The sequence below is a fragment of the Chelon labrosus genome (genome assembly GCF_963514085.1).
Source record: "Chelon labrosus genome assembly, chromosome: 18".
In the NCBI taxonomy this organism is placed as follows: Eukaryota; Metazoa; Chordata; class Actinopteri; order Mugiliformes; family Mugilidae; genus Chelon; species Chelon labrosus.
The window spans coordinates 6,182,104-6,254,192 of record NC_140351.1 but is presented as its reverse complement, the minus strand read 5'-3'; the positions used below and the strand labels follow the sequence as shown (position 1 = coordinate 6,254,192).

General features: G+C 43.7%; 1 protein-coding gene across 5 annotated transcripts; it reads left to right on the top strand.

Moving 5' to 3' along the window:
* The first annotated feature begins 43,569 nt into the window (after positions 1–43,569).
* pfkpa (phosphofructokinase, platelet a) lies at positions 43,570–63,803 on the top strand. Of its 5 annotated transcripts, XM_084565719.1 has the most exons (23): positions 43,570–43,889; positions 46,895–46,968; positions 47,528–47,605; positions 48,841–49,030; positions 49,385–49,550; positions 50,150–50,194; positions 50,315–50,423; positions 51,070–51,165; positions 51,835–51,927; positions 52,876–53,001; positions 53,609–53,673; positions 53,962–54,031; positions 54,931–55,077; positions 56,079–56,149; positions 56,313–56,400; positions 57,093–57,245; positions 58,299–58,451; positions 59,029–59,193; positions 59,335–59,396; positions 60,081–60,192; positions 61,347–61,446; positions 62,294–62,399; positions 62,917–63,803. In XM_084565719.1, exons 1-23 carry the CDS (start codon positions 43,796–43,798, stop codon positions 63,071–63,073), a joined length of 2,520 nt encoding a protein of 839 aa, XP_084421845.1. In that variant the 5' UTR covers positions 43,570–43,795; the 3' UTR covers positions 63,074–63,803. The 5 variants fall into 5 exon arrangements, with proteins under 5 accessions (XP_084421845.1, XP_084421841.1, XP_084421842.1 ...); XM_084565715.1 differs by lacking the exons at positions 51,070–51,165; positions 58,299–58,451 and adding an exon at positions 50,641–50,736 and having other exon boundaries at positions 62,917–63,802; XM_084565716.1 differs by lacking the exon at positions 58,299–58,451 and having other exon boundaries at positions 62,917–63,801.
* The last annotated feature ends 8,286 nt before the right edge of the window (positions 63,804–72,089 follow it).

The following is a 72,089-nucleotide window of genomic DNA, read 5'->3' as shown; positions in this document are numbered from 1 at the left end:
GTTCTGCAGCCTGAAAGGAACCTGGAGGTCATTTGGCAGAGCACCGTGCTACTCCTCGACGCTCGCCCTCCTCCCTTCCCGCCTCCCGCCTCCGTCCTCCCACGCTGCTCCACTGTTTCCCCTGAATCAAAAGTGAAGTGGCGGTTAATGAAAACGAATAGCACATTTGTATGTCGTTAACGCCGAGCCGCTCTCCGGCGAGGGGAGGGGGGTGGTGTGTGGAGCGTTGGGCGTGTGAACATAGTTCAACAGTGATTACGCAGAGGTTAACGGCCGGCCTGACATAAGTGTTAGACTCCTCATATTATGTCGATTCACTGAGCTGTTGAACCATTACCACTCTTCTCCCCCCCAACCTTCCTCGCGCTCAGATAAAGGTATTTGCCCACGGCTAGACAGATGTACTTTGCATTTATGAGAGCATACATTATGTTTGACATCAAACATTTGCTTAACGCCGCCTCGGAATCTCATTTCATTTCAGTCAGGTAGCGGTTTCATCCCGGTTTCTCCGCCTGACACCGTTTCCCGCCGTATGATGCGCGCATGAAAGACACAAAACACACGTGGAAGCGTGAGCCGCAGAGATCCATGCACGGTCCCAGCCCTAACTTATCATCCGCCTGCTCCAAACTATAGTTTTTAGATGACAGGGCTCGTAAATGGGTTATCTAAAATCCAATATATATTGGAAGAGAGATCGCGGGGAGGGGGGAAAGGCGCGCTTGACTGTATCACCCTGATCCATAACTTTCCCTCCAACCTGGGGCCCATTTATTGTCGATTCCATCCAAAAGATGGGCCTGTCAGTTGGGTGGGAGTCTTCGCCGCTGTTTATTTTCAAATCAATACTCAATTACTATAAGGAAGATCCACTCCCTCGCGCCCATTTTCAGGATGAAATTATGGACTGCAGCAATAACACTTAGTCAAGGCGAAAGCAAGTGTCATTAACTCACAACCGGGCAGGATAAGTACACCAGGATTTTATAACTACTGGATCTCTAACCCCCCCCCCGCCCTCCACCCCCAGCCCCTTCCTTTTACCCTTTTAGTTTCTCATTAATCACCGTGAAAAAGACCCTTCACGACATGACGGATGACCAGAGAAAACAATTTTCACCCTAAGAGCCTTTTAATTTTAAACTCCGAGTAGCTCATTGACTGCAACTCCCAACAACCCATCAATGCTAGTTTTTAATGCACTTCCTCTTTTGTTATTGAGAAGAATGGAGAGGCAGCGAGGGCCCGGCTCCTCTTCATAACTCATGTCATCGATTTGCTAAATGCCAGACATTTGCCATAGGAGAGAGTCCTGTCAATGGCTTTGGCAGGGTGTGTGTAAATTACTCCATTAGGGAGAGTTTTTGGTTATTTATAGTCCAAAGAGGGAGAGATAGAGGTTAGGCTGCACATATGAGCACGAGCCGGGGCGCCGCAACTCAAAAACCTAGCCCTCGTCTGGCCCTGTCACTCGAAGAGGCCTTTTAAGTCGGAGGGGGACGGGAAGCGGGGGTAAAAAAGCTCCTCCAATACTGCGGCACGAAAACAGATAAGCCATCAGTCACTGTAACGCATTATGACAGATGGGCTTTGCTCTTGTGAAACTAGGCTAGACAGGTCCGAGGGCAAAAAAAAATAAAATAAAAAATAAAAATCCAGCCCTGGCGGAAACTGTGACAAGCAGGGTTCTGTTGTAGTTATTGTTAGCGTCCGCGGCGGTTGGACGGGTCAGTCAAAACAGTGCGGCGGGGACATCGGGAGACGCGGGAAAGAACGACGGGAGGAAGCAGCACCAAAAAAGAAAGTTCAGTGACAGCAGACGTAAAGAGGGCAGGAGCTTGAGTTCTTGGGCTGATTGTCATTCACTCGCAGGAGGACAGGAAACAGATTACTGGCATAAATGTAAAAAAAAAAAAAATGTTTGACATCTCTTAAGACATCCACAAAACCACAGAGAGTGTGTTGTTGCATTAACTGTTAGAGGACAGGTTTGTCACTTCTGTGGCGGGAGGGCAACGCCGGCAACATCGCACAAAGTTGCTATGGTGTCTAAGATGTTCTGTGGGTAAATTACATGTTGTAAAGGCAACTTTTTTAGTTGTCATTCAAGCTACGCTCCAGCTCTGCACATTAGAATAAGATTTCAACTCATAGGAGCAACTATACAGAGACGCAAAAGAGATGCATAGTATCACGAATAAAAACTATATAATAACTATTTAACTGAGTTTGAATCCAGGGGTCTTTCTATGTGGAGTTTGCATGTTCTCCCTGTGTCTGCGTGGGTTCTCTCCAGGTACTCCAGCTTCCTCCCACCGTCCAAAAACAAGCTTGTTAGGTTAATTAGTGATTCTAAATTGGCCGTAGGTGTGAGTGTGAATGGTTGTCTATCTCTCTGTGTTAGCCCAGTAATAGACTGGAGACCTGTCCAGGGTGTACCCCGCCTCTCGTCCGATGGAGATCACTGATATTTGTCGACAGAGTCTGTGTCAGAGTCGCTCAAGCCGTTGCACTAATTGTACGACACCACGGCGTACGTGTCGCGTTCGTTCTTTACGTCTCAAACTGAACGACACCAAAGGCTCGTCGCTGTAAAGCATGATCGCCTGCTATAGTCCAGAGACAGAGAGAGGGAGAGAGAGAGAGGGAGATAGAGGTTAGGCTGCACACATAAGCACAAGTCGGGGCGCTGCAACTCAAAAACCTAGCCCTCGTCTGGCCCTGTCACTCAGAGAGGCCTTTTAAGTCGGAGGGGGACGGCGGCGGAGGGAAGCGGGGGTAAAAAAAAAGCTCCTCCAATACTCCAATACAATTTATTATTATTCGCGGTAAAGCATGATCACCTGCTACTCACACATGCATTAACTCCATGCATCCACGTTCAGCTGCTTCCTGCCGATTCCTCTGTGTTTTAAAAAAAAAAATAATAGAATAAAATAAAGAATGAGGCCCAGGAGTAACAACAAAGCTTCTCTTTGAGCAACAGAATAATAGCTTAGAGTAACTCAAAAATATACGGCGTGTAATAATAATAATAATATAACGCATGAGCCGTTAAATTATCAGGTGAGTGATTGTGCATTCTTGTAGAGCACAGTTAAAGTTATTATCAATCATGGCAACAATTTGAAAAATCTGGTAGCTGTGTACGCATTAATAATAGTAGTAATAATGATAATAATAATAATAATAAAAAAAGAACAGGAAATAACACAATGCAGCATTACAGGGTAAGAAAGCGTTCCTTGGTAAGTCTTGTTCAGAACCTACTGAGCGAGCGGCTACGGCCACAATCAGCAGGTTATTGTCTGAGCTTTGCTTTCTAATCACGACATGGTAGTTTTTTTTTTTTTTTTGCATCGTTCAGCATCATGGCATGCCTTTAAAAACGTGTCTTCTGCAGGGGAAAAGTTTTGGAGTGATTGCTGATGAGGCTGCATTCATGGTAGTTTCTTTTCCTGCACCGGCGTCATGCCCCGCGTCCGGGGACCTCGCCGTTTCGTCGTTTGTTTTCAATCCCGGTGCAAAAAAAGCTACGAGACAAGCTAATAGCAGGCTCGGCAGGAAGCACGGCGGCTCGATATCCCGCCCTCAGTCTCAGGAGAGGTGATTTTTGTATATTTTATAATCAGACTTTTTGAGAGTGCTTGCAACTGTTCTAATTAAATCTTCCAGGGTTTCGGTTTAAAAAAATTCTCCCGTCATGTATTTGATGCTGAATTTCTTTTTTGTTATCACTCTGTTTATATGCAGCAGGCCTTGTTTTTGTGCCACCGCGTGTCTTGCCCGTGGATATGTCGCAAAGTAAACCCCCAGATGCCACGCTAACCTTTTTTTTTTACTCATTCAATCTGTGAAAGTAGTGCCAGTGTGGCGCATTTTAAATAGAATAAAAGCTAAATGGAGAGTGACAAAGTGCCCCCGAGGGGTAGTGATATTTTTTTTTTTTTTGACTCCTCTATGACACCTTGATAAGGCAATTATAGAGTAATTACCTTAACAAGTAGCATTAGGGGAAATTATCCTCATTTTTCTGCTAAAATAACACCAAATCAGCAGCGAGTGAATTTCAGAATCTCTAATCAGCAACTCATTAGTTGCTGCAACTGCCTGATTTAGGCAGCCGTCAATGACAAATGCAATTAGTGCTACAGAACAACAAAAATGTGACAACATTGTGCCAAACAAGCCAGATAAATCCGTCACATCCTTCAGAGATTTCATGTGTTTATTCAATTCATAAGGGCTAATTGTATTTGGAGGGCCTGCGTGCACGATTTGAGCAGCCCCCGAGATGCTATCCGTGGCCCGGGTGAAAACAAAAGGCTCAAAGTCGATGGCGGGGGAGAGTGTTAGAGAATCTCCCCCCCACCCCACACCCCTCTCGTTCGGCACACGGAGCAGATAAGAGGAAACGTTTTCTTTCTCTCTTCTCCCGAGTTAGCCGGAGCAGCAAGGTCAGGTGAATGTGATCAGCCGGTGTGTCTAAGCGCATTATCAGGTGAAATCCGTGGAGTGACGCGAGCGAACCGGGGGCCCCGCTCGGCTGTCTGGAAAAATCATTACACAGAGCCGGACGTTTTGGATAACTTCGGAGGCGATGGGCCGCTTGGGACGTGGCACGGATCACGCCGTGACCAAAAAAAAAAAGAAAAAAAAGAAAACGCCCTTGAATGAAACACTTTCCCATCATGCTGGTTGGGAGACTAATCGAGAGGTGACTGTTTTTGGGAGGACAGGCCAAGATGCGCTGATGACTTTCAGTAAAACACACTGTACTGTCTGTCCAGTGTTTAAAATCTGCAGCTACAGTATAGTATTAATAGACTCCTGGTATTTAGAAGCATTCGGTTCACTGTATTAAAGCAGCTACAGTTCTTCAGCAGTCTGATTTAGCTGAATGCACTAAATCAATTTCAATATCAACTTTTATCATAGTGTTTGTTTTCTGAAATGCACGGGAGAAACCAGATAAATTAAGTGTTAACAGCTCTGAAATGTAATATTCAGTTCACGTAATTTAATTAAAAAGGAGTTTCAACTTATTTTTCATTGCGCATCAAAGTTAATTGTTCTGATTCAACTTAAAAAAAACGCTTTTCTTTTTCTAAAAATAATGGCATTTAACACAAAAAACACAGATCACAATATTGGCTGTTGCTAGGGGTAACAGAGAGCAAGGAGGGAAATACACAAGAAAAAATACAAAGCTGTTACTGGCAGACGTTGTGATGAAATGGTGCATGTATCACTGAGAGAAACACTGATGATACTGAAATTATGTCACAGGGAGTTGGCTTCTGCATTTAATAGTGTCAGTTTGCTAGGTGTGCTGCATTAAAAGCCCCATTTGTGTGGAAACTGTAGGTCTTTAAAATATCTTGATCTTGAAAATATCTCCCAGATGCATTTTTGGACCAGAGCAAACAAATGCACTAGCTAGCTAACTGGCTAGCTAACTGTCGAGCTAACTGTCTAGCTAACGTTGGTAAATAAACCAGCTAGCCAGTAGCAACACTAGCATTCATTTGAAGCAGTGTTTTCTTCTCGCTTAGTCCACTATTCACTTTTGTTTTTTTGTTTTTTAAGCTTTAAGCTGTTTTGTTCTCCGCCAACCAAGAGACGGCAAGACTGAACCAAAAACTGTAAAACTATGCACCTGAAAACCAAAAACAATGAGCTAAAAGGTGCTAAAATGATGTGTGGAGTTAGGTATTATATATACAAGGTATTTAATATATAAATATTGATAATAACAGTTTTACCCATTTTTTTCCCCCGTATAAAAAAATGGGTAAAACTGATTTGGAACCGTTGCGATAGACTGGAGACCTGTCCAGGGTGTACCCCGCTGGTAAATAAATTCCAGCTAGCCAGTAGCCCACAGCTAGCAACACTAGCATTCATTTGAAGTACTTTTTTCTGCTCACCAAGTCCAATATTCACAAATTTCTTAGCTCCGTCCTGTTCACCACCGACAGAGTGGTGATACTGAACCGAAACTGAAAAGCTGTAGGCCTACAAACCAAAACAACGAGCTGAAAGGTGCTAAAATTCTGTACGGAGAAAGGTGTAAATGGTTTGGGGTTTTACTTGATCCTTTATTATACAAATCTTAATAGCAGTACCTTTAAACATTTCCTCCAACATGTTTTAACTTAATCTTCTATGGAGTGCTAAATAAAAAAAAATGTAAAAGGCTACACACAGACCCAGAGCCTGCGCTGACCTAGCAGTGTAGATGACGTGCTTCTCCCCAGAAACGTAACTGCACGCCGCGGCGACGCAGACTGCAAGAGCTGCGATTGGCCCGCTTGGTAGTAGCGTGTTTCCGCTTTAGTGTTTCCGGCTGCTTATCCATCTCCGCAATTTTTGATTGCTTTGGATCAATAAAGAATCAGTAAGGTTAACTGAGGAGGTTTGGAGATACAGACATTTGTGTGACTCGTGTTTGGTGATATTTGGCCAAAATTTCAGCGAAAGTTTAAGTCGCCATTGTTGAAAGTGAAGCAGGAAGTGGAAACAAAAATTAACCCGACTGGCAAAAAAAAGACACAGCGCCGACTAGCGTTTAAGTCACAGTTGGAGGAGGAAGTGAATTTGAAATGACCATCGTTTAATGAGGCTGAATCAGATTGTGTTAATTTACACTTAGGTGTAATAGCACAGGCATAATGAAACATACTATTCATCCAAGAGCATGGATGCCCATTTCACCAAGCTTCAGTCACAGGCCTGTCTCATCTTTCATCTACAGACAGAAAGCAGACGGGTTCAGTCGCTTTAAAAGTCACCAAAGTCGACTCCTTTAATTTATTTCCTTAATATTTAAACATCACGCAAACTTGGAATCCATAATTAGCCTCATAATCACAGCTCATTAATTACAAGCTATAATTATTCAGAGATCAGCCCCACGATAAGACACAATCACGTCTCCAGATGCATTGTTCCTAATCAAACCCCGAGATTCAAACACAGCCCAGTGAGTGTAAGAAGCGAACTGTCTGTCATCACAAAGCAAATCCCCGCTTTTAATGCATTTTCGCCTCCTGTTTGCTCTCGTGTGCGCGACGCTTGCCCGCCTTCAGCGCGAGCGAGCACGTGTGCATGCCAAGCGCGGCGAGGTATAGTTATTACCATACATAAACTGGACGTTTGAAGTAAAATAGCATTTAATGACTCATTTGAAGTGTCTGAATTGCAAAGGGAATGAAACATCCCTTTGAAGGGGGAAATGCCATATTCCAATCAAACATTTCACTGTTGCGAAGGTTAATGAATGCCATTAGCCCAGCGCCAGTAAATTCAGACTTGTACTTTCACGAGATGCATAAATTAGATAAAGGCCCCCGAATCCAAAAGCTTCATACAGGGGAGCGGGGGACGTATGACAGAAACACAATTACATGCTTGTGGAGGGAACGGCTGCTAAACGGAGGCAATTTGACAAGCCCCGACGACTGGAAGTTAGCGCTTCCGTCAACTTCTCCCTTGTTTTGTGATGCAGACTTAACTTGTACACAAGCTCTGAGCTGTATTCCTGTTTGTCTGCGGAAATATTTATCAGTTTTCAAATTCTGTGTCATTAACATATATTTACAAAATCCTCCGCTAATTGTAGCTCATCTGCACGCCCATTAGCAGAGATTCATTACCAGACTGCCACACCAAAATGTTACCAAATCCACCAGCTGGTTTGTTGCATGACTGAATTTCACGACAATATTTATTTTTGGAGATACCGCGATAATTATTCAGCAATTTGCTCCTTCAGATTTCCTGCGATGCTAATTAGTTGTTCATTTAGTTGTATCCTTTTGGGCTAATGGCTCGTCACTTCTTAAAGTGTCCTGCTTGGCGCTAATAAGGTCTGACGTAGGCGTTTTCTATACTTCATTACTCCTTTCAAATGATCATTGGCCTCCTTAATTAGATGATAGTTGAATTATAGCCGCACCGTAGACCGCGACCTTGAAAAGAAGTTAGGATCTGACAAATGACGGACCGGGACTGGAAGCTAATGGCTGCGACAGAAAGACACCTTGTTTTTGGTCGGCGCGTTGGTCACTTTGAAGGGTTTTCACTTTCTCTGCACATTTAACCTGCACGTGCAACGTAATTTAGTAATATATTTGTGATATTTTGTCTCTAAATATCAGGTACAGTAGTTAGATTTTGCCCTTGCAGTTTATTTCGAGTCATAAAAGGATGAAGAGACGGAGGAGGAGGAGGAGGAGGAGGATGCAGAGTTAACGTCAACTTCACGCATAGAGGGGTGAGATAATGGAAATCTCTGCCCTCAGTTTTTGCAGCTCCTCAGGTTGAACAGCATTATTGAGAATTCACCTCCAGTGATAGTGAAATGATGAATCAAAAGATAAAAAAAGTCAGGTCTATGTGCAAAATAGTGTTGCCACATGGTAAAAGTTTGGTAAGAGCTACAGAAAATATCGCCGTGAATAAGAAGTAACCTAGTTGGTGCACCAAGAAAGAACCTTTCAGGTAGGGAATTATTTTCTCCATATTCCATATTTTGAGGGGGAATCAGAGTTAAAGTTACAGTCTCTGAGCAGAGGTTAGAGTCTGAGGTAGTTTAACTTGTGGTCCAGCAGATGGCTCTCTTAAAGTTCACAGCTTGACCTATGGCATTTACAGTATATTATTAGTAAACCGGGCTAATGAATGGAAACAGAAAACAAGCAGACATCAGCTGCGATCGAGGCACTTGAGCACCTGAGAAGAAGCGTCTGCAAGAAGCTCTAAGGATTCAAATAAAATCGATCACCCGACCGCACTTCCTCCAGACTCACTTGCGTTTCATTTAATTAATACTGTGCTCTGCTCTACCTCCACCAGTCACAAGGATTATACACTGTACTTATTTTTAAAAAATAGTTTTTAACAACTCTCATCTTATTCTATAGCATCAAATAAATAACTAAAACAAAACTTATCCATCCACTAACATGGAGGAGGCGGAGCTTATGACCTGTATTGCAGCCAGCCACCAGGGGGAGCCCTACATGCTTTGGCTTCATATTTTGAGGAGCAGTTCCTCCATACATCTTTATACTGTCTATGGTTAACAGCCATGCAAACTAGTTTGTGAGACTGCATTTAACCAGTGTGAGTCACTAACATGAGGAAGTGTGTGTTGTATTTAGCATGTTCATCCTCTTAGTTTAGCGTCTAAAGGCCCCGATACACCAGACCAACATCATTGGAACTAGAGGTGATAAAGGCCGACTGTGGCGTTGACTCAAGTTGCGTTGAACACAAAGCAAAGACAACAGCGAACTGACAGCTAGCACGTAGATTCTGAGCCTGAGAGGAAACGACTCTCCAAACCAGCAGGTGGCAGTAGTCTGCATTTGTCACTGAAAAAGGGAGGAAGTGCAAAGAGGACTGTGAATAAACTGTTTGTACAGAGCTGCCCTAGTTTATTCGTTCAACATAATAAAATTTGTACACTGTGGCCTTTTTTACTTTATTATACTTCTGGGTTTCTTAATTTGCTGAGCTAAAATGCAAATCAGCATGCACAAAAAGCCACCATTGGTGATCAGACTAATGCCAAAAATACGGCCACAGATGCTCAATGGTTGGTTCAATACGGGCCGACCGTTATCTTGATGTGTCACAGCCCTTAAGCTCTAGTGTATCGCCGGTGTAATACAGCGCTGCAGCGTAGAAGTGACGCACAAATAGATATAAATGAAGCTTAAGTGCGCTAACATTGCTAATTAGCATTAAACACAAGATACGACTGAGGCTGAGGGGAAATCTATTATGAAGTTAACTGTAATTCACCTGAGGGAAATGTAAACGTCTGATCAAATTTAATGCCAAGCTGTTGACACGTTTCACTGAAAACCATAAATGTTAACCTACAGGAGAAGTCAGGCGAGTCAACAAGAGTCACACCATACATTTATATGAACCACATTTCATGCCGATACACTTCGACCGCACGCTCTGGCCTAACACTCTCAGATTCAAGTAACTAAGAGAAACAAAACATTTCAGTTTGGGAAAGCCAGCAACACAGATCTCTAATGTGCAGGTCTAGAGGCAGAGATACCTCCAGAAAGGTAGAGGGACAAGAGACAAGAAGGTCGGCCTCTGGCTTCCAAAGATCCTGAATAAGGCTGAACACTATTAAATGTGGCAGAAACCTAAGCCAGTGTAGCATCTGACAACATATACACAACCAGCGTATTCATACAACATTGACCGGTTTCGGTTTTCCTAGTTAACCAGACTGGCCGCAGCTCCCGCTCCATCACAGAGGCAGCGCTATCACTCTTGATGTACACCACCACCACATCACTCCAGCAAGCAAAATCCCCCCCCGAGATGGGTCTTTTTTCAGTGCTAACATGTGAAATATTGCTTTCCTGGGTGTTCACTCAGGCGAGCAAAAATCATTGCCTCTCTCTGGGTAAGGTTGACAGATGGCCATCCACACTGTGAGAAAAACAAAGGCTTGGATGGCAGAGTGAACAACCAGGTCGGCCCATGTTTTATCCCCCCTTCAGTCTGTTAAAAAAAAAAAAAAAAAAAAACGGCCTCCAAGGTTAACCCCAGCTGGCTTTCTTTAGTTTTATTTAAAAGGAAAAGCACAGAAAACCCTGCAGGTTGACTGGATGTGCTTTTAGCCTTTAGGTTAGTTTAAAGCTTTCTTGATTTTGAACTTTTCTTCCACGTTTTTGATTTGAAATCCACATGAATACCTGGCAGGATGTCTCTTGCATATCCCCACACCTAATCAGCACGCTTAGAAATTAACAACTTCAGACTGAAACGCAATTTGCATGTGTTTGCTTGTGCAGAATAATCAAATCATGCGGCATTAGGCCACGCATCAAGCGCTGGAGACAGTGGTTTTGTTCAGTCTGAGGTAATTGAGCCCCTCTGCCATCTTTTTTAGAACAGTGCCTGACATAACCACTGGTTGTCGGCAGTCTGACAAGTATCAGATGAATAATTTTAATGTTAATTACATAGCGGCAGAAATACATTCGAAAATCCTTTCATGACAGGCAATGAAGGAAGTTAAAGATGTCGTGAGACGCGGTCCCCCCTGGGATATTTTTAAAAAGGAGAGGACACGGGAGCGAGTTATATTTATAAGAGAGGCAGGCTGGGGTTAAAGGAAACTTTCTTTTCATTTAGTTAAGTTTAAAGTGAGGTTAGTTTCTAGTTTAACCCTGGAAACCTTCAAGGTTTGCAGCCAAAGCTTCTACTTATAAGCAGAATCCAGAAAAGAGCAAACGTTAGATTTCCAAAGGTTATTTATAAATGAGAGGTTGTTTGTCTTTTTTCATTTTTTTCCCCATCGTTTCCTGAAGTGCAGAAATGTAATCTGGGCAGCGGCGACGCTGAGACGCTGATATTGTTTTTCACGGATATGATTTACACTTAATTTCCAGAATATAACTTATCGATTTGCTAATCCACCTGCTGTGGCCTCGTCTACATAACTGCCGACGATCTCATTTTCAGACACACTGCGACGACGTGCCGAAGTCTTGGAACGAGATGGAGGATTGATTCGGAGGATGTGGGGAAAATGTGGCGGCTGATCGCGGGAACGTTTCTGCACATTTTGCACCGCACTGGATTTCAATATATGACGCTGTGCCGTGCTGAATAAGTGTTTTATAAATCTGATTTTTAATATAATATCATTGAACAGAGGTGCAGCTTGTTAACAGGCACGACAGGCAACTTCATTCTGCTCCAGGCCAGTAGGGGGCGCCAGAGGGCAGACACATTTTAAACTACGGGAGTGGCAGTTTTCAACGATAGTAAACAGCGTCCACTTCAAAATGAAAATAAGTTTCAGATCGTCCCCCCTCCCCCCCAAATACACTCTATAACTGCTTCTGATTCAAAAAATGCTAACCCTCGTCTCTGATGTGGCTTTATTGGATATCGGTGTTCGGTACCCAGTTTTTGGGGCGCCAGGTGAGCCATGGGAACACCCCGCATGAATCCTCATTTATGATAAAAGATTTGCCAAGACTGCGCATTAAAACACATGCATCGTTCCCAAGATAGCTTGGGAGTTAGCTATGTTCACAAGCTAGTTGCTAAGTTAGTTTGGTAGCGAAGGGTGCTAACTACCAAAGCTTTTTTTTTTAACGGAGCTGCAGGGTCAAGTGATCTTTCTTTTTATATCTTCTGCATATTTGCCACTAGAAGCAGCCGTCTTTTGGTAGATCACCTTTAAAAGTAGTCGTAGAGTGTAGATAAATTGATGCCAGGAGAAATGACATTCTGTGCTAGTCAGGCATTGTATCTTTAAGTTAGAGGCTTTCCTTTCACCTTGGTTCAACAGCACCAGCCATCCATCAGCGAAAGATAGATGCCGAAGTCTGTTGGCTGCCTTAAAAGATGACCAACTCCGCGCCTGGCAGTGATGGAGACGCTCGGCTGCTTTGATGCGCCGGCCTCGCAGCGCGGCGTCAGCAGAATGAACTGGACGGCCGTAAACGGCGGCGTCAGGCTGTAAGTCTGCATATAGACAGGGTCACTTCGCCTGGTTACTGGGGGGCGAGGAGCCGCTCAGTCAACCCTGAAAGCGTGTGCGCGGGGTGATTCGATCTGCTGAGGCTGCACGGAGGAGGAAAACCCATCACACGCAGGAAGAATTCATTCAAGAAGATAGTGGAAACTTGGAGATCGAGGTGCTTGAAACTCGTTCAGGATTAAAAATAACATCGCAGGCGGCGACAGCGTAGGGCTACGGTGTCATGCTGGGCGCTCGTGTTCACTGCTAACCTCCCATGTATGTTTTATTCTTGCCGCTGCGCTTCAGTGTCCATCACTCTCAGCAGTTCTTCTGGGTGGTCATAACTCATGCGGAGTTTTGTCACAGAAAGAAGCCTCCCGTCCCTTGGGATCAGCTCCACCTCATCCCCCTCCTCAGCATTGATTAGCACCGCGCTACGCTGACAGGGACAGAGACAGATAGAGTCTCACGGATCTGTCCGCCCGATAATACCCGCTGCCAAACGAGGGGAGGACGTTAAACCGAAACAGGCACAATGTGTTCCGACATCTCGGGCGGCTAATGTCAGGAGAAGGCGTTTTCGGCGGCGAGGAAATGAGGAGGCGACCCCGCGAGGCCACGATGCATATTGCTTTGACCCTCCCACTTGGCCCCGCCATTGTTTTTCAATTAATCGCAGCCACTTTGCGGCAAACGACACTGACAGATGGCAAGGTCTTTGTCGGGGGTTCACGGGGGGTGCGAGGCTGATAGTGCTTACTGGTGGGGAAAAGTGAATTTTGGGGCCAAATGATACACGCCCCCGAGCAGAGCCGCTGAGGCAGATTTCTAAGTGCTGATCTATTCAAAGTGCAAGGAACCAGGAAATAAGGTGGAGGTGTCTCCACAGGTCTGGAGGATATTACGCCGCTATGTCAGGGGAGAGTTTTGCATGATGAAGAGACATAATTTAACTCTGGTAGTTACTCAATTAGTCTTTAAAACTTTTACTGCAGGACACGGCCATTTGTCAGTATTACACAACAGCTTATGGAGAGCTTATGGAGACATAAAGATGACCACGGATATCGTTATGATTACCCTGAACAAACAAGGCGTCCTCTCAGTGTTATTGTCTATTAACTTACATATACGTATACCAGAGCAGCAAATGCCTCGTCGTACTCTACTACAGGTTTAATTTTAAATCAAAAAGTCTGAAAGGAATATACATATATTATCAACCTTTCAGGTAAAAATATCACAAAATGTCAACAAACCCAATGTTTTCCTGCTGCAATGCGAGCTTTTAATCTAAATATGAAGTCAACTGCATAGGAGTTAGGGTTATCTATAAGCAAAAATTTAATATAATACTTGTAATTATGCTTTAATTAGTGTATAATCAGCTGAAAAGCAGAACTATCATGTATTTGTAGCCATAGACTCAGCCTTTCATCTAAATATGTCTCTGTGGCGCAATCGGTTAGCGCTTTCGGCTGTTAACCGAAAGGTTGGTGGTTCGAGCCCACCCAGGGACGACTTGTTTTGTGGGGAGTTGTGGATTAGTGGTTAGAGGTGCAGCTTGGGGGGGGGGTCCCAGGTTTTGACTCCTGCTATGTGGCTGGGTGCCCTGAGCAAGCATCTAACCCCCAGATTGCTCCCTGGGCGTGGTCCCCAGAGCCCACTGTGAACGACTGGATGGGTCAAAATGCAGAGAGATAATTTCCCCTTGTGGGGTCAATACAATATCACCAAAAAAAAAAAAAAAAAAAAAAATAGGAAGCAGGTCCTCTTTCACCGAGATGCACTGCCACGTTTCTACGTTAGAATAAGTTGTATTTCTGCTGCGACTTCACTTGCTACCACAGTCCATGGAGGAGGTAAAGAAATTGTACGACGGTCAAGACTCCAGCAACACTTGGAGTATACGGAACAACTTTATTAGACGGACAGGTTTTGACTCATGTCCTTCATCGGGGTACATGTTTAAGGAAAATCCACGAAAGCGGCCATTTTAGAAATGGCTGCCAAAAGCTAGCAAGTATCAAATATGAGCTAGCAAGTTTTTCATGAGATATACTTGGCGTTAGGTTTTTAAATTTAAAAGTTTTCTGCACAACAGCTTTAAATAAATAAAGATCAACTGTAGACTGTATACAAATATGGACAATGCATCCCCACTTCCTTGCATTGGCCAAACTGAAGCTATTTTCGCAGGGATACGGCCGGCGCCATGTTGTGACTTTGGAGCCAGAGTCTGAGCAGTACGGTCCAAGAGTGGAGTCACGCAGTGCTACGTTATCGGTGACCCAACAACACTTTCTCCAGGCTCACTCTCGTTTTTTCATTTCATTAATATTACGCTCTGCTCTACCTCCACCAGTTACAAAGAAATGTTGGATTATACACTGTACTTATTTATTTTTTTGTTTTACAACTCTCATGGTCCCACGGCATGGCAACTGGTAGTCGCCATTATGTCGCATCCTGTTTCTGTAGCATCAAATAACTAAAACAAAACAATTGACCCTTGAACATGCATCTACAATATATTAACTACCTAAAATGACAAAAACCATCCTTGAAAAATTTTTATTTGACGTGTATTTTAGTGTTTTAGTTCGGCCCAAGCCCATCCACTAACATGGAGGGGGTGGAGCTTATGACCTATACTGCTACCAGCCACCAGGGGGAGCTCTACTTGCTGTGGCTTCACTTTAAAGGAGCAGTTCCACCGTCCACCTTTATACCATCTTTATGGTGATAACATGAGGTGTGGCGACTGTTTCTCCTGCCCCCATATTATCGACCAACCTGTTATTGCAGGTTAAAGGATGCTGGATTTGAAGCTAGAGATGAATGCAGCTGACCCTCTGGCGTGTGCGTACACCGGACGCCGGCACGGTCGAGGGCCAGTCGTTGACAATCCCTCTCCTTTATGGCCCACTAAAGCGCTGGCAGATGTGCTGTTAAGTAGCTCCCAACGATTGTTGGTCGAGCCCTAACTTCTCCCTGGTGCTGAGCTATTGATTCTGCATTAGATAAACATGAATCTTGTAAATAAGAGGTGAGCGTGGATCCATTGACTCTTCCCCCATTGTACTGAGAGAGAGAGAGAGAGAGAAAGAGAGAGAAAGAAAGAGTGCGAGAGCTTTAAACATTAGCCGACACAATGAACGGAGCTTCATTTGAGCCGTAATTATCTTTCCCACTGAAGTGCAGTGAGGGGACAAATGGGAGCGCCAGAGGTGACATAGATTCTCCACCGGTGGGCCACAGAGGTCAAAGCTCCGAGCTAAGAGAGCACTGAGGTGAGTTTTGATAAATAACAAATACAATTTTAGTCTAAAATCAAAGTTGCCTGCACGATGGACGTATTGATGAATGCTTTTGGCAAGGGAAAAAGATTGGGGTCAGAGTACATTTCATCTGAGAGGCCTTTCCAGCTCAAGAGACAGGAATTAGCGTTGAAGATTTTAAATGCATGACGGGACGGCTGTGTTTACTCCTCCTTTCTATAAGGGGAAAATAAGAGGCTAGAGAATAGGACTGCTGGGGTTTGTTGATGTCTTTCAGGGGCCAGAGTCCAAACCAGTCAATATGTACCGGTGGAAAAAGTTATGGTCCTGATCTGATCCAATAATTTAAATCTACTGTACGGACATAAAACAAAAGCTTGGTGCAATGGCTCTTGGCTTACTACCACAGATTTTCATCAGGGCTTTAATGATCGCAATAATGTTCTGAACACTGCCAGCACAGGAATTCATTTCAGAAAAGGAGGGGAGAAAAAAAATCCTTGATGGTGTTTGATCCATCTGTTACAGCGTCTTTTATTTATTTCTTTTCTTCAGAGAGGAATTTATGAAAAAGTCTCTAACAAGTCTGATTTATGTTTATAGGCATCTAAACAGACAGGTAGTCAGTGGAGCCCGGGGAGCGCTAAACAGAAGTACATAAAAACAATGGAGGAGGGATTGGATCAGCTCAGCTGAAACACATTTGTCCTGGGGGAAAAAAAGCCTCCTCGGCACCAGGGAGCGGCGGCGTCAGCGGCGGCGGCAGCGGGCAGAGACAGTATATCTGGGAAATGGAATCCTTTGACCGTTTATTAATCAATAAACACATTGGGTTGCATCAAAGCGTGACGCATTTTGGTCTTTGGTTTTTTAATGTCACTGATTAATTTTAGCGGGGTCCTTCGGTGCCGCAGAGGGCTGACAGCTAACAAATTGTGCGCGAGCTCGTGCGCGGTCGAGTCTGCCGCGGTAAATACTTCACTGCCGCAGAGAACAAGCACCAGTGGGCATCACATTACCAGCTCCTCACGCTACCACTTTTTCTCATTACAATACACGACGGTTGTAACCCTAATTCAAGCTGCGTGTCGATGCAGCCGACTTCGCTTAGATCGGATGGAGTCCGGTGTGTTTGCCGTGGGTGTAAAGGAGAAGTTTAAGTACCAAAATGTTCCGTCTTCCCGAGCTGCATTTGTACACGGCACAAGACAAACGCCCATATATGTTGTCTCTGCGCGTTGACATCCAAAAGCCCCCTATCTCCCGAGTCTCGCAGTCGAGGCATGTAAGTTGGGAGCTGGATGAGATTGAAAGTGAAAGCCTTCCAGTTTTATTTAACCCTGTCCCTCTGATTCAATATGAAGCCTGCCTGTGTGCAGATGATAACTGAGAGCAAAAGGTTGACATCAATAGGTTTGACTGACTGTCTCTGCTCGTGTGTGTGTGTGTGTGTGCTTGTGTGTGTGTGCACCAGTCTGTCTACAAGCGTGCTTGCATGTTTCAGGGTGTGCATGACTCTGATTATACATGAGCTCTGTGTATACACTCTGTGTGTTTGTGTGTCGGGCTGCAGAGAGCCTGTCTGTCAGTGAGTGATTAGTGAAACCTGCTACACTAATAATCCTCCTGTAATAGTTTTCTCAGAAGATGGCCTATTTGATTATTGGAATTCATTGGGGCCTTTAATTACACGCGCCAGGCATTTCCAGGCTAATTTGTACCTCCGTCCCCGTTTAGCATTTCAAAGTGGCAAATCGTTCACGGCGCCCTTATTAGACGTCTCCGATCACTACGAGGAATATGTTCTCGGCAGCCTCTGCAGCGTCGATACGGAGAAAGTTGAAATTTAATAGCCGACGCGGAGGTAACGCAATCGGCGCACGTCAGCAAACGTAAATCTCTTTCTTATTAAATACGTCGTGATTGAATTGACAGAGCTCACATGCAAAAATAATTAAAAATGACCCGACTGTATTTTTTTCTTGCATTATTTCTGTCACATTCAGGTCTTTCTGTTAATATTAAGTGTTGAATTTTTACATGTGTTTTAAGAAATTTTTAGTATCATGACCTCGACTTTTATAAATGTCAGCTATTTCTGTTCCATGTGCTCTTGTTGGCATTATTTCTCAGCCACGTTCTTCGACAAATCCTTTACTATCATTAAATTCACATCTACTTTACATAAAGCTTAAAGAGAATAAGAGTTTAGATATTTCAGTTACCATAGCTGGTTTGCATTACTGTGCAGCAGTCGGCGTGCCAGAAACTACAGTTCCTCAAACGGCCACTTGAGGCTTGGTGACAAAGCGAGTCGGTGCAATAGACCTCCACGTTAAGTTGGTATGGTATGGAAGTTTTGGTCTCTATAGCTAATTATAATTCATGACAACTGTATGGAGGTGAATCTTTATCTAATACACCTTTTTTAAATGATATCAAGGCTTGAAGCTGTTTCTATGTGATGAAGCTACTGGATACTAGCCTGACGAGCCAGACCCACATTAAATGTAGGGTCTGGGCACTCTCCATAGACAGGGCTCAACCGGAGGGGTGGGATAAACGGTTGTCTTTCAAACTCCCTCTCCACGCAATAGGATAGCGCTACAACCAATCACAGCAACGAAGAAGTTGACGTAGTCAGAGCGACGGAAAAGAGAGTTCCTTGCATGTGTTGTGGAAAAAACTTATCCTAATAGATATTAAATAGTTCTTGTTGCATCCTGTTTTGTTTTTTTTATGAGTTCGCCTACAGGTTGAGTTTCTCCTGCATTAATCATTTTTAAGCTGTGGATCAAACTTTTGCCGTATCCGGTTGGCAAAACTCCAAATACATCCTTCTTTTGTAAGAACGACCGCAGTGCAGTTCCTTGTTCTTTTCTCAGAGAAAAGCTTAACTTCAAGTCTTTCAGAGTGGCGGCCAAAGCCGATTCGAAAGAAAGTTGTTCGCTAGCAGCAGCCATCGCTCTGGTAGTTCTAGCAGGATGGGGAATTCACGCGTAATTCACGGAACTTATGGTCGCAGGTCAGTCGTCATCATGTTAAGCCCGCCCACCGACTCGTGATTGGCCCGGTCCATCTTGGATTTTTCGAAATCTCAAGTCAACGGAGAGTAACTCGACTGCCCCTGGAAGCAAATGTAATTTGCTGCCGCTAGGGGCGCGTCTAGATTCTAGGCTAACTGGATACCAAATTTCCCTCGGGATAAATAAAGTATCTGTCTATCTATCTATCTATAATAAAAGGTCAGGGCTGCTTTGAGTGATAAGTGTTCCATCACAAGTTGCTAGCTGTCTGCTTAGATCAGAGTTAGGTAAAGTCTGACTTAGACACTGCAAGGATGTCTCCACTCACAAGCTTCAAATATGCTTTTCAAGAAGCCTATGGGTGACAGTAGGAACACCATCCGCCACTACTGACTGTATCCAAGAAGAAAACCAGTTACTCCTCTGCAAGATTAAACTTTGCCTAACAACATGGAAAACACCCTGATGAATGTCAGCAGCTCATTCGTCGGTCGGATGCAGCTAACTTTGTTTAGATCAAGTGGAGTTCAGCATGTTTGGCATGGAGCGTGTATATATTAGGCTGTCCGATCGCAAAAAATATAAAGACAAGGTTTATTCAGCAAAATACTGAATAAAAAGATTAGTCCAGTAATCCTGGAACTAGAGGAATATCCCCACAATGATGTCAAAGCAAGGGTTTTTGGATTTTTGTCGAAAAAAGTTACGAGCTAGCCAAGTATTGCCCCCGACTTCAGTCAAAACGAACGTCTTTTAAAAGAGTATTTTAAAAGTGGACGGTAGTGCAACAACCTGTCTCCGGAGCCAGAGCATCTGTCCTCAGATCTGTGCAAGTCTGGTATTTAAGAGAATATATTCAGAGAATGCAATCTGTTGTCAAAAACAAAGGCAGACTTTACAAAATAAAGGAATGGAGGGTGGACTCACTTATGTTGGCTAAAAACAAATGAAACTGAATTTAATCAACTGACTTATTTAACAGTGAAAGTGCCCATTTGACTTTTTGCACGCTGTACATGCAATGCCGTTTCTAATGTTATGTATATACAATATATACATATATAAAATAATGTCTAAGAGGGTCTAAGAGGTGCAATCACTGGACAAGCAGAGTAGATCTTGTGAGGCCATCAATTACAGACAATGATAATGTGAAAATTTAACATTATTGCTTATTAACATAATTTGTCCCTAGCAACATGGTGAAACACCAGGCACCTTAGGATAATAACACCACTGGCAACCAGCCAGACGCTATCAAAGAGGCTTCAATTTATGATAATTGATGTGATATTAATGCAATCACTAAAAGTCTTTTTCTTTTTTTCCCCCACACGTATTGCTTTTGTTGCCGGATGAAAGGAACTTCCACTCATATGAAAATCTAATAACGTTCACCTCAAAGGGAGTTATTGAATTTTGATGTTCTCCCTATGAGCGCCATTTATACAACTTAGCAGGAAATCAAAAGCCGTTTGACAATCTGTGGAATCAAACAGAGCTACCCCGTTCTTATCGTCCTCATCTGCTCTTGAAATTTTTTTTTTTTATGAGTCTTTGGTTGTTTCTTTATTTCCTCTTCCATCTTTCCTCAAATCACAAGAAGCCTCCAAGGTGTATTTTTGCTGTTTTTTATTTTTTTAGACTTTTTCTCTAATTGTCGAATTTCTCCTATTACAGCCGCGAATTACTTCTTTGCCTTCCTCCTGGCTGCAGATGCTTGGAATGATTCCTCAGCCTGCCCGCACTGATAAGGTGTGGGAGCATATCTGATGTTGCTTGCTGAGGAAGCGTGATTAGATCTAGGCTATAAAGTCACTTTAGTCTTTTCTAAAATAGCCACGAGGCAAAAAGTTCTCTCGCTAGAAAAAAAAAAATAAAAAAATGTAATCTGCAGGACGAAACGGTCAAACTAACGCCTGTACCTTGTTGAGTCTGCCATGATCACTGAAACACAACTGAATATGTATATATATATGAGAATAAATTACTTTTAAAACAGAGGAAGCAGACCTGTTTCAAGTGGGAGGCACAAAGAGACGTTCTTGTTCCTGTAGCAGATAATCTATTTATGGCGCTTCCTCTCGTGTGCTCAATCCAAAATCTTGTGTACACTTGTGCCTTCTGGTACAATCGGTGCCCAAATTGTAAGTGTGAAATGTATCCGCTGCATGGTGCTCTGAGAAATGTAAGAAAGATTGTAATGGAAAATGTCTGCGGCAGACCCACAATGCAGTGTTCATCATTATGTGAGGTAACTGTGTCATCTGCACTTTGTAGAGGCAAATAATGACGTGCAATTCAAAAAGTGTAAAGAAGAAGAAGAGACTAGCAACAATATGGTGACAAGAGACCAAAATTCAGTGAGTTGTAGAGATGATAGGCAAAAAAATAAAACCCCTTAGGCAAAGTGAGGTAAACTTTGAGGCGACGCAGTTGGAGGAACTTGACGGACAAATCACAGTTCCTCAAACTACAAAATTCATCATACCGATAGGAGGTTTAGAGCATCGGGCTAAAGCTTGTTACGTATTCTACAAGAAGTGAGAAATTTGTTCTTGCTCCTCGGACTGCAAGAACGAGAAGCAGGGTCGTTCTGGTCAGGTAACTTAAACTTCACGAGAAACTCAAGTGCCGAACTCTGGGGAAGTCCTCATAGGTTCCTCCCACTACAGCATACATCACACACGCTAAGCATTGTGGGAAATGTAGGCGACGGAGGATGAGAGGCACTTTTATTTTTATTTTTAGGCGTCGGCCAGTCGTTTCGACGACCATGTCCGACGGATCACGGTGTTCGTTAAGCATGCACAGTATGACGATCTCAACCCAGGAGAGATTAGCGGTCACGCTACGAATATTAGCATCTGGGAGCTCATTAACCACACCCACTTCCAATTTATGACCAGTCACACAATAGTTGCCAGACACCACACGAGAAAGAAGTTCTGCCCGGTCGATGTGTCGAGAACAAGCTGCGAGAACAAAAATTTCGCCTCGCGCAGAGTATGTAACAGCCTTAACTCAGACAGAATAGAGTCGTTGACGGTATTTTCTTTTAAAATGGACAAGGGAGATTAGACAAGAAGACATAGCTCCGTACATACACTAACAATGTTTTCATCTTCTGCTTGTTTCATGGCCAACGTTTGGGGTTAGAGGGTTACCCAGGAAAACAGAACCTGGAACATGAAGATGCCACCAACTGTCTAAAGCTAAAAATCAATGAGCGACAAGTGAAGTGCTTTAAGTATGGATTGGGCTTTAGTAAACATACCACACCTTTGAATTAACCCATTTAACACTAGTTAATATCAAACATAAAACGTAGAAATTTACCTCACAAAGTCAAAGCCCAACTTCCATTGCGACTGGTGGACACCTATGGGTCCAGGACAAGACAATTATTCATGGTCAGCACTTCCGGGAGAAACAACTAGACTTTGTGCAACAGCAGCGTCAGAACAGACGTTGAACATTTAACACCTTCCCTCACAGGTCTGTTTCACCAGCGCACAGCTTCACATTAACTTTGGCCTACTTCCAGCTTGTATATCAGCGAGTGGACGCAACGCTCGGGCCATTCTCGCGGCCGTAAGGGGCTATATCAGCCGAGACGTTGACTTCTGGTTCAAGGTTAATGCCTGTTGGCTCACCTCTGGACACACACGGCTGTGATTGATGCATGCTCAGTCGCTGTGCCCGAGGGATTAACACTACCCGAATAACGGCGCCGTTTACATTCGGTGACCTCTTGCATCACCTTCCCAGCTCCGGCATGGATTACTGTCACAAACGTTGGCGTCCGTGTACCTTGTCTACCTTTGTTTTCCGCACAGAATACTAAATTTCTTAGAGGATGAGGGAGATTTGTCTGGGATTTGTCTGTGGAAAGGACAAAAACATACATGAGAGCGTCCTTACTCACAAAAACATGTACATTTTTAGATTTTTAAGAACAATTTAAGATTAAAAGTCAACAATTTAGGTCAGGTTGAATAAGAAACTACACAAATATTTGCTAATCTAGTAAAAACATATATGTTTCAGAAGGGGTCACCCATTTAATTCAGCATTTCTTACAGTATGATTCATGTGAGAGGAAAACTGGGCCCTCGGGGCGGTGGACGCGCTGCATGTGTGTTGCACCGCACGAGAGTCGATCACAGGCCATCTGGTCAGGCCCGGCAACAGCTCCGCCCGAGGCGAACTGTACAAGCAAGTCATTTATAAGTGTCGCAGGTGGTCCCCCACGTCCTCAAACACGGTAATGAGTAATGAGGGTTGGCCCGCTGAGGATCTGTCTTCCGGCGGGGGCTGCAAACGCAAGGACACCGAACTCACCGGCAGGTAGGTAGTTTGACGAAGCAGCGTGTGAATATGTCCAGCAGGCTTACGCATTAATAGACACCGTGACCTTAATTTGTGTGATTTATAATGTGTGTCCCCGCAGTCGTTTCTTATTTTATTGACGATGTAAATCTAATGTTACAGTAATCAGGTGCAGCAGTTCTTATATACGTGTGCAACTGGTAAAGCAGTCGGTTTCAAACTTGTTTAAACCATGCAGCTCCTTCCTGGTGCTGCTTTTTTTCACACATGCATGTGCAAACCTTTTAGCTACAAATGACACCACACATATTTGACGGGCTGATATGATTGTTACTTGTGACAGCAGGCTTCCTCGACGCACGGAAAGATGTTAGCCACTGGCAAACCAGCCCGTTACTTCCTTCGATAGCTGTGACTTCTGACAGCTGTGCACGCTCAAACTTTTCATTCGGGGATTTCAGTGTCAGTGCAGCTCTGAGACGCCTGAAAACGGAATAGAAATGTAGTTTGTGTTGTTGGTTTTTCAATTAACTAAATGGAAAATAAGAAATCTCACTTTAACCTTGGCCTGTGCTTCACTTTCACATCTTCTCACAAGTTCTGGCGCAATTGCAGTCGCAGAAATTTAAAGTCGTACAGTGATTACAGTCTCCATTTTGCTCCATGATAGAAAATTGTCAGAACTTTTGTTTCTGGTGCCAATGATTACACGGCTTGCAAGACAAGTTGTATCTGCAGTGGTAGATAAATACAGGTAAAGCTACCTGGAGGGTGAAGCAATGACAGAAAGTCCAAGGCAGCTCCCGCATTGTTTCATACAACCTTGGTTTATCTTTGCAATCCTTATTTCCAGTTAAAAACATGAATGTTGTATGAATTTGTTATTTCAAATCAACAGTGCTTCATCTTACGGATATCTGCACGTGGATTACTTCCGATGTGGAGAAGAAATAAGCACGACACAGTAGGGGTTGTACAGACTAGTCGACTAGTCGGTTTGTCGACTTCATTGAGCATCACGTAGTCACTGATCACGTGACAATAACAACATGGACGCCTCCTAGAAGACAGATGCAGCAATCTAGCAGCGGTTGATCAAGTGTGTGGGAATACTTTACTAAAGATGAAGCCCATGCTACCGTGACATGTCAGTCCTGAAATACAACATAAGTACTACTGCAATGCATCTGAAAAGGCTAACGCTAGCAGAGGAATGGTCCAACTCCTCTGGACAACAATCGGTTAACAACTTCATCAAACGCCCGGCGGTAACAGAGAGGAGGAGGCTGCACATCAACAAATTGATGATGAATTTAATTGTCAAAGTTATTAGATCTTTAGTTGCAGAGAAGGCTTCAGAGAAACGCTGCTGGTGCTGAGGTGCTGCCTGTTTTTATACAGGCTATGCATATCTGTAGCGCACAGTACGTAGCACAAACTGAGCTGTCTTTTCTCAGCATACGTATTGAGGTCAAGAATATAGTTTTCATTGCTGCAAAGCATTACTCTCTACTGTGTTTTTATTATTGACTTTAAAAGAAATCTGAACTTGTGCGGCCCCTACTACACATACCATCGTATTCTGACTGAACACTGGAAGTATTTCGTAGAAATGACTGAGGAATGCCAAGAAAATAGTATGGCATCTTTGGTGGCTCACTGCTACGTTGCAAATCGCTGATAAAAAGAAAACCGAAGAAAGTTCTGCAGCGTGGACGAGAGTATATATAACCGGGCCAGTGCAGTGTCCTTCCTTCCTTCCTTCCTTCCTCTCTCCCACTCTATATCCGAGGACCTAAAGACTGCTGTCCCTGGCTAATAATTGCTGACACACCAAAGCCAACATAGCCCAGCGAGCCTTTAATAGTTTTCATTTTTCTTCCTTACAGGACGGCCTCTAAGGTGCCATCATGAATGATCAGTGCACGGCCGCCACTGCAGCTCTCTGTGCAGGAAGCAGCAACACACACATATATATACACACACTCTCCTCCTTTCTCTCTGATCCTATAGCCATCACAGACATCTCTCAGCTCTCCGGCCATTACTCCCCCTGTGTCTTCCTCACCTCTCATCCTCACCCCTTACACACAATTTATATAAAAGATTTTCCTGCCCACACCTTTCATCACAGGCCCTATTTTCATCACAAGGCCCATCCACGACATTAATACTCTCACTCTTTTACCAAAAACCATCAAAACATTAATTCATATCCTATTTCTGAGGGGAGGGCGAGGGGGGGGGCACGAGTTATCAGGCCCTGACAGAGTGGGGTTTTTGCACAAACACAAAGACAGGACGGTGGGCTCTACCGGAGCTCTAAAGGACTGACCGCGATTTAGTCCCAGAGGCTTAAAATCGTGACGAGTAATGAATAGAATGAATCACCGGAAAACTATAAGAGCCCACAAGGCCGAAATAATCCATGTGAGTGGAAATGTCTGTGAGGAATTGCGCGCTCTTATGTTCGGCCTTGCAAGTCATTAGCGGAGCGGTATGCATGGGTGGTGAAGACGCCGAGCGTGGAGTCTCAGCAGAGGCAGAGATTTCCCACATCGCTACTCGGTGCCCAGTGTGTAGGCGACCTGCAACAACTCACCGTCTGATGTTAGTCCTGATAATACTACAACTCTAAAGCCTTTTATTATTGTAGTAAGTAGATATCATTTATACGCATGTTCCCGGATACGTGTGGTACAATGAGATATTAAGATACAGCTCAAAATACGTGATATTGAGGAAAATAAATCAACCAAATTTATTCCTACAGTCCCTGAACTCATCTCAGACAGTTACCAATAATGAATTTATTTAATAGAAGATGAACAAGATGGATGGACGTTTACAGTGATGTTGTCCAGCTTCATTCATCTTTTCAAAAACAACTGCATTTGTCCCTCCTTGAAACTCACTCCGATCAGCCACAACATTAAAACCACTGACAGTAGAGCTAAATAACATTGACCATTTTGTGACAATTCAGTGTTCTGCTGGGAAACTTCTGGACCTGGCATTCATTCATGTGGATGTTACTTAGACATGTAGCACCCACCTAGACCAGACCAGGCACCCCCACCCCATAGCAATGACACTCCTTGATGGCAGCAGCCATCCCCAGCAGGATGCAGCCACAAAAACGCTTTAAGAACAACTTAAAAAACATGAAGAACAGCACAAGGTGTTGACCTGGCCTCCAAATTCACTAGATCCCAAACTGATCAAGTATCTGTGGGATAATCCACAGAGGCCCCTCCCCTCAAAGACCCCCCCCACTAACAATTTCTGTTGCCAGACACCACAGGACACCCTCAGAAGGCCCATGTCCATTCTCTGATGAGTCACTACTGTTTTGGAGGCACAATGTGGTCATAATGTTATGCCTGATCGGTGTAACTTATGTTACATATGAGCAGCTTATGAGCAGAAAGGACGTATTCATTCCACTCTGAGGGAATGGATCAAGCGTTTGCATGTTTGAATTAGAAGTTTCTTCTCACCAACGTAAGATAAAGTCAAGTGAGACAAACATTTGAGGAAAAGTTGCACCATGGAATTTAATTAAATCAACCAACTTGCATCATTACATTAATTTAAATGTCCCTTTGACCCTTTGGAGAACTTGACTTTCTCAAGTCTTAAGTCTTGTGACTTTGAGTCTAAGAAGAAACAACACATCCGCAAACGTCCCACATGTTGAATTAAAGGTGCCCTGTAGAGAGTTTAAAGTTACTCACCCAAACAAAGTGTGTGCATCCATGAGGTCCAAACAATCTGCCCCGAGCATTTCCTTCCACTTTCAAACCTGATTCTTTGCACATTTTTCACTGGTGCACCCATGTTCACGAGCTTGCGTTCTTCTTCTTCGCTGCATTTATTGGAGCATTGCTGTGGTTCATGAAGCATTACTGCCGCCGACTGCCAGATAGTGAAATTGCACAGTTTCTTCTGATAATAACTAAAACCAACAAACAAATTTTTTACAGTTTTTACAGTGTAGTCACTTTTAAAAACGATTTTCTACTCACAAAATATGAGATTTTATGGTTAAAACGTAATGGTTAAAAGTTATTTTGAGTTAAGATCATATTAAGACTGATAGGGGCATGTTTGTATGGTGTACAAAGGGACAGCTGCCTCTGTCATTTCACCAAATCACTCATCCTGCCTATGCATATAGTGGATATTTAAATCTATTTCTTGTAGATTTGTACATGTGCAAATCTTGTACATTTTTGCTTATACCATTGTGTTTTATTAGTTTAATTCATTCATTCATTCATTCATTCATCTTCCGTAACCGCTTGTCCTATGAAGGGTTGTGTTATCGGGCGAGAGGCGGGGTTCACCCTGGACACGTCTCCAGTCTATCGCAGGACTAACACAGAGAGACAGACAACCAGTGGCATCTAACATATAAATATTTTCTAGTTTTTTTTTTTTTTACTCCTCTGTTGTTGCTCCAATCAAAAAAGTTTCACGTCGCAGATCCAGACTCACACAACTGTGTCATAATACTCCTGTCTCGCTATCAATCCCCGACCGTCAGCTGTGAGAAATGTTTGATTGTTTATGATGACAATTTGCATCTTGTTTGTCATGATTGCTCTGCATCAATATTCTATCCTCCAGCCCTCCCAGAGCTACCATAGCTGACATATTTCCCCTCCTCCTCCTCCTCCTCCTCCTTTCCCATCAGCCCCAGTTCTTGCGTCGTCGCCTTTCGGGGGCTTCCTGATCTCACACTGCTGCCGCTCCAGGCTCTGTCTGCTCATGTTCTGGGGCGGCTCCGGCTGTCATGCAAGAGGCTGGGAGACAAAACGTCAATCATTATTTTTATTTTTTTAGCAATGGATGTTGGGGCGTGTTTGTTGCCGGCAGGCTTCATGTCTGACTGGACACAACAGGATGTGGTATAAATAAGAACTAACACAAACGTCTAGGGGTCGGGGGGGCATTTGAGACTAAATATGACAGATTTTCTTTAAACCTGAGCTTGTGAAAGAGTTATCCGCATGGGTATAAAGTTGGGGAGGTGCTCCGTGTGGTTGAGCTAATGGTGCAGGAGGTGACACTCCCTTGATAATTGCTCGGATGAAGTTTTACGTCACCGCAGTCTCACATCTCTGAAAATACCCGGGCGTTTCATGCACATACCCCCTCCGGTGATTGATGACTGTGCTTATAATTTCCTAATTTCCAATTCCACTGGGGGACTTAACGGGAAGCGGCCATTTTTCCTGAGCACCGGCCGGCTTCCTTTTTTTTTTTTTTTTTTCTGCACAGGGCTAAATAGGAAGAATCTTCCAGCCCATTAAGCAGACTCTGTGTGTCATAAAAGTTTTGGGGCGGGGGGCGGTGCAGAGTCTCTCTCTCTCTCCCTCTCTCAGCGGCATGGAACAGTCTGTTTGATCTGCAGGCTGCAGGTTAATAGAAATCAACCCGCTCATCAGCAGCAGTGGATTGAACTCAACCACCCACCTCCGCCCTGTCAATTCAGATTTGGAAAAGACCCGCCAACACTGGCCGTAGTCTCATTTCCCTCTGTCAGGTAATCAGTATCTGGCTATAATCCTTTTCAGGAGCAAAATTGCAGCGAGCGACCCTCGGTATCAGAGCCAGCACGGGGAGCTGGATTTTGGTAACACCAGCCAGGTGGAGTAAACCCCCGAAAAGTCTGCTGACATGCAGATACAAGAGGATCACAATAATTACTCTCAATTGAGAAAACACAATGATTTTTTTTCCAATTAAGCATGCATGCAGCAGTCTGGACGTGAAGCCAGGTGAAGTCAGGCAGACCTTGTGCTTTTCATGGCAGCGGCTCGAGTCACTGAGTCACTGTTTGCAGAAAGTCAGGCCAATTTTTTTTTTTCTCTCTGGATCCAGAGCAGATAGTTGAACCGGGCAGACGACAGATGTCACATTTACAATCCAACAATGTTGTTTCCACAAAAACACAACCAGGCAAGCAAGGAGGAGAGAATGGTGACTTTTATTTGACTGATGAGTCAATCAATCAATTAGCTCTATTTTTTTTCAAGCATGTACAATGAACCTAGAGCCAAGGTATCCAGGATAAAGTCCAGGTGCATAACAATGTAAAATGAACCAGCCCTGCAGGATGTATAGCTAATATTTATATAATAATACACTAAATCCTACATTTCATGTTGCTAAGTCACACCCTGTGAGTGATAATGTCCGTAAATTTTGTCTTCGCACATTGTTCTGTACTTTTTGCAGCAGAGCAGCGGGGATTTATTTAAGCTGCGGGAAGTGAAGGTCGGGGGCTTTGCGCTTGTATTTTTAATGCACTCTGTCTATCAAATCCTCAACAACCGTGCAGGAATTTGGACTTTAGAAACAGCTTTAGCAAAGATGATTGAAAAAAAAAAAGAAAGAAAAGAAAATGCGTAAATCTTGCACGAGCACCGTGATGCAACAGGTGCAACCACCCCTCGCACATTTAAATGAACTTAAACAATGATCCGGTCTGTTTCCGCCACTGGCTGCATCCACGACCGTCATGTGTGACGTGCACAAGCACATCAACAACGAATTAGTTGAGATTTTGAGGTGCCACAAGTGGACGCAGCCAGGCTAGCTGTGTCCTTATGCTAAGCTAAGCTAGTCTCTCCCTAGGTAGTTCCAATCATCTCCCAAACAATCCCAAAGAATTTACCAAAATGTCAGACTATTCCTTCAGTCTAAGTCCCTTTACCTAACAACTTTATTTTTGTATGAATTCTCTCATAACACATGCTTTCTTGTTAATATAAACAGACACTCCCAAAATATGTTCAGAGCCAGTAACAAAAGGCGTTGGTCTTTTTGTACCTACGCTTCTCCCGCTTGTTTGAATACTTTTCAATCGCGCTTTGAGCACCCCAGCTCCGACTGAACTCGGGGCGCCTTCTCCAAGTGCCAGTCAAGTCTTGTGCTTTTCTTTTTCCCCGAGATTAAACGCAAACCTGATGTCGCCCGCTTGCGTGTCCCAGAACCTGATTTAGCACCGCGTGCCGCTGCGTTTCAAGGGCTGACGGTACGTCGCTCCGTGCAGTTCGCTGTTTGCTCCAGCGTCACGTCGACAAACTCCAGACACGGTGCTGAGCTGTAGTTTATCGGGAGCTTTAGCGGCTTCCCCTGCTCCCTGACCGGGCCAATCAATCACTGTGAAAACATGAAGCCCAAGATTATCAGCCTCTAACTTGCTCTAATGCGCTGGCTGATGAAGCGATGCAGCGACGCTGGGTTGGTTCAGGCTGCAGAGAGACAAAGGGAGTCTTAACCAAGGAAAATATGATAGGTAGCAGAGCTACTGACCTTTACACCATTAACTGATTAATTGAAATAAATGGAGAGATGATTTTTAGGACGTGGGAGGAAGGGTGGGGGGGCAACTGTACGTTCCCGTGTCATAATCAGGTGTTGATTACAGACTTAGCTGCTGATTGAGAGACTTCAATCAGCAGACTAAATACATCTCCATAAGCAGTCAGGTGAGGCAACTTTCAATCATCATTTAGTCATTAATTAATAGTGATGAGGAAGAGACGCGACTACACAATCTGGGGGGAAACAAAAAAGGCAGACCGTCTGCAAAGGGTATGTGAACTTCTGAAGAGGTTAAAAATACCTCCAGAGTTTGGAAGATGTTACCGAGGGAAGCCGACGCAACTTTCCCTTTCCTGTTCCCTGCAGATTTGAGTAAACACCGACTAGGCATAACATTATGACCATAGACAGGAGAAGTAAATAACATTGACCATCTTGTGACAATTCAATGTGTTCTGCTGGGAAACTTTTGGACCTGGCATTCATTGGTGTGGATGATGTTACTTAGACATGTAGCACCCACCTAGACCAGACCAGGCACCCCCACCCCATAGCAAAGACACTCCTTGATGGCAGCAGCCATCCCCAGCACAAAAGCGGTTTAGGAACAACTAAAAAAAGAGCATGAAGAACAGCACAAGGTGTTGACCTGGCCTCCAAATTCACTAGATCCCAAACTGATCAAGTGTCTGTGGGATGATCCACAGAGGCCCCTCCCCTCAACCCACAGGACCCATCGGCCTTCAGGACACCCTCAGAAGGTCCATGTCCATTCTTGGATGAGTCACAACTGTTTTGGAGGCACAAAGCAGACCTAGATGAGTGTATATCTGTTGAATCGATATTGGAAAAGAACAAGGAGATGCTTGCTTAAAGGTGCGATTTCACTTTGAAGGGGAAGTGGGAGTGGGAACCTGGGCACCCCCGTACTCACCTCTTACCTTCCTCCGTATAAATGTTTAAAACCGGCCCTGGAGGGCTGAAGATGAAGTGAGGTAACCCACTGTAACTGTGTGTTTCTGTTCAATGAAACCTTTTAATAATTAAAATCCTAAATGTTTCATTCCCACTGACCAGACTTCTGACAGGTGCAGGTGCAGCTTTCTTTTATATGTGTCATGTTTTATTGCGATAGGAAATGGAAAATTACACACGTGTAGTTATTGATTCTCTTGAAATGTGTCATGTCCAGGGTCCGTTAGCTTACAGCTCTTTGTCTCACACTTTGTCTCATTTCTAGCGTTTCTTGCATGTCCGTACATGCTAACGTTGCTAATTTAACATTAAATGATTTAGAGCCGAAGCTTCCATTACCCTGAATCTCACTTCCTGGGTTCTTCCATCCATCCGACTGAACATCAGAGGACCACCATCGGTCTCTTCATCTTCCTTCATCCCATCCCCTCCCCTACCTTTCCCTTCCCTTAACCTGGTCAAAATAAACTTCTTATCATATCAGTATTTAAGCTTTAAATTAATTATTACCAGTGTTGGAAATCAATTAAATACTAAAGTTACACGTCGACATATTGTGAAGTGTTGATATGGATGTTTATCGTAAATCTACTACATACAATCTACAATATGTTGGTACAGATTAAATCAATTCAATTGTAGCGCCACACACACAAAAAAGAAAAAAAAAGAACAAACAAAACAGTGTCCAGTTGGGTTCAGTGCTCAGATGAAATAAAGGAAGCTTTAATACGACCATTTTTTACGTTACTTAGCACCTCTTTGTAATTTTTTTTGGCCTTTGTCATCATTTTGTTTTTCTTTCAGGTCCAAATTCACACTTAAGTATATTCGAACACTGAATATCACTTAAAACTATTAAAGAAAGTCTTTAATGCAGCCATTTATAAGTCATTCTGTGACACTTTGTAGATGTTTTGCTGTTTTTATTGTCATTTTGTGCCTGGTTTATTTTGCAGGTGAACCGTAACTCTCTTGTCCTTCCGCGCCAATTTGTAGGTGTTTTCATTGTGCATTTTGTTTTGTCTTTATCATTTTCATCTCTTTTTGGCCATCTTCCATGTGAACCACGAGTCTTGGTTCAGAAACAGCAGCTCCACCTGACAGCTAGAGTTGAAGAATGACTGTCTGAGGCCTGACCGTACATAGTCGTATTGTATTATTTGCTCTATTGTTTAAGTAGAAGAAGCTTACTTTGCGTTTATTTTATAGAAAAGTCACAAAAAGCACCAAATGAGTTTTCTGGGTTACTGTGAAGAATGAAAGCAGATGGCTGTGATGCTGTTTTGAAAAATCTGAGTTGGTTTTAGCAATGAAATGAACCCAACTCTTGATTACGTGAGTTTGAATGATGCCTGTAACCGACTGTGGAAAGAGAACGATTTCAGCAAATTCACTAATTGCTAAAACAAATTGCTGTTTGGATGTTACAGTAAGGACTGACAGCAACCTGCTCATTGTTTCTGGGATGCATATGTGGTTAAATGTGTGTGTGTGTGTGTGTGTGGTGGTGTATGTGTGAGGCTGACATGTTGCGGGGAAGCAGACAGGAACACCAGGTGCTGACAACCAGAGAACTGTGATTGTTCCAGAAGCTCCTCCAACGAGAAGTCACGGCAGATGCTGGAGATGACAGAGCCGTCCTGGAGTGCAGCGACAGACTTCAGCGCTCGTCAGGACCCAGCTGCAGCACACTGCACCCGACGTCGTGTCTGCAAGCTGCGCCGCTCTGCAAACACGCGAGCTCAAATCTGGCCTGATCGGCCGGGCACGCGGCTCAGAGGGAACTTTTTGTGCTTAAAGATCCATCGCTGGCATGTTTTAACGCACAGAAAAATACTCTTATTTGATTAGAAAACAACATAACTTATATGGTTTTCACAAAGAAGCATGCTCATTTTATGTGATTAAATATGACAGTCATGCACTATATCCCCTTACACGACTGTCTATAATGTTCATGTTTGTGTTGAAATAGTTGCTGCTGCTGAAGAAGAGATGAAAGCAAGAAAATATTTTTTAGTACACGCCCCTTAGTGCAGGATGAGTCATCGTTATTTTTTGAATGGTTTTCCAGCAACTCAAGAATATCTACTTGTCCCAGTTGGGGAGTATATTTTTCACGTATTTAAATGGCATACACCCACTTGCCAGTTTATTAGGTACAGTAGTGAAAATGAATGCATTCTGATATAAAAGTCCTTCATGACTGTTTTAATGTTCAGTTTATGTTGAATCAGAGTCATAAAGGTGGTCATTCGATGGTATGATCATATTGGAGGATGTCTGGTCCTCTGACTAATACAGTGAATGTGAAAACACAGTTGCCATCGTCCAAAGACATGCTGGTTAGGTTCATTGGTGATTCTAAATTGGCCGTAGTGTGAATGGTTGTCTGTCTCTCTGTGTTAGCCCTGTGATAGACTGGAGACCTGTCCAGGGTGTACCCCGTCTCTCGCCCAATAACAGCTGGGATAGGCTCCAGGCCCCCGCGAACCCTCCAGAGGATGCCATAACCTCTATGAAGCTAAGATTTAGTGTAGGACTGCTATGTTACTAGTGTACCTAATGAACTGGCAAGTGAGTGTATAATAGTGCAGGATTTCTGCAAGTAAAAAATTGAACTGAATAACTGGTGCACATTGTTTTGCAAAGGTGCTGTAGATGCACATGTCCAAATGTCCATGATAAATGCAGCTAACAACAGTCTGGTGATGTTTAACGGAAAGTGTCGCTCTCATATCTTCATTCATTCATTCATCTTCTGTAACCGCTTGTCCGGTGAAGGGTCACGGGGGGGCTGGAGCCTATCCCAGCTGTCATCGGGCGAGAGACGGGGGACACCCTGAACAGGTCTCCAGTCTATCACAGGGCTAACACAGAGAGACAGACAACCATTCACACTCACACCTACGGTCAATCTAGAATCACCAATGAACCTAACCAGCATGTCTTTGGACGGCGGGAGGAAGCTGGAGTACATGGAGAGAACCCACGCAGACACAGGGAGAACATGCAAACTCCACAGTCGGCCTGGATTCAAACTCTGAACCTTCTTGCTTTGAGACATCATTGCTAACCACCACGAACATTTTTGAACTGAAGAAAATTTTGTTAAACAGAAAACAGAAAACTGTATTTCTTGCCCAACCTCACCTTCTTCCAAGGCACGTGGAAGGAGGTCAAGAACTCCAGCGACACTAGTAGTATATGGAACATATGCTACGAGGTCTAATATACTGAAATAAATCAACAACTTTTGAATAAAATACACAAAATAAACAGTAACTACACTGGAAAGCCACCAAAGCTGCCGTCTAAAACATGGTTTTGTATCTCTTCGGACCAGAGACATTTCTGGGATCAGTTTTCTTCCGTTACCTTTCTGTGAGGCTGTACTACTCTCTAGTGGTTACCTGGTATTACTGCAGCCACACAGAGGCACAATACAGTAGAACTTGATAACATCCAAAGCCCTTGTGTTTTTTCATATATTCCTCTACATGCATGTCTTGAGTAGACTCTTTTTTTTGCTGCCAAAAATCTTCTCGCAAATATACGTGAGCTCTACCGACGAGCACAAATGGAAATAGTGTGAATGGAAATATTCAGCTCTTCACAATTCAAAACTTTCTGCGTGTTTTCCCGGAGTCGTAGGAAACGAGGCGACATTCAGCACCAGGCTGCTCTGCCCATTATCGTGTCCTAATAGCTTGCTCAATGGTGCAGTGTGTTATGTGGGTTCACCGGTCAACCAAGACACACGCCATTAGCCCGAGCAAACGTCGCCCTGCAATGCTACACAAAGCATACCTTATTTGTATCACATTAGCTCTCCGATGTGGCGTGGCCTATTATATCAACAGCTGCGATTTATCAAACAATTTTGGCACTGATTTGCTTCACCGCCGCAGCGCCGCCGCGGCCGCCATCTTCACTTCTTTCCTCTGTTCCTCCACGAGAAGCTGCAGCCGCAAATAAATTACACATGTGTCATTGAGCATGCTAAATGGCTTGCAACACATAATCATCTAAATAATTATGAGGCTGCCATTAAAGTGAGCTAGATGGATGACACATGAGGCGTTATGGAAAAACTGGAGGTAATGGTGCAGGGTTTTTGAAACGGGGAGAAAGAGGAGACGGTGGGAGGATACAGAAAAAAAGAAAAGAAAAGAAAAGGAAATGCAGTTTTCTGTGAGTTTCCTTCCGTCGGTCTTTTTCTTCTTGCCGTTAAAAATCCCAGATTCAAAGTGCTGAGGGACAATGGGGTGATTAGCCCAATCAGAAAGAGCAGTGAGGGATTGTGGGTATGCCGCGGCGCCGCTCACAGCCGTCTTTTTGTCCTCCCACATTTCATTAATCAGCAACCTGAGGCCCCTCCGAAATCAGCTCGGCAGATTGGCAGCTCGCTCATTTGTTCCCATGTGGCAATCAGAGAGGGAAAGGGAATCAGTTCACAACCTTTATGCCATTACCTGACATTATAAACCGTCTCTTTGTGTTCTTTTTGTTACGTTTTCTCATCATTTTTGTCCCCCCGCGTGATTTGCCGCGGCAAATATGTGTTCCTGACGCCGAACGTGGCCTCTATTAACCTCCAGACAAGGTGTTTTTCTTAACTCCTGTGGTGGTAACAATACTCTCAATTAAATCTTAAAAAGAAAAAGAGGAAGTAACTTAGACAGAACTTATTTTTTAACAATCCTCCTGATTATTATAGCCCCGGCGCGTACACTGCATGTTAAATTCAGCTGTGAAATAGTCCGCCATTAAGCATCTTACAATATTTTAATGAGCCTCATGCATCAGCCTAAATGATGCATCACGTCACCGGACATGGACGACGGGCACAATAATACACCGTTCATGGAGGACATTGTTCACGGCTCTCCACTCTTTACACGCCATTAGCTCACAATGTCCGTCCGGCGTGCGCTTTTCCCGTGATCCCGCATCTGAAGCAGGAGGCGGAAGCAAACCGGAAACGTTTTAAACAAAGACGACGGGCAGCACAAACCGAGCGCCCTGTCGCACGTGTGCACGAAGCCGCGCCGAGACACTCCATCTTTGTTTAAGGCTTTAATGCAACAGCACCGAGGCGCGGTGAGCGCATGAGTGCTTGATGTAGTAGGGAGTTATAAGCTTCATTTATTAGCAGTGTGATTGTTTTAACGCTTTAGATTCCAGCTCAGGAAATTACAGTTTAATAATCTGCCACACTGAGTGTCTCGAAAGAAGAAATTTCAAAATAGTATGACAAAGATATAGAAATACAGACATATTTACTTCCACAGACCTCACTGCACCATATCATCCCAACAGATCACTTCGGGTCTCAAAGCACAGGCCTACTTGTGGTTCCTGGAATTTCAAAAAGTAAAAAAGGGAGGTAGAGCCTTCAGTTATCAGGCTCCTCTCCTGTGGAACCAGCTCCCGGTTTGGGTTCGGGAGGCAGACGCCCTCTCTGTTTTTAAGGTCAGGCTTAAGACTTTCCTTTTTGATAACGCTTATAGTTGGTGCTGGACTGAACCATCCCTTAGTTACGCTGCTATAGGCCTAGGCTGCTGGGGGACAATGCACCGAGCACATGTCCTCTACTCTCTTCTCTCTTGCACAGAGCTCCTGTCCTCTAATCTCTAACCTAATTTCTTCTCTGTTACCACTCATGCAATTCTCTGGTACTACTGTACAGCCTGCCCAGTCTTCATGGCCTCCTGCAGTTATAGCCAAGTGGCTCAGCAAGGTGGAAAAAAAAGATTTTGTACAATAAAATGAGGCCTCTGAGTCTATGAGATTTTGCGCTTTGGGCAATTTGCAGCCATACTGAAAAAAGTCCCTTGTTGGGGCGTTGCCCTATTGAAGAAACCTGCCATTGTTGTTTATATGAAATTTCAAAGCAGGACAAAGGCTCAGCTCATCACACATTTATCGCACAATTAACTTCCACAGAACATTCTCAGTGTCTTATACCTCTAATTTCGGCAACGTCAACCAAGAAGCTACTTGGATGAGCGCCGAAACATCTTCAAAAAGTCCAGTTGCCCTTGTTCTAGCTTTGTTTTTTGGATCGACCATGATGTATGACTGAGAACCTTCACAGACTAAGTTATTCAAATGGTGCCATGTCCTGGAAAGTGTATTTTCCGGTCCATAAATTACTGAAAAATCCTGGTTCACTATTTGTAAATCTGTAAAACAGTATTGAGACTAGTGTCCTAAAGGGGTGGAGACCCAAACAAGATACACTGGACGTCTTTTAAAGTAATAATAATGATAGTAACATCATTTGTTGCTGGGGAACAAGTGAAGAAAGATAGTTAATACTAATCGGAAGTGCAAACATCACAATCAAATTAGTTCTCGAGAACTTTTGAGGCAACAGTTCGTCTCCTGGGACAACTAAAGATTGAGCTCCGTCCCTTTGGGTCACAACATCTGCTAAACCTCATCCCGACGAAAGGGACCAATCTGAATGACAACCTGCAGCCAATAAACAAACAATCAACATGAGGCAATATCGCGGGAAACCTGCTCGGATTGGCACATGATTTCCCCCGGGACACAATGAGCGATGCAATAAGAGACGAGGTTTGTGGTGTAAAATTACAAGCAGGAAATGTAATTTGACGGAGAGCGGGCTTCTCCTTGAGGGACAGATGGCCGCTGGGATGTGAGCTGGTGTCATGAGTGACCTCTGCTGAGAGGGAAACGTTATAATCAGCCTCAGACTGTGTCACCACTACCTGATAATGTATGCAGCTAAGATTGTTATTGGGCCAAACTGGAATATTGCAGCAGACTACGACGACTTTTTAAACAGATATTCACAATAAAGAGGGTATGATATTGTGATCCCCTTGAATTTGACTTTCTGAGCTTTCTTGTAAAATGTCTCAACGTCTACAACATGCATTGCCTCAAAGTATCATGCTTTTCCAGCTTAAATATCTCCATGGATTTGGTTTTCTTCTGGCTTTTCCTCTAGCACCACCATGAGGCTGCAGCTGGAAGTTTTGTGCCTGATGAATTATCATAAAAATCTGGTACAAACACTGATGACCACACGCAGATGAAATGTAGTCCAATTAAAAATCAATTAAATATTCCATAAAGCATTATGAGGTCAAATTTTATATTCATCCAGTAGGGTGATACATGCAGACAGCTGTACTTTACTTATTTCTAACTAGCAAAAATGCTGATTAGATGATTACAAACCACTTTTAACTCCCAATAAAACAAATTCAGTCTATGTTAATTGAATATGTATTTCAGTATGCACTGACCTGCCAGTTTATTAGGTACACTGCAGAAAATCAATGCAATTGAATACATCAGGGGCGGCACAAAATCTTAGCTTCATAGAGTGAAGATATTCACATCAGCTATTGATTAAACTGTGTTTTCATTTTGTAGTATGATTGAATTGTATTGCACGTGTTTCTATTATTCTGACAACCCCGTTTTAGGCTGAATAACAGAAACATCTTTGTGTATAATTCAATCCAGTTTAACAGCACCTTAAACAACATCCTCCAAAATGATCATCCACATAAATTACCACCTTTCTGATGCTGTTTCAACAGAAACTAAACTTTAGATGTAGGCCAGGACTGTTAGAATGTATTAGTTTTCAGTATTGTACCTAATGTTTTGGCATGTGAGTGTTTGCCACTTAGAAGGCCAGTATCTGGCCCGACTAACACAAAAAAACATTAATTTTGTTGGTATTCTTAATGGCATTTTGTTATCACGGAAAACTGTTTAAAAATGTTGATGACTCATCCTGCACTGAGGGGCGTGTACTCATTTTGCGTCCAATGAAATGCCATCTCTTCTGCACATACTGCATGTGGGCGGGGCATGCTCAGTCCATTGGGCAGATGAGTCTTTTCATAGTGAAGTTAAGCTTATTGGATGTGGCTGTACCTATACGACTCTACAGATAACTGAAAGCTTTTTATTTGCTGTTATACACGTGCAGTGTCTGGTAGTCACTTATAGCAAAGTAAAAAAAAAATAAAAAAATGACACAAATAGTGGAAACGAAAACAGCGATACCCTGAGAAACAACTCTGGAGCAAATAACACCTCAGCTGTGGTTGCTTAGCAACGACGATGGAAACAAAGCGCTGCGTTTACAATTAGAAGCTGCTAAATATAAATGAGACAGCCTTAACACAAATGTCAAGCTGCAGTTTTTATTTCGTTTCAGTTTAGTCAGCCCATTCTCTCCTCATCTGCCATCAGTTCCACAAGCTAACACACTACACCAATCAGGCATAACATTATGACCACCTTCCTAATATTGTGCAGGACTACCTTGTGGTGACTCATCAGAGAATGGACATGGGCCTTCTGAGGGTGTCCTGTGGTGTCTGGCAACAGAATGTTGTTGGGGGGGGGGGGGGGGGCTTTGAGGGGAGGGGCCTCTGTGGATCATCCCACAGATACTTGATCAGTTTGGGATCTAGTGAATTTGGAGGCCAGGTCAACACCTTGTGCTGTTCTTCATGTTTTTTTTTTTAGCCGTTCCTAAACCATTTTAGGGCTGCATCCTGCTGGGGATGTCTGCAGCCATCAAGCAGTGTCATTGCTATGGGGTGGGGGTGCCTGGTCTGGTCTAGGTGGGTGCTACATGTCTAAGTAACATCCACACCAATGAATGCCAGGTCCAAACGTTTCCCAGCAGAACACTGAATTTGTTGCAAGATGGTCAATGTTATTCACTTCTCCTGTCAGTGGTTTTAATGTTGTGGCTGATCGGTGTATAACACAGTGTAACAGATGAATGTAAACTCAAACTCATGGCAGGTTACCACCCAGCAGAGCTTTCTTTAGGCTGTTGTGGTTCCTTTAATTGGAGACTTTGAAATCCTACCTGTCACTTAAAGCCTTACTGAAAGCTATAATCACGATCACATGCTGCCGTCCAACTAACAACTAAAACATCTGTTGTTGCATTGATTTGTCTTAACCTGTCCCGTTGTCATCTGCTTATTTTTGCAACTGTATGCAAAATAACATCCTTTTGCTGTAGCAGGTGACACCCACTGACAGCTTTCACGTTTTGTCAAGCCAAATGAAGATGTGTGCAGATAAAAGACAGATGAAGCGGCTCAGCGTCGAGTCTCCAGCTGTCGGCGTCATTTCTGCAGTTTCCTCCAAAGCCGTGTTCTCAGCAGGCGCGTGGAGTGAGACCATGTGATTGCTGTAAACGCCTGAGGCGACGGAGGCACGCTGATGTAAAGGAAGAAATTCCCTCGACCAAAAGAAGGAGATTTAAAAAACAAAAGTAGTAGTAGTAGTAGTGTGTGAGAATGATGGAGCACTTGTCATTTTGTTACGTTCTCTCCTGGGATAATTTGAACAATAGTTATTATATTTGGTGATTTTACAATAATCAGAAATGCATTTCCAGATGATATGATTTAACAGTAACTCGGCTTTCAGGCTACTTCTTTGTGCGCAATTTCATTTTGAGCAAAAATAGAAACAAAACTGAGAACATGTTTGGTCTTTGCAGGATTGAGAGACACTAATGCACATTTAAAAGTGAAGTAGATGCACAGAATCTAACATCCTCTTTTGCCTTTCAGTGCCCGCAGTAGTGGTACACATCAGAAGTAGCACAAAGCCTTTTAAGGAAATGGTTGTGTCCTCCTTCCTCATACTACTGACATTTCATTATGTGCAGAGTTTCTGTATGAACTAGTTTCTTCTCGATATTTCAGACGACTGATAATCTGAAATAATGGCTCTCTGGTCTAATTTAAGACTTTATCTTGAAGGCACGCTGGAAAAAAAGCTCCCATAACATTACTGGGAAACCAGACTCCTCCCATTACGAGGCAACGGCAAGCAGCCAGAATGACAGTGTTAACAACCACTTCTGTCAACAAACTCTTCCTGTGTTTGAGTATAAACATACGGGTCGAGGTAACAGAGGTTAATCTCACCATATCAGTTCAATGACTACGCATTTTGTCTCCAGCAGTCAAAGCATAATACTGTGTTTGTACTTGAAGTTTGAGCTTGAAGCCACATGATGGAGACAGTGAGCCAAAATCTAATTTCTCACATATGTCATGTTCTCCCGGAGGAATTTTGAGTAAATTTACTCTTGAATGTTTGACCTTTATTGAGAACAGACGTAAAGGCGCAGCAGATGTTCTTCTGGCTCCAGAAAAGTATCTGTAGCTGCCTCTGAAAGTTTCAGCGTTGGGAAAAAAGAACCACAGCCCTGACTCAAAGGGTTTTAGGCCTGCAATGGGAAGACATCCTTGTAACATAGTGAGAAGGTACAGGAGGTTGCAGGAGTAAATATGATGTGTAAAGAAACAAAAACAAAAAAAAGCATTTTAGATTGAGTAAAGAGTCCAGCTGTGTTTTGAAACTCTGTGAAATGCTGTCTATTTTTTTTTCCTGACGTTCTTGAACAAGCGAGCAAGAAATACACCAAAAGATGCCTGACATTTTAATAGTCCAAATGTCACACAGCTAAAAATACAAATATATAAAACAACCAACATAAATATGGAGCTTTGGAGCAAGACAATGACGCAAGTAATAATACTACTCCACTACTAAGCGAGGATGGGTGTGGACCACCAGCTGTCTACATGGATCTACCTCACAAACCGACCACAGTTGGTCTGTCTGACCTCCTCACCAGCAGCACGGGTGCCCCTCAGGGTACTGTCCTGGCCCCCTTTCTTTTCACTCTCGACACGGCAGACTTCAGAAGCAACACCGACGGCTGTGTACTGCAGAAGTTCTCTGATGACTCGGCCTCATCAGGGATGAGGACGGCGCAGAGTACAGAGGACTGACGCAGAACTTTGTGGACTGGTGTCAGCGAAACCACCTCGTGATCAACGCTGGGAAAACCAAGGAGATGGTGGTGGATTTTCGCAGACGCCGTTCTGCCCTCCCCTCACCAGTGAACATCCAGGGAATGGACATTGTGGACTCTTATAAGTACCTGGGTGTTCACCTCTACAACAAACAAGCTGGACTGGACTCACCTCACTGATGCACGCTACAAGAAGGGACAGAGCAGGCTCTACCTTCTGAGGCGATTGAAGTGTTTTGGAATGAAAGGGGAGCTCCTGAAGACCTTTTATGAACATCAGTAGCATCACAGAGAGGGAGAGGAAGAAGCTGGACAAGGTCATCAGGAAGTCCAGCTCTGTCCTGGGGTGCTCTCTCGACTCAGAGAGGGAGGTGGGTGACAGGAGAGTCCTGGCTAAACTGTCATCCATCCATGAGCTGACAGAACTGAGGAGCAGCTTCTTCTTCACCCTCGTTGTGTGAAGGAAAGATTCAGAAGGTCCTTCCTTCCTGCTGCTGTTAGGCTCCACAACGAACACTCTTAATATGTGCAATATTATTGCACCTCAAGGTTGAACACTTTTGCTATTTACTATGTATTCTGTACAACTTCATAACCCAGTTACACCTGGTTCCATCTGTGCAATATCTGACAATCATCTGTGCAATTCAATACTTTTTTGTATATATATATATATGCCAGTACTTGTATTTTTTTGAATTCTATTTTTATTTTATTATTTATCTTTTATACTCTGCACTTTTTACTCTTGATATTTTTTTCTGCCCTTTTGGATGCTGTTGTAGTTTTGCCATTGCGGGACAAATAAAGGTTTTGTTAATTCTGAATTCTTAATTATTGATACCCATATTAATATATATTTATATAAAAATATATACTATAATAATATGCTGACACAACTACTATTACTATTATTACTACTAATAAAAAGAAGAAGAGGAAGAAGGAAAAGGCTAGAATTGTTAGTACAGCACATATATTTTTTTATTATATAGCGTTTTGCACATTTATTGGCCACCCCGTGACACCTGAAGGTTGCTCTTTATGTGTGTAACTGTTTAACTTGTTGCAGTGAGCTGTGACCTCCTTCCAGCGACAACCAACTTCGCCGTGTGTGTGCGTGGGTTTTCCACTTCAGCTACGAACGCTGGCATCTCCTGAACAGGATCATGATCCCGCCCACGTACGAGCTGCCCCGTCTTCCGATTGGCCCACAATCAAACCGAGGCTATTCAACGTGCGCTCTGATTGGTCCGCGGCCGCGCCAATCACTCGCCCCCAATGCAAATCAACGGCTAGATGCGGAACAGGGGGGGAGAAGGAGAGAGAGAGCATAGCGGGCATACTCGGAGGTAGAGGGGGCGGACGACTGGTGCCCTTCATCACTTTTCAGCACAGTTTGACACTGTTGCTTTGGTGTTCTGTTTTATTAGATATATTTAACCGCTGTGATAAATAAAAAATGGCGCAGCCGGACGGTAAGAAGATATTCTTTGAGAACCTGTCGGGAGCGGGGAAAGCCATCGCAGTGCTGACGAGCGGAGGGGATGCTCAAGGTAAACTGCCGGGTTACACTTCCACAGACATATATATACACACTATTGTATGTGTGCGAAGAGGCCCGTAGAGGGCGAAAATACACGTCTTCTACTTGGTATCGCCGTGCCACTCCATAACGCGGCGAGGCTTTTGTTTTTAACGAAATATAAAGCATAGTAACGTTATGTAATGTTACGTACGTTTCATCCAGGAAGCCCGCCAGCTGTGCCCCGTGTTAGCTAGCATGCTAACATCTTGCTAGCTCGCTAACAGCATCCTCGCCCCCCTCCTGTCACTGATTTGGTGACACTTCCGTCGCCGCATGAAAAGGAGATGAGCAATGGCAATTATTATTTTTTTTTTTTTTACCCCTCCTCCTACTAAACACACTTTTATATTTATAAGTGTATTATAACAACTGGCTGGTTTAATTATCTAATTAATTTGGCTGCAGTTGAGAGTCGCTAAAGCGCAAGGGCACTGCAATGCGGCTGTTACGCGTTAGTAAGACAGAAACTCATTGACCCCGTCCTCATTAACGTATTCATTTCTCGGTTTGATGAGGCTTGAGGTTGTGGTTAAGCACACTGAGTGAGTGAGCCAGCGGTGGGATGCCTCAGCCTCTGTGTACGTGATGAGCTGCATACATCTGTGCCTACGTCCCTCTCTCCCTCAGTCCGCCGTGCGTCAGAGAGGAAACCCTGGTCATGTGCTCACCGGCTCCTCTCTTCATTTGACTGAAACTATTGAAACACGCCCGCCACCACCAGTATACCGCTGTATTTGAATAGCAATCGAGCAGCTTTAGTGCTAGAAACTAACATGGCAACGCTTGGCATCACTTAAAAACGAGCTAACCCTAAAAAAACTTAAACTTTAATGTACATTTTTAAGGCAGAATCCAATTATTTATTGTCCATTTATTAGAAAAGATATAATTTTGTTGAACAACTGCTTCGTCAAGTAACATTCATTCATTCATTCATTAATCTTCTATAACCGCTTGTCCTGATGGAGCCTGTCCCAGCTGTCATCGGGCCAGAGGCGGGGTACACCCTGGACATCGTAGAACTAACTATCAAATAACATCTCGCTTTCAAATTAAACAAGTTATCTGATTGTTTAATCTCTAATTTATAGAAAGAACGCTTTTCACTGTATACAATGTGTAATCGGGATGTCTCGATCCGATCTTTTAATATTCAGTATCGGTCGATCCACGTCCCGATCCAATCTTAAATAAGCAAACTTTCCTCTATTTTAGATTGAGTAAAGACTCGAGGTGTGTTTTGAAACTCTGTGTTAAATTCAGTCTGTGTTCTTCCTGACATTCTTGAACAAGCGAGCAAGAAATGCACCAAAAGATGCCTGACACTTTAATCGTCCAAACATCACACAGTTAAAAATACAAATACATAAAACAAACAGCCAGTGTATAGCGGGGATGTCTCAATCCGATCTTTAAATATTCAGTATCGGTCGATCCACGTCCCGATCCAATCTTAAATGAGCAAACTTTCCTCCTCCTGGAGTTTCATAAAGGCTTTTCTTATCTAACTTATATTCACTCGCGTGACTGGATTCTTAGCGGACCAGCCCATTCTCAGGAATGGGTTAGTCACGCAATGCCATCAACTCCAAAACCCCGTTCTGTAATGTTTATTGCCTTGACTTGTCTCCGGGAAACTGTTCGTTCGTGTTTGTTACCACAAAAGTGATCTGATCATATTAAAAAATGCCCGGATCAGCCCCAGTACTGATACCTATCAGGACATCCCTACTAGTATATACACTGTGTATCCTGTATCCTGTGTTATGTCAGAATGTACTCGGTAAAAAAGAGCCGCTGAGTTCAGCGTGGAAACATGGCGTCGATAAATCAATGTGCAGTGGGTGGTTTTAAAAAAAAAAAAGAGAATTCATGGCACATATATATACGCCACAACACAACACACACAGAGATGAAGGGGGGGGGGCACAAAAAACACACGAAGCAGGCCCCAGCACAGGCCAGTGAGGCTGTGGTATGCGCGGCAGAAGCTCAGTGTCAAAGGACATTGTGTTAAACCTTGGCTTAGTCCTTTCACCCACTCTGCAGGAGAAAGTGTCAGTCATGCAGAATGAGACGGGCAAAGACAGGGGGGGCCGTCTGCGCCGATGAATGCCTCTAAATCTTCGACAGGAAAAACGACGGATTCTTGCGCGATCGTGTTTTGAATTGTACCTCGGATCTGTCGCACACTCAGCTGTCATGATTAAACCAGGCTGTTCATTTGAACATAGTTATATAACAAGACAGCAAGTCATGGGCTGTTACACTGGGCGGTATTGTTGCTCTCTTCCTAATATTTACGGATGAATTTCTCTGTTTCTTTCATCGTTGCCTCCACTACTAATAGCTTTAATCACTGTGTTGCTTAGTAACAGCTCTACTTGGTTTGTGCCAGTTACTAGTTTCGAGCGGAGAAATGAAACTCGGGCCTTTTCTTCTGTTGTTTAGAAGTCTTCCTGTCAGCCAAGTTCCTGTCAGCTCGCCGTGTGCAAAGAGCGTTATCTTTTAACCAAACCAGCAATTGACATTCAAGTCACAGAGCTGCGTCTTACTGGTTAGTGAGAGTTCGTTTGGAACTGGCTGCAGAGTTAACCGAGAGTCTGTAGGAGGAGAATTTTTTTTCCTTTACCAAAAAAGGGCAGTTCTCAAGCCTCAGACAGACTGCACGAACGCACAAAGTGGCCGCACTCACACACGTTAGCTCACAAGAAAAACCCTAGAAAGAGAAAACGACATAAAATGAAGCTGCTAGTCTTTGCGACAGAGCTGAAATAAATACACCCCCTGCAGATAAAGTCATGCAAATCGAGAATTTCACAATGATTCACTGCAGTTCTGTTTTGTGTCTCCACAGCTTAGGTTTCACTGTTGCGTTGTATTGCACAAACACTGCTTTATGGTTTACGATTTCTTTCTTTCTTTCTTTTTTTATTTATTTATTTTTTTTGTTTAATCCTTGTCTTTTTCCAGGGATGAACGCTGCTGTACGTGCTGTGGTGCGAATGGGGTTATATGTGGGAGCAAAAGTTTATTTCATTCACGAGGTGAGCCCACACTCTCATTGTCATTCCTTAGACATTCTGCCACAGCTCGTATGCAAGTAATGTGCCGCTACACAAGTGGGCATGTATATAATCTGCCTGTAAACTGTCAGAACTTCACAGATTTATGCACATTTGCTTCACATTGGCATCGGGGATGTTTATTTTCATAGTAGCAGATTTCGGAAGAGCTTTGGGAAGTGCCGTCTCCTTGTTTATCCTGTGATCCTGGCACATCTGTGCTTGTTTTCGTCCTGCTCACGCCGTGTGTCGTTACATAACTAAACCGAGGCCTCCTATGAACTCATCGCTCTAGTTCAGGTAGCGCAGTGCTTTCCATGCCGCAAAAAGTCTGCTCGGAAAGGTCACAGTAAGAGGATGGAAACACTGGAAATGATTGAATTTCACATTACCGAGCAGAGTGATGATGATGATGACGGCCTAATGGTGCAGAGTACACTTAGCTCACTCCAGCTGTTTGCCTAATGCTGTTTGGAGTGTGCATTTGTTTACTAAGCTGCGGTATTTGTTTGCTAAGAAGCTTATTCTTTTTTCTTGTCAGGGATATCAAGGTATGGTGGATGGAGGGGAGAACATAAGGGAAGCAACATGGGAAAGTGTCTCCAGCATGCTGCAAGTGGTGAGTAATTATTATTATGAGCAGCATTCCACTCATCTAATGCAATTACTGCCGGGGGTTTCACAAACAGTCATTGTCTCATCTCTGGACGTCTGTGCTAGGATTACAGATTACAAAATAACAGTAAACATTCTGTAGTTGTTAAACTTAAAAACCTACAGTCAGTGAAATTATTCATCGTATACGCTGCAGTGCATAAAGGAAGAACATGCGAGTCATGTGATACAGAAGATAAGGCTGTTTCATGGTTTGAAATGTCATGCCACAACATCCGGACATGCAGTGTGTGTTTATTTGTGTCCTGACAACACCAACCTCATTACAAATAGCCTTGGTCCACTCTCCACTAACATTAAACCCGCTACCAGAAATCTGGGAGTCATATTTGATTCAGATCTCACCTTCGACAAACAGATTAAAACAGTTGTCCAGTCCTGCTACCTCCAACTCAGAACCATCTCCAAAATTAAACCTATACTGTCTCATTCTGACTTGGAAAAAGTTATTCATGCATTAATTTTCTCTAGACTAGACTACTGTAACTCCCTCCTTTCCGGCATAAATCAAAAGTCTCTCTCCCGCCTCCAACTGGTCCAGAACGCAGCAGCTAGGCTTCTCACAGGTTTTAACAGACGACATCACATCACCCCAGTTTTAGCTTCTCTCCATTGGCTCCCTGTTCGTTTTAGAATTGATTTTAAGATTTTACTGATCACTTTTAAAGCTCGTCTTGGCCTGGCTCCACGCTATGTAACAGAAATGTTGACCCCATATGAGCCAGTTCGCAGCCTTAGATCCTCGGGTGGGGGCCTCCTGGTGGTTCCAAAGTCAAGGCTTAAATCTAAAGGTGACCGAGCTTTTTCTGTTATTGCCCCTCGGCTTTGGAACGACCTACCTGAGGAGATAAGGCTTGCAGAATCAGTAACCTCTTTTAAATCACTTCTTAAAACTCAATTTTATAGACTCGCCTTTTTGTGATGTCGTCTTCGTTTTACTCTTTAATTTTTAAGTTTTGAGTTTTAATTTAACTGTGTTCCTTTTATTTGTTCTGCTTTGTTTGTCAAAGCACTTTGTAAACCCTGTTTTTAAAAGTGCTATATAAATAAAGTTATTATTATATTATTATTATTAAGTACACTCATGTGAGTTCTCAAAAACAACTAACTTTTTTGTCAGTCACAAAAAAAAAGAGAGCTGAAGACATTTTTGGTCCTTGTTGTTGTCGTCGTCATCAGGGTGGGACTGTTATCGGCAGCGCCCGCTGCAAAGAGTTTCGCTCTCACGAGGGACGACTGAAGGCCGCTCACAACCTGGTGCAGCGCGGCATCACCAACCTGTGTGTGATCGGCGGAGACGGCAGCCTGACTGGAGCTAACCTCTTCAGGGAGGAATGGAGCGGGCTGCTGGGAGAGCTGGTCGAGCAAGGTAGTGGAGAAACATGAACCTCCTATTTGATTTACTCGAGGAGGGTCATTTACAAACGTTTGGAAACAAATCCCACCTTAACTTGTGTTGTGTTAGAGTATTTTGTTTTCATGCCGCATCACCCGCTGCTATTATCAGATGTTTCTGTCTGTAGGCACAGCTGTAAGATACTTGACCTGTAACTGGATTTTAGTCAAAGTCAACAACTTGAATAAAGGAGTTTCTATTTAAGTCTTACAGTAACTACTGTTTAGGTTTTTCCCGGAGCTTAGTAGCTTCCATTGTTGCTAATCTTATGATATTATGTAGAATATAATGGAAACCAGCTCAGCCCTAACCTCCTTATCCCTTCAGGCTTGATTGAAGCTGATGCTGTCCAGAAGTACTCCGCCCTTCACATCGTGGGCATGGTTGGCTCCATCGATAACGACTTCTGTGGAACTGACATGACAATCGGTACCGACTCGGCTCTGCACAGAATCATCGAGGTGGTGGATGCCATCATGACAACTGCACAAAGGTGAGACAAATGCTATTAACGGCTGTTGGATAATGTAAAGTCCGATAAGCCACGACGTTATGACCCCCGACAGGAGAAGTAAATAACATTGACCATCTTGTGACAATTCAGTGTTCTGCCGGGAAACTTTTGGACCTGGCATTCATTGGTGTGGATGTTACTTAGACATGTAGCACCCACCTAGACCAGACCAGACACCCCCACCCCATAGCAAAGACACTCCTTGATGGCAGCAGCCATCCCCAGCAGGATGCAGCCTGACACAGACACCTGACCTGGCCTCCAAATTCACTAGATCCCAAACTGATCAAGTATCTGTAGGATGATCCGCAGAGGCCCCTCCCCTCAAAGCCGCCCCCCCCCCCCCACTAACAACATCCTGTTTCCAGACACCACAGGACACCCTCAGAAGGCCCATGTCCAAATTATGATGAGTCACAAGCATGCCTGTGTTTTGGAGGCACAAGGGAGACCTAAACAATATAAGGATCGGTTTATATCACTACATCTAGCCTCATTTCAACTCTGGGAGGAAATCACTCCGCTGCTGTGTTAATAAAATTGTCTTCTAACTCATATTTCCTCTTCTTATCTTTCAGTCACCAGAGGACATTTGTGTTGGAGGTTATGGGCAGACACTGTGGGTAAGAATACTTCCACAGCAGATCCAAAAACACAATCCCTAAGGTCTTGGCAGACGGAGGCAGAGACCATTATCGCCTCTGTTTATACACAAAATGTTCTGTCTGTGTTTATTATCTCAGCTACCTGGCCTTGGTGAGCGCCCTGGCTTGTGGCGCAGACTGGGTGTTGATCCCTGAGATGCCTCCAGAGGACGGCTGGGAGGAGAAGATGTGTCAGAAACTGTCTGCGGTAACACAGTCAGATTTGTTCCCCCCCCCCTGCAGTAAACCCAGTGAAGCGTCTTATACCAGTGTGCATGCTGTGTAATGTTTTATTGAACTTGACGACGTTGTTATTTTTCTGCAAACCCCAGACTTTTATACTGGAGAGAAGACGGATGTTTGAGGCTCATATGTTTTACTGTGTTTTACCTTCTTTGAAAACACGGCGATTTTCTATGATTCAGACCCGTTCCAGGGGCACAAGGCTGAACATAATCATAGTTGCAGAGGGAGCCATTGACAGGCACGGGAAGTCTATAACCTCTAGTTTTGTCAAGGATGTGAGTACCTGAGTGTGAAGAAAGGGGAAGCCAGAAGCATGGAGACCGGACTGATGGAAACCAGCGTTCAGAGCCAGAGTTACAATTAATTTACAGCACCCTAATCCCATGATAACAATGTGTTGACAAGCAGTCATAAAAGCAGGATGCTGCTGATTACACAGAGCGAACAGAAGCTGTTGTGACGTCCAGGCTTTTAATTGCGAGAGACTCCGTCCTCGGCTCACGGGCTGTCACCGTCGTTCCGGCCTCCCGTGCTTCTGAAAGCCCACGTCACAGCCACCGTCTCAGTTTTTCTGTCATGTTGTTTCTCCACCACGCCCTCCCTTGTAGAACCGAGCAGGGATGAAAAGGCTGAATATCATAATTGTAGCCGAAGGGGCGATTGATCGTAACAACAAGCCCATTACCACTGAGTATGTAAAGAATGTAAGTACAGAAGATGTGTGTCGCAGTGTAACAAGTTCCAGCTTTTCGAGTGGCTCCTGTGTGACCTCTACTACTGTACTGCTGCCCCGGTGTGGCTTTGACTCTTGTTGCTGTGTTTCTGGAATGCTTTATCAGGCACACTTGCTAGTTTGGTAAGACGGCTTTCACCACACTGTACTAAAACACCTGTGAGACCCCCCCTCACTAAACCTCACACCCTGGCATTTGTCAAGTCAAATGTAATTTATATGGAACAACTGCACACATAGTTTAAAATACTTGTCACTGTACATTTGCTTAGAGGGATTATCACAGAATGTCATGACCCTCCACTAACAGTTTTGGGATTTCATTTTCTTTTACAGTACTGGAATATTTCTGTTTAATTTCCGCACTTCCTTGCCTGGGTTCCTATGAGCTAAGAGCTCCCCACTAACATGACTGAAAAATTAGAATGGCTTGCTTGTGCTTTGCTGTTTCCCCTTCTCTTCGGCTTTCATATTGTGGTTTTTATGTTTCATTGTGGTGATGTTGATTTACGTACTGTGTGTGTGTGTGTATTTTTGTATATTCACTTGTTTCAAGTCATAGTTATATTGCAGACATACTAATACGCATTAGACACTTAATATATGCTCTGCTAAGCGTGTGCATTTTATTTCCTGGTAGCTTGTTGTAAAATGCTTGGGCTTCGACACACGAGTGACAATCTTGGGGCACGTGCAGAGAGGAGGGACCCCGTCCGCCTTCGACCGCATCTTGGTACGTCGACCACCTTTTTTTATGTTTATTAAACCGAGTTGTCATGCAAAAAAGAAAACAGCTCCTCAAAGATAAAAGGCTTTATCGGTATCCTGGGGAGCGGTTTTGAGTTTCAGGGTGGTGGCTGCCATCTTGGCAGTGTCTGACTCCCAGCTAATTAAAAAAATTAACAGTTGGAGTTGAGCCGAGGTGGATGGATGACAGGGCAGAAAGCTAGCAACCGTACATATTTCTGCTTAACTTCTAAGTCTTGATATAATTTAATTTAGTGAGTTGTATATACATTCACCTCCTATACATTCGTCATGAATGTGAAAAGTCAGTATAGAAACTAAACCAGCTGTAAACAAGTTTATTTCTTTTCAGCATCAGTCTCAAGCTGCAATTCAAATAATTAAATGTATATTTTTTTGCATTTTACAGACAAACTGATAAAATGAGAAAAGATAAATTCATTTTAGCCATAACAGAAAAATTTATGACACTATTTTAGAAATCATAACCCTATTGAATGCATTTTATTTCTTTTTATTTAGCCTAGAATTCACCTTAACATTGTAGTTTGTACAAATATACATGCACATATGTACACATACGTCTGAAGCCCTTACTAGTTGTCTTTGTGAAGAGTGTTCTAGTTGCCCAGAGCATTTCTTGTCTAATCCCGTGTGTGTGTGTCTGAGGAGAAATGTCCTCAGCTTTACGGTTAAGCCCATTAACAGATTTATGGCTCAACACGTGCTGCCGTGCATCCCAGAGCGGAAGATGTCTTGGATGTTTACTGCAAACAAACCACAAGTTTGAAAGACAGCTAAAAGAAATGTACTCGGTAGTTTTTGGAGTCAGAGTGAGGAAGGAAATAATGTGTTGGTTAAGAAAACATGAGTGTGCAAAAAAAACAACAAAGTGACGTAGTTTCATCTGTATGTGGCTTTTGCACACACACAGGCCAGTCGTATGGGCGTGGAGGCCGTTCTCGCCCTTCTGGAAACCACAGCCAACACTCCGGCCTGTGTGGTCTCTCTGTGCGGGAACCAGTCGGTCCGCCTGCCTCTCATGGAGTGTGTACAGATGGTAAGTGGTGCACTGAGCTGGAAACAGTCCAACACACCGCCGCACATTCAATACACACGCACATTTTTTGCCGAAAACTAGAAAGAGAAAGAGGGGCAGAGTCAGTGGGGACAAGGAGCTTAAGTAATGATGACAAACGGCGGAGCCAATTGCGCTTGGAGTGCACTAATGTTCACATGAGAGTCGTATTGTTTGAGAGGCAGTTAATGATCATTTGGCGGAGTGTGCGATGACTGCCAGTGTGATGATGTAAGAGTGGCCCATCTCCATAGAAACGCACAAAGCAGCTTTGTTGTTGTGCCCGCCTGTCATGTGTGGATGTTGACAGAAGATTTTGCGACTGGTACTTTCAAGGCAGTTTACATGTAAATCATTTTCTTTTTATCCCCGAACGGATGATAATATGTTTACTCTTTGCTTGCTTTTGTTCTCCCTCTCTATTCTTGAGGGCAATTAGTCCCAACATTCAGCAATTGTTCCACTCACAATAGACACTTAGAAGATCAAAGTCCACACATGCAGATATTTAACCTCGGCTGATGTAGATTAAACATCACTGTACCTGCAGGAAGTACAGTGTGTAAAATGCTCTTCTGTTTCCCCTCAGACTCAAGAGGTTCAGAAGGCCATGGACCAGAAACGGTTTGAGGAGGCTGTGAGGCTGCGGGGCAGGTATGAGTGATGGATCAATCCGTTACACCAAAGCCCATCACTTTCCTGAAGATCAAGACATCCTATTCAGTTTGATGTTGCTTACTGTAGACGGGTGGATCAGTGTGCTATTCTAGAAACACAACCAGTCTGCTGTTTACACTGAATAATCAGGATAAAGAGAAAAGTTGGAAAGGAAGTGTATCCCTCCCTCCCAGTATTGATCCCCGTGTTGCATCTTCTCCAGTAACACTGAAAACGTTTTGTTTAAACAGATGAACTGTCTGTCTTCGTTTTTTTTTTGTGCAGGAGCTTTGAAAACAACCTGAGGACGTACAAGCTGCTGGCTCATCGCAAACCAGAATCCGAACTGCCGATTGTAAGTCATCTTGTCGACGGTGACTGTGCTGAAAGCTTTGTTTGCTCGCTCCAAACACACACACACACACACACAAATTAAAAAGTAGGTTTTAAAGCCACGCAGACGTTGGCAGGCCGCTGCACGACATCCCTGGAGAACAGGTTGTTTCTGGAGAGTCAAAGCAGCCTCCCTGAGCCGCTGAGATGTTTAATATTTTATTAGACTGTCCTCAGGTTCTGCCCACGAATAATGACTCAGCTCCGGTTCTCTTGGCTGCTGCTATTTTCAGAGATATCCTTAAAGAACAAGGCTCTCTTACTGAGTACAGATTTCCTGTAAATACCAAACTGAGCGATGTGTTTCTCTGTAAATTTATGCATGCGTTGACTCCCCCCAAAAATAATTTACTGGCTTTTATCAGTCATGCATTGTCAGTTGTTTTCTGGCATTCATTATGAAACTGGTGGGGGGCTAGTTGCACTGAGCTGTTTTTGTGCCTACTGGAGGCAATAATTGTAGTAAAGTTCATATGTGGCTCAGTGTCGGCCCGCTGTGTAGTTATATCAGATGACACCTGGCTCCCCCGCTGCGGGAAGACCAGTTGAGCCGTGCCAGGAGCTGCTGCTGCTGCTGCGGCTCCAGAGGAGGCAGCTCAGACTGAAGATCAGTGAAGTGTAGAGGCCAGACTCCACGCTGTGGAGCTCGCCTCAGGGTTCGGCTCTCCCCTGTATGTGTGATAATGACCGCTGTAGTCCCAGCATGTAGCTGAGAGCACACCAGAGCCATTTATTGATTCCCTTTGTAGAGTATGATCAGCTGTCCTCCCTCATACACTCGGCTATTAGGTGGGATTAGTTAAACCGCAGCTGCAATTATTAAACCATCACATTTTGACGTGTTGACTTTCATGCCTTCAGAGCAACTTCAACGTGGCAGTGTTGAACGTCGGGGCACCTGCAGCGGGCATGAACGCCGCCGTACGTTCGGCCGTCAGGGTGGGCATCTCCGAGGGGCACAAGATGTTTGCTGTCAGCGATGGGTTCGAGGGATTCTACAAAGGACAGGTGAGTCCCATCAAACTGCCACAGGATTCGTGACATTAAAAACTCACGCTGTCACACAAACGGAGAAGACAGAAGAGAATTGGCTCGGCTTTTAGAGAGTCAAAGAGTGCACAGTCACTGTTAGCTCCCTGACCGAAGCATAATCAGGGAAAGCCCAGGGGATAAGCAGACCGGATTAATGTAAACCAATTTCCCACACTGCCTCTTCCTCCTCTGCTCTGCTCTGTCAAAGCTGATGCACCACCACAGGAAACCAGTAGAGGGCAACAGAGTTTGTGTGAATGATTAGTCAGCTTCTCATTTATCAATACAGCACAGACAGCGTTTTTAATTTTGCATTCAAGGTAACAAGCAGGCAGAGCTTGTGTAAAATGAATGCCTGTAATTGACTGTAAACTGAGACGTTACTATTTCTTTGTTCCATAACTGGTAGAACTGGTTCCACTCTAACTCTCCTCTGTCCTCCTTTGACCTTCTCCCTGTGAGAAACCTTACCTCCCCGCAGTCTGAGAGCAGCACACAGCGAACAGTGTGTCCATTTATCTCCATCAAAATGTCTCCAACATCACCGGTTAGTTAAACACCATCCCGTGTGAGCCCTGGCCGTCTGAAATCAGACTGCGCCAACTGACCCCAAAAAAGATTAGACCACAGGGAGTAATGGATTTCTACAATTGAGTGCTCGGAAACTCTCTGCTGCGCAGTTAGTCCACTATACTGTCGGAGAGTGTTCCCGGTAAATTAACCCTGCTTTTCCACAATCTCTGCACAGAGATCTCAGGAAGGATGTGTAAGAAATAACACAAGTGTAGCTGACAAAGAAGGTGTGATTTATTAAGGTGTGTTTAAAAGCACCAAAACAGGATTCATATATTTATATTAGAGTCACTGGTTTTGACCTTCTGCACACATGGATTATGGGAAAGACAGCTGACATTTTTCTGTGGTATTTAAAATGTGATATTTCAGTGAGAAGGTTGCGTGTGTCGTCTTCCCCTCAGATTAAAGAAATTAAATGGGCTGATGTCGGAGGATGGACAGGACAGGGTGGATCTCTGCTGGGAACCAAAAGGTAAAAGCCAGATGCAGCAGCAACCACATTAAAGATGCAGTCGTAAACCTTCATTTTTAAAGCTACTGCTGCAGATTAGATTCAAATTTAAGGAACATCGTCACGGCTACTTTTTAACGCTTAGCATTGGCTAAAATCATAATTGTGTTGTTTCTTTCCTTAGAACTCTTCCTGCAAAGCATGTTGAGAAAATTGCTGAGCAGATGCGAAAGCACAATATAAACGCACTGCTGGTAATTGGTGGATTTGAGGTATGTTTTAAAAACTCTATTTTTGTCCCTATTAGTTTATCAGCTTAGATATTAGCAGGCTACGACCAGATGCTTCTCAGTTTTGATTTTGTCTGCAAAATATATAAGATAAGCTAACATATGCCTTTAATTTATCCCATACGGTTAAAAAAAACAAAACAAAGTAATGCTAGAATAAAAGATGTGTGTGGATATATTACAGTTTAATGTTGATCTTTTCCATCATTCTTTACCCGATTTTTATCTCAGCACACCGCCATATTGTCCCATGTGCACTTAATCATGCTTCAGTCATTTCTTTTTGCCTAAATACGATTACGCTACTATAACTGTACAGAGAATTGTTTTTAATGAAAAGTAATACGATGGTTTGGTTTGAATTGGAAACGGAGAACATCTGCTTTTCACCAGCCATTTCACGCTCTCCTGGTTAGACGCACACCGGCTTTAATGTTCCTGTGATGTATGCAAGTAAATGAGTTCTCCTGTATTGTTTGAGTGGGGGGTGTATGTGGAGTGGTACCTGTCTGTTTCGCTGCTGTCCGTTGTGATAGACCTGGCTCCTCCCCTTGGCACCCCTACACCCCTGTCTTTCCCTCCCTCGTGGCAAGTAGCACCTCTCGACCAAAAACCAAACCTGCCGAAACCTCCACCCCTGCACACACTAAACGCCCTTGGCTCTGCCCTTGCAGGCCTTGCTGTCACTTCTGGAATTGTTAACGGCTCGCGGGAAATATGACGAGTTCTGTGTGCCCATGGTCATGGTCCCAGCCACTGTCTCCAACAATGTGCCGGGCTCAGACCTCAGCATTGGCGCTGACACGGCCCTGAACGCCATCACTACTGTAAGTGATGGCGCCTGGCAGCAAGAGTAGATGATCTCAGCATTACACACACACACACACACACACACAAACACAAACATGCTCACACAGCAAACCAGCAGAGCAGACACTTTGTTTTTACAAGCCAAGTCAGGAGATTATTTGGATTCTTGTTACGGCGGCATCTGTCAGCCGCGTCTTGCACGGAGCTTCATTAAAAACAAATGAGTCAGGCCTGCACTGAGGCATGTGTGGTGAAGGTAAAAACCCAGCTGCAGAGTAGGGTTGTCTCCGTTCCTCGCTCAGGTAAGTAGGTGAGTGACGACTCGGAGGCATGCTGTGAGGTGCACAAGTGTCGTGACCGCCATGTGTGCTCTGCCTGCCCTTCCTCCCTGACTGTGTGCTCGTGTTTGTGTGCTGCCACGTCATCGACATCCACACGGATGCTTAAGAGCATGCAGGTTTTGTCTAGTTGACTCACATTAGTTCATCCACAGATCACCAAACTAACAGCCTGTAGTTCAGTTATCATGAACTATTTTTCACGTAGGAGCTACAGACATAGACATAACATCTCCGAGCCTGAATCTTAGCTTCACCGCCATCTTCTTCATTTCCGTTCTTCTGTGTATGCAGACTTGGTGAGTGCTGCTTGCCTGCACATACCTCTCAGAAGCAGATACGGTTGTCCTGCATCGTTGAGTCGCTGCTCACAAGCGCACAAATCCGTCCCATCTCTTGTCTTTCTGTTCTGTCTCTCCCTGTCTGTCATTCTCCCCTCTCTTCTGTCTGTACCGACTTTTCTACAACTCGGTTTTTCCCTCCTTCTTCACTTTGTCCTCCACCACTCTGTCCACACTTCTGTCCTCTCATCCTTTTCTGCCAAAGGGAAGCCACAAACGCTATCACACGGAAAGAGCCGGAATGGCAGGATACAGTTCCGTAAAACCAGAGAGACATCCACCCCGCTCTCTCTCTCTCTCTCTCTCTCTCTCTCTCTCTCTCTCTCTGTGTCTCTCAATGGCCCGGCCCTCTGAGTGGCACTAATGCGTTTTCTATATACTGCCGCTTCAGGCGCTTGAGAGTCTGCTGCAGCTGTATGATGCTCGCGCTACCTATGAGGAGTTTTGCATCCCGATGTGTATGCTGCCTGCCACCATAAGTAACAATGTACCCGGCACAGATCTAAGTATCGGGGCAGACACGGCCCTCAATGCCATCGTGGAGGTAAGGCAGTCAAAAACCGCCGCCGGCACAGCTTTGGCCACTATGTTCACGATGCTTGTGCAAAAAAAAAAAGATGAAAATGACATATGATATTCAATCGGATCCAGTGTTAACACTCGACAAAAACTGTCTGATTACGAAAGCAGATATCAGCTGCTAAACATTCCCACTATCAGGCATCTAATATAAATATACATATATATGATTATCAGCATCAGAGCAAAACTTCACCTCCAGCTCCAGTTGATATAAATATACATTTTCCATTTGAAATATGAATGTTTTATCATTTGATGTGCTCTCTCATCCTCCGCAGGACTCCAGTCTTATCTTGTGACCGCAGCATTTATAGTCTGAATCTGTTGTGCATTTTGCTAAACAAGCATGCTGTTTGTGGAATGTCTTACTTTACTTTCAGTGTATGAACATTCAAGGAGTTTAATTTTCTTCTTTGACATATAGAACACGAGCTCAGCAGCAGAGGCACATACACACAGATATAAATTATAAATACATTAATATTTGAGCTTGTGTCAATCCTAAATGTGTGCTGACTTTGTGAGCCTATGTGTGTCAGACTTGCGACCGCATCAAGCAGTCGGCTAGTGGCACCAAGAGACGCGTGTTCATCATCGAGACTATGGGAGGCTACTGCGGCTACCTGGCCAGCGTAGGAGGCCTGGCTTCTGGGGCCGATGCCGCGTACATCTTTGAGGAGCCGTTTGACATCAGAGACCTGCAGGTAACACACAACCAGGAGGACTACACTTTGAATTCATGCTTGCTTTATCCACTAGAGGGCACTCAAACTCAAGTCTTAAGCAGCTCGCTCCACTAACACCTACTGGGTAACATTACTCACATGTGCTGTGTCTTCCCACAGGCCAATGTTGAGCATCTGACAGAGAAAATGAAGACCACCATTCAAAGAGGACTGGTCCTCAGGTAAGGAAATGACAGTCACTGTACCTTTCAAAGCCACATCTCTTAGTGCAGACAAGTTAAAAGTCAGATATGGATGATATATCAACATATTAATAACATTGGCCATCTTGTGACAATACAATGTTCTGCAGGGAAACTTTTGGACCATTGATTCATGTGGATGTTACTTAGACATGTACCATCCACCTAGACCAGACCAGACACCCCCACCCCATAACAATGACACTCCTTGATGGCAGCAACAATAACGCTTTAGGAACAACTCAAAAAAACATGAAGAACAGCACAAGGTGTTGACCTGGCCTCCAAATTCACTAGATCCCAAGCTAATCAAGTATCTGTGGGATGATCCACAGAGGCCCCTTCCCTCAAAGCCCCCCCCCAATAACAACATCCTGTTGCCAGACACCATAGGACACCCTCAGAAGGCCCATGTCCTTTCTCTGATGAGTCACCACAAGGGAGACCTGCACAGTATTAGATCATAATGTTATGCCTGATCGGTGTGTAACCTTAAGCTGCTTGTTTAGTAAACTGATCTTGTGGTGATGTCAACAGTTTAACAGCTGACATTTTGCAGCGCTGCTCTCGTCGATGATGTCAGTGCAACTTAACCCTAAACACAAAAACACAGTTATCGTGCCTCTAACAACACTGTTTGTTTTACCGTGTGTGTGTGTTTAGAAACGAGAACTGTAATGACAACTACACAACGGACTTCATCTATCAGCTGTACTCTGAAGAAGGGAGGGGAGTGTTCGACTGCAGGAAGAATGTGCTGGGACACATGCAGCAGGTAGGCCGATTTCCTCCTCTTTCCTACCAACTAAATTAGCAATTCCTGCAGACTACAGAAGATTTAATAATTTGTATCATGAATATGCTGATTTACCAGATCACACGGGCGGTCTTTGTTGTAGTTTGGTTTTGCGTGTCTTGAGATTAGCGCAGATAAAACTGGATCAAACAGAAATTTAATGATCTCTGAGGAGAAATTTGTTTGTGCTTGCTTCAAATAATAGGATGCAGAAAAAGAATGTAGACTGGGGAATAGAGAGAAGACTTAACAAATATACTTTATGTTGAAATCATTGCCAGTTTCTAACCCCTAGTATCCCAGACACATATAAAGGCGGTACTGTCTTTCGAGTTTGGAGCCATAGTCTGCTCGGTGCTGTCTGAGAGTGGAGCCATGTTATTAATGACCCGTCTTCACTTCCTCTAGACTCACTGGCGTTGTCGTTTGTTAATACTACGCTCTGCTCTACCTCCACCAGTTTCAAAGAAATGTTGGATTATACACTTTACTTAGTTTACCTTTTTTTTTTTTTCTTACTCTCACGACTCTATGGCACCGGTTGTCATGTCAACTGTTAATTATTATGATGTCACTTCCTGTTTCTGTAGCATCAAATAAGTAACTAAAACAAAACTTGGAACATACACCAGTATTATATTAACTATCTAAAATGACAGAAACCATCTTTAAAAAAAAGTTATTTGACGTGTATTTTAGTGTTTTAGTTTGACCCAAGTCCCTCCCACTAACATGGAGAGGGGGCGGAGCTTATGACGTATACTGCAGCCAGCCACCAGGGGGAGCTCTACTTGCTTTGGCTTCACTTTTCAGGAGCTGTCATGGTGTCTTGCTTTTTATACGGCCTCCACAAATAGCCAGCAACCATTGAGGGCACCCACCACTCAAAGCAGCTTATTTATATATTTATTTATACATAAATACAGGCCTTAATTATAATCCTCTAAAAACTAGTGAGCTAACTATATAGTATTCACTTCCTGAACCATTTTAACATGGAGCTCTACGGGGATTGTCTCTCGTTTGGAGGTGGCCTCAAGTGGCCAATTAAAGAAACTGCAGTTTTCTCCACTCCGGCTTCATTCATTGCTTCCAGTTGATTATCGTGACACCTTTGAAATTCTCTCTGAAAGGGAGGAGCGCCGTCTCCGTTTGACCGCAACTTTGGGACCAAGATCTCAGCCAAGGCCATGCAGTGGGTTTCCAAGAAGCTGGTGGAGTCATTCAGACAAGGTGAGGTCGATGTTCCGCTCTTCCTTGCTGTTAGGCGAGCTGAGCTGTGGTAGTGGATCCTCCCTCCCTACAGAGGCGTGTGAAGCAGATCTGTCATGGAGTCACTCCGCCGGACATTTTGATGTATTTTACTGCTCTCAAGGGGAAATTAATTATTGATCATCAATGTAACCGTTTGATGAGAGCTGACTATACAAACTTTCTCATTTCACAGATAATAGCTGTGAGTGATGTACGGTACTTGTGCAAATTAAAGTAAAAACTCCTCTTTGTTTGTTTTATGTCTATTTCCCTTACACATGGATGACATAAGATGAAGGTAAATGTTTTTATTTATTTATTTTTTTTCATGCTGGCTCCATGACCATCTACATCTTTGTATTTAGCTCCATGTCCCTCTTTTTTGTTGTCCTTGTTGTGTCATATCTTATAGAAGCTTATACAGACACATGCGGGGCATAGCTTTTAATGTGCTTTACAGATTTATCAGCAGCCGCCATGCAATGCTGTTTCCAGTTCATGAGTCGTCTGATATCGATTGTCTGGAAATGTGCGAGCATGAATGAGTAAAGCACATGTTTCTTTTTTCCTTGCTCTGCCCCAAATTTTCCTGTGTGTCTGTAGCACTTTATGTTGCTTTTTAGTATTTTACGTTTTCGTATCATCACCTATTTAGGTTTTCCGCAGCCGTCCTGTAAATCCACCCTGCAGCTTTTCTATTTAGACTCTTCAAGAAAGCCACTTAGATAGTAAAAGAAAACACAAAACTTTACACACATACCGCAGAAAAAGATAAACACACCTTCCCGCGTTTCCACCTTCTCATTGCTAAGATGTTTCTGTGCAGGGAGAGTGTTTGCTAACACCGAGGACTCCTGCTGTCTGCTGGGGATGCGCCGCAGGGCTCTGGTCTTCCAGCCTGTCGTGCAGCTCAAGGAGGATACCGACTTTATGTACGTATCGCGTTGGTTTGAACTTAAAGGGACACAGAGAGAGAGAGACAGGGAGGAGGCTTTTGAAAACAGATGTGTGATGTGTCTTCTGTGGCGCCAATGTCTGAGGAAGCCTGCTGTACCAACTGGGGAAGAGTTTGAAATGTGATCAGTCAGAAGACAGGAAGGGTCCAGTGACACTCGCTGAGGAGTTGTATTGTGGGAAAAATAGGTTCCATCAGTTTTGGAGCTTGACCCTTCACCCTGTTTAATCTCTCTTGTGAAGTCCCCGATCTTTAGCGTGGTACTGCATCATTGGAATAGCCCTTTAAAATGCTTTGTAGTGCTGGCAGGCAGACGAAAAGAGCGTACACATTTTTCCCCACAAATGAACTGATTAATTGAGAAGATAGTTGGCAAAAATTCTTAGTCGCTGCCCTCATTTATTTCAGTAACCCTAAATTCAAGTGGATTCTGAGGCAAACATTAGAAGATGAGTATTTCCACAAATCTTTACGTTTCCTTCCTCCTTCTGCAGCCATAGGATCCCCAAGGAGCAGTGGTGGCTGAAGCTGCGTCCTCTGATGAAGATCTTAGCCAAGTACAAGACGAGCTACGACGTCTCCGACTCCGGACAGCTGGAGCACGTCGTCCGCAACCGACCCAAAGAGTCGGACGTGTCAGCAGCCATGTGAAGGCCCGCAAAAAAACCCCAGTCTGTGTGTAAGACTGAAAGAGGCGTCAGTTTATGTGTTAAAGATCTCCAGTAATGACGTGAACACCTTTGTCTCTGTATGCCTACATTACGTGTTCATTCCCTGTCCGCCGTTTCCTCCGGCGTCGCTCCTGTCCGTTTTGTCTTCACGCCTGTGCAGCGCTCCTGTCGTCAAACTCACACAACGCTCTCGCAAACACATGCACAGCTGCCCTGCCGTGCGTCTCTGTGTCCCCCGCTGACCTCGATGTTTAGTGTCACCTTTGTTTTTAAATTTGCACTTTCTCTGTCTCAAGTTGCTTAGTCAGGCTCTGATTCCAGAGCTGCACAAGGACAGAATAGACACTGTATCTGCAGTAAAGACCAGTGTGTGTGTGTGTGTGTGTGTGTGTGTGCGTCTGCCTAAAACCAGTTCAGCATATTTATGTGAGACTGATGCAATACAGTTTTACTGCTGCAATTCAAGAGAACTGCGTGCTGTGCTTTACACTGAAATTAATATTTATCTTTTTAACATTGTTTATTTTGCTCGTAAACATGGATATATTAATAACTGTAGGCACTGCTGTACTGAGTAGCTGTCTGTCGTATTGCACCAACAAGTTAGACATGTAAGAGACTAATGTTTCCCACAGAATAAAATCAGACTTGAGAAGTGTACTCTGTCGATTTTCACTGGTTTATTTATTTATTTAACCCCTTTAGTTTTCTTATTTTCTCTATACGTGCCTCTAAAATTGAACAAATCTCTATTTGGTGGTCTGACACCGTCATAAATACTCTATTGTTAATATTTACTGAAATATTCAAACACTAACCCTAAGGTTTATGGTTGAACAATTTCATCAATGGAAAAATTCAAGATGTCTTCATAAAATTATGTTTTGTGAAGTGAAATATCTGGTAACTCCAAGAGTTTGAAATACTTTTCTGTGGGTTCGACTAAAGTCTGGATAAACTTATTACAGCAAACCCAGGGGGGCGTGGGGGGTCAAGGTGTCAGGGGTTTTTGGGGCCAGATCATTAGTTTCTGCAAAATCCATTTAGTGATTACAACAAGACACAAACACACTTCAAATGGACACAAAATGCCCATGAAGAAACGCAATCTGGCAACAAACAGATCTAAAATGACCACAAAGACACACAAACGGGCTGTAAAGAGATATTACGTGATTACAAAGACACACAGGCTTCAAAGACACACCAATAGATGCAAAATTACCACAATTAAACACAACCTGGCTTCAAAAAGATGTAAAAATGAGCACAGAGACATAAACCTGCTACAAATGGATGCAAAATGATCACAAACAGACTGGAGAGACATTTCAAAGAGATGTAAAATGACCACAAAGACACACAAATGCACCACAAAGACACACAAATGGGCTGCAAAGAGATGTAATGTGATTACAAAGACACGCAGGCTTCAAAGACACACACACCTGCTACAAATGGACACAAAATGCTCATGAAGAAACACAATCTGGCTTCAAAACGATGTAAAATGACCACAAAAGACACGCAAAGAGGCCGCAAAGACATTTCAAAGAGATGTAAAATGACCTCAAACAGATACAAAGAGGCTGGAAAGACATTTTGAGGAGATGTAAAATGACCACAAAGACACACAAACAGGCCACAAAGAGATGTCACGTGATTACAAAGACTCGCAGGCTTCAGAGACACACAAACCTGCTTCAAAACGATGTAAAATGTCCACAAAAGACACGCAAAGAGGCCGCAAAGACATTTCAAAGAGATACAAAATGGCAACAAACGTGTTTCAAAGAGATGTAAAGTGCACATAGTCACACACATAGGCCACAAAGACAAACATACAGGCTTCAAAGACATGTAAAATGATTACAAAGACACGCAGGCTTCAAAGACACACACACACCTGCCACAAATGGATGCAAAATTACCACAAGGAAACACAATGACTTCAAAAAGATGTAAAAATGACACATAACGGCACACAAACAGGCCTCAAAGATATATAAAAGAGATGTAAAAGCACCACAAACGGGTTTCAAAGAGATGTAACGTGAGCACAGAGACACAAACAGGTTTCAGAGACACAAACCTAGAACCTAACAAGCTGAAACGAGATGGAAAATGAGACAGAAACGGGGTGTTAAGAGATGTAAAATGAAAGAAACAAACAGGCTGCAAAGAGACACAAACAAAAAAGAAACAAAAGGAGAAATCAAATCAAAGAGACTTTAAATAGGTTTGGAGCAACCGCAAAATCCCTCGTGACCAAACGGCTGCATTAATCACTTTTGTCTCTTTCACTGTCTCGCTCATACGTAGGAGAGGTGGGATCGAAGAAGGGGGGTCCATGATAGCAGCCTGCCTGAGTTCAGTTCAGTTGAAAGACAAATTACGTCCTCATCATGGGACAAATCAAATATTTGTCTGGTCTACATGTCTGAGATGATGATCCAACAAACAAAAAGAGCCTCTGCACCCTCGTCTTCTTCTGTTTTCACCAGTCACCTAAAAGCCAGCAGATGGCGACAGAGCACTGTCCCGTCCTCGTGGCTCTCCGGTTCATCGGGTCCACAGTGACATGGATTCCCTCCATCACTTGTCCTGTCCACTACTCCGGCTCCTCACACCTTCACCGTACGCTCGGTGGCTTATTAGCAAACTAGATAAACTGTGTGAGTCCTTGTGTGTGCGCGCGTGTGTGAAGCCATAATTAGGAATTAATCTTATCATTTTGAAAATTTCAATTTCCCACGGGTGCATTAATTGTGTATACATGCAATTGGGCTCTTTTTTTTCTTGCCTAAATGGACATTTTTTATTTTTTTGTTCCCTCTCTATCTTAAGAATGAGTAATTACATACATGCATGGCCTGGTTGAAGCCATTGCTTAGCGACAGTGGAGTGACGTGAAATGTAATTTGGAGAAAAAAACGCTACCTGAATCACCTTTACTCCCCACAGACCCTCCTGGAATAATTATCATCCTTAACTTAAGCCGGGGTGGTTAATTCAGGTTCGCGCCCACGCCTCCTCGCAAAAAAAAAATAAAAAGAAAGCCTCGCCTCTCTTCACTATAATTTCCTCACACCCCCGAAGGGCGCCGGCGTTTCCACTGCGGAGGCATTTTTTGCATGAAATTAGAAAATCCGATAATTTGGGTTGATTTAAGAATGCAAGGGGGGAGCGCCGGGGTCACATGCACATAGGTAATCAATACTAATTACCATTTCATTTCTGGCCCCGCTTTCTTTCTTTTTTTTCTTCCCTTCTACAATCACACGCGAATCTGGATCTCACTGGACTGATTAAAGGTTGCAAATGAAGGGTCCTCGCTCCCCGATTCTCATCAAAGGCCAACCGCGCGCTCGCCAACTTTGTCTTCATTTAATTCCTCGTTGTCTTCAGACAAGGCCCCAATTATAAGCTCGCGAGTGAATCTCCAAAATAGCCCGCGCGCATTGACCTTTTTAGATTAAAAGCGTATACTCTGGCTCCCACGGAGTCCCACGGTTTTCGCTCCTAACGAACCGCAGTAGTTGAATCTCTAAAATGACTATCGGTAAAATACATCACAATGAAGGTGCTCTGATAACAACGCCGATGAGAGCCGATAAATCTAAGCAGGCTCCAGATTGAAAGAGCGGTCTTCTAGTTTTGTAATGAATCACGTTTGTGACGTCCGGGATGAATATTTATGACGAAATAAATCCGTGCAAGAACAAACGAGCACGTAATGCATTCACTCCGAGATGAAAAAGCACAGAACAGCAGCAAAGTTATGGATTTTTTATTTTTTTTGTGCAGCCCCCCTATGTGTATTCAATGAAAACATTCACTTTGCAGGAGGCTGGCCGCCAAATAAACAAGAGCGAATCACGGGAACCTGCTTCCGGCTGCCGGATAAAGGATTTGATCCACCTCTCGCACACACACACACGAGGAAAAGCCTTAAAACAAGTCCAGTGAGTCGCACTCCAATTTTAGGCTCCCCGCAATCCGGGCGGCGAGCGCTGAAACGCTCATCTGAGAATCTCCTTTTGACAATTAAGACACCCACGGAGGCATGGAAAGCCCCTCGATTCCATTAGCCTCTGTGCTGTTTCACTCCATATGTCCACTCAGCCTTAACTTACTTATTAGTGGCAGTCTGCCGTATTTTGTTAGGGGGAAGCGATTAGTGAAATCTACATGAAAAGGCAATTTTCCCCTCCTCTTTTCTTTCCCTCTTCAGTCTCTCACACTTCACTGGGATCAGACAGATCTAAAGAATGGCATTTGAGCCCTAATGAAATTCGCTCTGCATCATTTCGGGTGTTAATCTTCGGATGGAAGTGACTTGTGTCTTTATTTACTCGTTTTCTGTGTGACAAATGGTCAGAGTTTGGCAAAAATTACACCAACGCCGGCGTGCGCCCCCACCTCCCCACCCCCTATTTAACCAAAGGCTGGGAGCATCGGCTGGCAGTCAGCTTAGAGACTGCAGCTCCTCTTTGATGTATTGGAGTTAATATCTTCCTGACATTTCTCAGGACAGATTTTCATCACTGGATTCATCTGTAGTTTTGGGGCTATGTGATAAATGAGTCGGGACATTCATTTTCCTCTTCTCTGTAGAGAAAAAGACGTGCATGTGTAAACACAATGTGTGTGTGTGCTGCTGAGATGCAGGGGTGTGAATCTTTGCATGGGGTTGTGCATGCGTGCGAGCCTGCGACGTGAAATAGACGGCGCCGTTAATGGAGCCGACGTTAATTTGACAGAGCGCTCACTAACATGCGAAGTCACTCGCAGTTCATAAGAATAATATTAACTCGGCATTAACATGCAAGGCTGTCTGTTGCACCAGATGCCGAGCATTTTGGGGAAGCGGGTGCCGCAGCCTGTCTTTCTGGGCCGCGAGCAGATCGCTGGTATGGATGCGTGCACAACGAGAAAAGCCTCGTTCTCTTTGCCTTGTGCACCGCGGCGGTGCTGACACGCCGAAACTCCTCTGCAGGGAGACACTCCGCAGCCCAGACACCATCCAGCAGCATTCTTAAAATAGCTAAAAATAAAAAGCAACCAGACGGTGTAAAGGGTATAGTTTAGGGAGCATGAAACCTGTTTGTCGCTGTAAAGCGCATATATCTTTTTCAGCTTGATGAATTGCTAGCGTGCCCTTGAGCTGAGCATCAACAAACATAATAACAAGAGTATCCAGTGGAAAAGCTGAAGGCTATTTAGTCCCAGCCATTAACACTAATCAAAAACCACTTTACCTGATAAGAACTACAGGGGTCGTCTACCAGCTACCGGCACCCGCATCCCTCTTTGCTAATATTGACTGGGCTTAAACAAGGTGCCACTAGTAGGAACCATGAAGGTGATGAAGAGACACAGGTGAGAGTGCTAATTCGTGGCCAGGAGAAAGAGGGATCGTTCAATTGCTGACCCGGACGATTAGTCTACGGCCGACTGCAAAGACAGTGACCCGAACAGGTAGGACTCACAACTCTGTGTGAGTCAGAGCGTGCACTAGATGGATGCACACACACAAAGAGAAAAAAAAAACATTAATGCATTACAGTGAGACAGAAAATGTGGTGCCAGAACAGGAACTAAAATTCAGGCTGACACACATTCACCTCAACGCACACACTCACCGAGCCCTATACAGTATGGATTGGACATTGACCACATCTCATGAAAGATGCAGTTATGCAGATGGAGTCGGGGTGAGTGAACGCAGGCCATGGGGGGGCTGGTGTGGAGCAGCCCAAAGCTCCCCCCCCCCCCCCCCCGCCCCCTCTGCTGAACAGGCAGCTCTTCAAGGCGACAGAAGCCTCCCGGTGTCACATGGAGTCACTACAATACAATAATCCATTAGCTGCTGGTAATGTTTTCGTGTTAACAGTGGATCTTACCGGTCCTTCTATGTGAAAGTGGTCGCTCACGGTGACCAGTTCACAGAGATTAAATATATCTTGTGTTATTGTTTTGGTTTGTAGCAGCTCACTGTTTTTGGTTGAGTCTACAGACTCTCATGCGTAACCAGAACGTCAATGCGTCAGCGTTAGCAACGAGCTAGCGACGATATTGGAAGAATTTTGACCCAAAAGTCTTGAAAGCTGTTTGCAAACAAATTCAACCAAAAAACTGAAAGATTCATGTTTGCAAATTAACTTTGTAATATATAAACATTGTCTTTGTTTATATCAGAACACTTTTTCGTCTTAAGACTCTCATAACGCTAAGTCCAGACGTAACGGATCGACTGTGCACTACGTAACTAGAACATCATATGTCAAAGTTAGCAACTAGCAAGTCAGAATAATGGAGAATTTAGAAATTAAAGTCCCAGATATTTCCCTGGGGAGTTTCCACAACTTTAATAATGCCTAGATCTAATTTTGATTGCAAAATTTGAAAAGAAATATGTTTGTAAATAACCCTCATATTCATGAAGTCGCAGAGCATTTTGCAGGTCATTATTTCATAGCCTGGCGGCATAGTGGTGTGGTGGTTAGCACTGATGCCTCACAGCAAGAAGGTTCCGGGTTCGAATCCATGGGCCTTTCTGTGTAGAGTTTGCATGTTCTCCCTGTGTCTGTGTGGGTTCTCTCCAGGTTCTCCAGCTTCCTCCCACCGTCCAAAGACATGCTGGTTAGGTTCACTGGTGATTCTAAATTGGCCGTAGGTACGAGTGTGAATGGTTGTCTGTCTCTCTGTATTAGCCCTGAGATAGACTGGAGACCTGTCCAGGGTTGTACCCCGCCTCTCACCCGATGACCCCCCTTTTCTTACTCAACCCCTCCTAAAAAAAAAAAAAGCAACGGAGCCAGTAACCTGAAATTCTGTCCATCTGTTCCTGGGACATGTGAGACTTGTCCAGTGAAGACACAGTCAAACAATAGCACTTTTTAAATACGTAAAAAAAATGACAAGCTGACTAAAAAAAAAAAATAATGTTTTTGGCCAAATTAATTCTCTTGGAAATTACCACTAAATGATATTTATGCATTAGAATTACAATAAATAAGAATTGCTTAGCTAGTGCTAGTGTCAAAGAATAAATAAGTGTAGCTAGTGATTGCTTAAGTAAAACTGCTTTATAGTTATGTTTTATTCACCTGTTGGCATGTCAGATTATCCAAACCTGTGACAGGATGATAGCTGTTCATAAAAATCCTGTTGCGAGTAGCCTGAAGGTACCCAAGGACCCACGCATATCGGACAGCAGCAACACAACGGAAACCACGTGACAACAATCGCTCGGGTGAAAATCACCCGACGTTAGTGTTCTAGGGTTAAAGATAAATTTGAAAAAACGTATGTCTGTAAATAAACTTTTTATTTCAGCGAGGAAAACAAAACAGTGAGAAGAACTTACATAATACGACACGATATTGAAACGTGATGCTAGCTGCTAGTATCAATATAATATTAACGATATAATGGACCTCATGACTACCTGTATTTAAAAGGACACCCTCACAATAATGCTCAAAAGAGCTTCACGGCACCTTGACTTTGTCTTTGGTTCGTAGCTTAACTTTACTATTTTGGTTGACTCCTTAGGCTCTCATAATAGCGGCGTGGAGTATACATACAAATGTTTTACCTAAAAGGTGATAACGTCCGCATTGTCTTAACACTTTGGTCTCTATTGCCCAGAAGAGGCTAAAACTTTGGTTAATGCAGATTTGAAAAAAAATCTCAAACCTAGATATTTGTTAGCTGGAATCAGCTGCTAGGCTCCAGCCAATAAAATCCAGTCCGCAGCCTCACAAACAGGTTTTTCATCAGATTCCCCGTGTGTTTACAGCTTTACCAAACAACAATGGACGACCAAAGAAAGCGTACCAGTTGCTCGCCTGCAGCATTTGGACCACCAACCCTGCAATTAGACCTGCTCTACCACCTGAGCCACGGCTGTCGGAGCCGGTAGGTGGATAAACAGCTGCTGGCTCCGGCCACAGATTAACAATTGGTCCATAAATCTTTTTCCCCAAAAAATAAAGCACTTTCCTCTAAGATCTGACCAGACATTGCATTCTCAATCGTAAAACGGATAGTGTTCAATGTTTGATGTAAAACTGCAGCAGTTCTTCTGTAATTCAGCAGCATATTCGAAAGAAACCTCCTTTTCGAGGCTGCGTGCTGTTTCTTAAAGCGGTTCTTGTTTCATCCTCGCGTTGGCTTCACCTCCTACACAGCCTGCTCCACCAGGCTGTTTGTGTCTGCAGCGTTTTTTTATTTATCTTTTTGACGTTCTCACTCTTACGCACACTCTTTATCGAGGAATACTGTAATTTACCGCGCAGCAGAGCGGACGGCGGCGGAGCGTCAGCAACCCACATACAGTATGTGCTCGAGTCTGGAGTCCCGAGGTCACCGGGGCCGCGCATCAAAGCATCATGAGCGCCATGAGCGTCATGAGCAGAGACGAGGGGCGGTTTGCTGAGATGATCAGGCTGCAGGAGCTGGAGAAAAACTGCTGCGTCCTAGTGCAGGTTTCCATCGCTCCATACATGCATTATTCAATTTAATATTTTCCCATTTTACCGCCCTAAATATTCATGAGTGATAAGAGCTCAGGGCAAACTTTTCCTAAACTTGGCGAATCTGTGAAATCTGTGAAAAGACGCCCCCTTTTTTGCCACACGTGTTTTTATTTTTGTGGCCGGAGCGAACGCCGCGTTGTGTTGCACCGTCGACCGGCGAGTGAAATAACGAATTCGCGGCTTGACACAAAGGCAGATGAAGGCATATTTGAACATTCAAAGGGGGAGCGAGGGGAGAAAGAGGGAGAGAACATTCCCAAAATTAATTTTCATCTCCAGGGTTCATGCATATTTAATAGAGAGCGCTTGAATATCATAGGGTAATACTAGCCCGGCGTGCATGCAGAGGCCCGGGCTGCCGAGAGAAAATAAACGACCGTGATCGTTGTCATGAGCAATAACTCTCTGTAGAACTGTGAAACAAAATAGCCAGAAATGCTTTGATGAAGG

Excerpts from the sequence above, each read along its gene's own strand:
- pfkpa (XM_084565719.1), top strand. The coding sequence starts at position 43,796 with ATGGCGCAGCCGGACGGTAAGAAGATATTCTTTGAGAACCTGTCGGGA. Across the intron at positions 49,031-49,384 it reads GGGAGAGCTGGTCGAGCAAG|GCTTGATTGAAGCTGATGCT; the intron begins GTAGTGGAGAAA and ends TTATCCCTTCAG. Across the intron at positions 53,002-53,608 it reads TCATGGAGTGTGTACAGATG|ACTCAAGAGGTTCAGAAGGC; the intron begins GTAAGTGGTGCA and ends GTTTCCCCTCAG.